Source organism: Rattus norvegicus, assembly GCF_036323735.1.
Source record: "Rattus norvegicus strain BN/NHsdMcwi chromosome Y unlocalized genomic scaffold, GRCr8 chrY_unlocalized_8, whole genome shotgun sequence".
Lineage (NCBI taxonomy): Eukaryota > Metazoa > Chordata > Mammalia > Rodentia > Muridae > Rattus > Rattus norvegicus.
In genome coordinates, this window is record NW_026947411.1 from 731960 (window position 1) to 794284 (window position 62325).

The window sequence follows — 62325 nt, forward strand, 5'->3', positions numbered from 1 at the left end:
CTAAGTTGAGTTGACGTATATCATGACTGTTTGCAGCATTTGACTTATATAAGTAAGGCTGCCCTGAACATGTTCAACCACTTGTCACTGTTATATGTGGATCATATTTGAGTATTTGCATTGAAGTGATTGGTAAAGCCTGGTCTTCAGGCAATGCTATTTGCAATATTCTCTGAACCTCCACATTGATATCCAAAGTGGCTATACATATACCAATCCCACCAGCAGTGGAGGAGTGTTCCTTTTTCTCTACATCATAGCCTAGTCTGCTACTGCATTAGTTTTTTGTCTTAGTCACACTGATTGGTGTAATGTAAGACTCTCAAGTTCATTTCAGTTTGTATTTTTCTGATAACTAAGGATTTCGAAGATTTCTTGATATGTTTCTCAGCTACTGAGATACCTCAGTTGAGAATTCTTGTGTTAGCTTGCTAACCCAGTTTAAAAGTTGGATACTTTGTTGTGTGGGAGTTTACCTTTCTGAATTATTTCTATATTTATTATTATGGCACTTTACCAGATATAGGGTTGGTTAAATCTTTTCCAAATGTGTAGATTTCTGTTTTATCCTATTGGCAGTGATCTTTGCGTTAACAAAAATTTTAAGATTGTTGAAATTTTATATATTGACTGGTGATCTAGGAGCCTGAACCTTTGGTATTTTGTTCTGTAAACTTTCTCCTGGCAAATGTGTTTTAGGCACTTTCTGACATTTTCCCTTCTGTTGGTTTCTGCATATATGGTTTTATATAGATTTCCTTGATACACTTGGACGCGAACTTGTAAGAAAGAGAAAGAAATGGATCAATTGGCACTCAGCTATATCCAGACCAACAGTTAGGTAGCATCCTTTCTTAAAATGCTTTCTGTTATGTACAACATACTTAGTCATCAGGTAAATGCACATCAAAACAACCCTGAGATTCCACCTCACATCAGTCAGAATGGCTAAGATCAAAAACTCAGGTGATAGCAGATGCTGGAGAGGATGTGGAGAAAGAGGAACATTCCTCCATTGTTGTTGGGATTGCAAACTAGTACAACCTCTTTGAAAATCTGTCCTGAGTTTCCTCAGAAATTAGACATTGCACTGCCTGAGGACCCAGCTATACCTCCCCTGGGCATATACCCAAAAGATGATCCAACATACAACAAACATACGTGTTACACTATGTTCATATCAGCCTTATTCATAATATTCAGAAGCTGTAAAGAACCCAGATGCCCTTCACCAGAGGAATGGATACAGAAAATGGCATATATTTACACAAAGTACTACTACTCAGCTATCAAAAACAATGAGTACATGAAATTCATAGTCAAATAGATGGACCTAGAAAATAATCATCTGGTGTGATGTTTCCCAATCACAGAAAACACACAAAGTATGGATTCACTGATAGGTCGATATTAGCCCAAATGCTCAAATTACCTAACATACAAAGCACCGAACACATGAAACGCAAGGAGGGCCAAAATGCAGATGATTCACTCCTTCCTTATATTTAGAGTAACTAAAATATAAATAATAGGTGTAGGTAGGCATTGTTTTTAGGAGACTGAAGGAATGGCCATTCAGAGTCTGCTGGACATGTTCCCCCATATATATATATATATATATATATATATATATATATATATATATATATATATATATATATACCCAAACTTGAAAAGATTGATGAAGCTAAGAAGTGCATGCTGGCAGGAACTGTATATAGATCCCTCCTGAGAGACACAGCTAGAGCATGTGAAACACAGAGACAAATGCCAGCAGCAAATCACTGAACTAAGCATAGGACATCCTTTGGAGGAATTAAAGGAAGGACTGAAGAGGCTAAGGGACTTACAACCTCAAAGAAAATACTGCCAGCAAACTAGATCTTTCAGGTACTAAATCACAACCCAACTCCATATGTAGCAGTGAATAGCCTTTTTGGGGCACCATTGTGACGCTCTTGGTCCTAATAAGATTGGACCCTTCATGTAGGGGAAAGTACGGTCGGGTGCTTTAAGGATAGGAATGGATGTGGAGGGTACAACCACATTATAGAAGGGGAGAAGGAGAGGTTCGGGCTGATGGCCTGGAACCACAGAAAAAAATAAAATATGAAATGTAAATAGTAAATACCAAATTTAATAAAAATGGGAAAAATTGTAATCTTAAACGTCAAAAATCTTACTCTTAAAGAAATATAGCTTTTGAGATTTTAAAACATTTATTTCCTATGGAGATGAATATTGTTTATACACATGGAATACAAGTGCTCTGCACTATATTAGCTAGTTATATGGAGCCTCAGAAATGAACTCAGGTGTTCTAGAAATATCTTTCACTATAATTTTAAAAAGTTTTTGAATTATTTCTACATTTATCTGATACTTCTTTATTGATTATGTCCAATTGCTGTTAAAAAGATACATAAAAGTACTTATTCTTTTTACAAACATTGTTACTCATATTCCAGCACTGACTCAATATGAATTAGGGTGGATATTATAAGGTATTATTAACCTACTGTCTCCCTGTAAAAGTAAATTCTGTAAGTAATTATTTATTGTATCTTGATTTTTTTATTGTATGAAGTATCAAAATCTACATTGACATGCCATTATCATTTACTTAAACTATTAATTTAATCGATTGTAATATGGACCACATGTAGTGTACCATAGGAGAAATGTAAGGATTGTTGTAAAGCGTACTGTCTCCACATTGTTAAGCTTGGTATGTATCAAAATCAGAAAGGTATAGTGACTCATATTGACATGTAAAAATGATGTAATTACATATGGTGTCCTCTGCTGTGAAAATGATAAGCAAGCTTAGTATTTAAGATTTTAAATATTTAATGGAATCAAAGTTATGTTAGATTGCTTTTAATGGTAATCTTCTGAGGAGATAATTGGGCCTTAGTAACCAATGCCCACAAATATGATACACTCCTCTGCTTATTATTTTAAATTAATAATACCTGGAGTAGGCAAATGCTGTATGAAGTTTCATGCACTATACCCCTGTTTAGAGATTGGATATGTCAGAGATGAAAAGGGTTATCTTCGGTTCGTTATTGAATTTTATTTAATTAAATGAATGTTTTCAAAAAGAAATATTAAAGAATATACACATACATGAACAGATTTTTGTCAAAGGTTATTGTTAATGTTCTCACACTGTGTAATTTCGCTATAGGGTCGTGCAATATTGTTAATGTATCTGAGGCATTCATCCCATTAAATCGTCCAATAATCTTCAGCATGTTCAAATTACCAACATCCATATTGAAACCTGTACCAACTTTTAACTTCATTTCCTTTTCTGCTCTTTTACAATTTGATGCCATTTTTCTAGTATTTACCATGGATTTATAAATTAACCTGTTTCTGTAACCCACTCAGAATCACTTGTGTATATTCTTCAACAACTTTCACTCAATATGAAAGTTCAGGTCTTTTACCCTTTTTGTTTACAATTGAATGAAGCACTTCCCTGCACGAGGTCTTCTTCTACAACTCTGCGTTCTCTTCCAGAAGTGTTCTTCCTATGATTCCTGTCACATAGCCAGGTTTCTGTTTTAGGTCTGAGTAGAACTAGAACTTTGTAACAACTTTGTTTTTCTTGTCTAAAGTTTCAATGGAAAAAATTCTTGGTACATAATTTATTAGGGGAAAAATAGATCATTTTATTTTCTCAAATGAAGAGCAACTATAAAGTGGTTGATGTTGAAAATGGTACTTAAAAGAGAGAAGGGGATAGTGATCACATTGGTGACAGAGAAATAATAGTTATCTGTAAGAGAACAATGGTAGTAAAGATAAAAAAAGATGGATCATGATTAATTTTCATGAGAGCACATGAGGAATTGTTAGAGACTTAAACATTGTGATAGGATTTGAGGTAGAATGCAGAGCAGGGTGGAAAGTAACGAAGATTTGAACTTGGAGACAAAGTTTGATGTTTTGCATTTAAGTAACAAAGACAAGATGATGGGATAATTTAACAGATTAATGTAAAGGAAGTTAAGTATTTAATGTCTCTTAATTACCTGAGAGGGTATTTCAAATAGACATTTTATTTTAAATATTATGGCTGATAAATCTCCCTTTAAGTATTAAAATATGAACGTAATTCACATTTAAAATTTTGCTTCATATAGGAAGATATTTTCACATTTTAATACTAGTTATTTCATGATCGATGATTCTGAGTATGTGATATTTGTCTACTTTTCATCTGTGATCTTTCATCTTTGTAACTATGTATGTATGTATGTATATATGTATGTATGTATCTAGTTATCTATCTATCTATCTATCTATCTATCTATTGCTCTGATCTATCACATATAGCAATCCATTTGTTTTATTTTCTACCTTACATAGGTCTAGAATCCTGAAATTATATCACATGCTGGAAAAACTAATGAGATATGTCACATGCTAAAACATATGTACAGTGACATTACTAAATTAAGTCTTAGTGTTTTATCAAATAGATAAAGAAATTTGATAGTATAATAATTAATCACCTACATTGAATCTATTTTCTGAACAGTGATTTTAAAATGAATCAAATTTATAGAGCAGGTTTTAAAATTCTTGAGTGCTAAAATATTTAGCAATAAAGTTTCATAAAATTAGAAAATAGAGTTCATTTTTATGTTACATATTTATATGTATATACATGTACATACACACATACACACAAATATATCTATATATATACATATATATACATATTTTAACTGTGTCAACATACACATATATATGTATATACACATACACACATGTATATGACATATACATATGTCCTGATGTACACATACATATATAGACATATATACACATATACATATATCCATACATGCTTTTTCAAAGTAAAGACCTTGCTTTTAGAAGAATTTGCCTAGGCATGACATATATGGTTTAGCCAAAGAAGAGAAAATGTTGTTATTTCTAAATGACTCTGTGTGAGTAATCATTTTTTTGTTTAACATGATGATTGTTTAGCGATCTGACTTCCATGTACTTGGGGATTGATATGATGTCCTTTGCTTCTCTAATTCACTCATACACTTACTCCAGAAATAAGTGATTCCTTATTATGTTTCCAGTACAAATCTAGAAAATAGACTTATAAAAATATATTTGTAGTTTCTGCTTTCCTTCAAGGGCTTCACCATCTAGTGAATATATAATCAAATATCATTGTTTATTAAATATATAATCTGCACAAACAATTTTCTTCCTATATATATCATTTTGATCCTCCAAAAATTCATTTAGTTATCAGTCCACTTCTTTTTTTAAATACTAGAAACAACAGTGTGAAAAATTCCTCTTTAAAATAAGATATAATGAAGTTAAAATTCAAGTTCCCATAATATATTGCTCCAAGTCATTTTTAAAAATGTATTATACTTGATGCCTTAAGTCACCAAGTTCAATAAATTGTAACTATTTTGTTAGTAAAATATAAAACAAAATAAAATCTAAGGGAAATATATTAATAAGATACAATTACAAATTGTTTATTCACTCACATATTCCCTTCTATATCTTTACATTTAATATAGAACTAGAGGATTGGGGATTTAGCTCAGTGGTAGAGTGCTTGCCTAGCAAGCACAAGGCCCTGGGTTTGGTTCTCACCTCTGGAATAAAAAAAATAGAACGAGAAAATAATTAAAACCCCTAACACAACTTCCTACAACCCTGGGATCAATGTTTGGAAATGGAATTTTCGAGATGAAAAGTGAAAAAAAAAGTGAAAGTATGTGACCCTGCTAGTAGATGCTTGAAAAAACATGTATACTTAGGTTGATGTTCTACAATATAAACCTGACTTATCCCTACAACTAGATGGTGTGTGCTTTTGGCCAAACAGAACAGGAAAATTAACAGATGAGCTCCATGTCTTACACACTTTTTTTGTAAATTTGCTTGAAATCATAGTTTTGATAATTATCATCTTAACCAAAGACAGCATTAGGCTTACATACTCACAAGCGCCTTGTTTTCACCTTTTGTTAACTAACTGTATTTTATTTCATACAAGAGTAAGAATAAGTAACTGCTATTGAGGTGGTTTTAAGGGTTTGTAGTACCATTACAGCTCATAAGTTGTAAGTGTTTTTAAACTTTTTTATAGGAAACATGGTCAAAGCATGTACTCTGTCTTAATTTTTCTCATCTGATCACATATTGGATTACCCATTTCAACATTAGCTGCAATAGCTGTAAATGATTGGAATGATCTCTATCCCACTGAGGAGAAAATCATGTACAGAATTACTCAGCTACAGTAATATATTTGTAGCAGCAGCAAAAGTTTCAAATACCTTATATTTTTCAAGGAAAAGTTGACTATACAGACTATGGCAAACACTTAAAGCAGCAGCAGCAATGTTTCTGACTCCTGAGTCTCTGCTGATCTTCAATTCCCTGAGAGCGGCACAGCATATAACTTCTCTCTTTCCAGGTTACTGACAGAAGCCTGGTTGTTTCTAGTATGTTGTGCAACTGCTGTTATTTCCTGTTTGTTATGACAACTCTACAAAACTGGACTACTAGTGTATTCATGAAATACTTTCTATTGGAACAGACTGCCTCTGCTAAACTGTGAACTGATATTCTGCTTTCCAGACAACACAGATGGGAGTTGCTCCAGTGAACCTTTCTTTCTTTTTTTTTTCTTTTTTCTTTTTCTTTGGAGCTAGGGACCGAACCCAGGGCCTTGTGCTCGCTAGGCAAGTGCTCTACTGCTGAGCTAAATCCCCAACCCCTCCAGTGAACCTTTCTAAGCAGGGCCACCAGCACACCCCTCAAAGCCCCCCATCCTTTCTTTTGCCTTGTGTGGGTGGAGGGCTAAAAAGGAGGGTAAAGCTTTTAAGAGTCATCATCAAACATAGATATGTGGAAAAAATAAAGTATAATTTGAAGAGTTATCAGCTGTGGGCTTTCCTTGGAGTGGAATATTACTCAGGCATTTGATGTATGCTGCATGGCAGGACCCTGAGGATACCAAGTTACTACAAAATGGCTGGGATTCTCTGGTTCTGTATGTATCAGTGAATATAAAATTATCATAAGTAGTGGCAAGAAACAGGAGGTTTGAGGTCTGGTGGAGGGAGAACAAAGATGGTTCCTGTGCGCAAAATCCATGGCATCTCAGCTTCATAAATTCAAATAAATCTGGGTTAGAGAGGGAGTGACAGACACACACCAGACATGCTGTGCACTATACCAAAAATAGTAAAGAGCTAACTTTTCTGCTGTATATATTTTGATTTCAAACCAAACCAAAGAAAACAAACAAACAAAAAAAAAACAAAGAACTATGAGTGTGAATAAAGATTCACTGGAAGAACTTTGTCGGAGGCTCTCAATATTCAACACTAAATAAATAATCTAAAATCAATGATGACCCACTCACTCATGGAGCTGGGCACAAAGTAAACCTGGCGATAATATTTTGAAACAACATTGAATCCCATGGTAAGTGTTCATTGTGCAATATGTTGAAAATATTTGCACGCTATTTTTTTTCAGTCGGTACAAGTTTTTAGTCATTTGTGTGAACATTCAGCTTCCTGAGGTCCAGGCTCTCTAACCATTGTATTCCTGCTGCAAGGACAGCACTGACAGCAGTGAATCATAATGAGCTCTTGTCCAGTTACAGAAGAAGGAATTGAGGGACTAAACTACAAATCAAAGAGTTCACAGGTAGGGATCCATGGCTCCAGCCACATATATAGAAGAGGATGGCATTGTCTGGCATCAATAGGAGGAAATGCCTTGTCCTATAAAGTCTGGTTTTTCTAGTGTAGGGGATGCCAGAATGTTGAGGTGTGAATATGCAGGCATGATTGGTAGCAATCTCAAAGAAGCAGGGGGAGGGTGGATGGAAGAGACGGGAACCAGAAAAGGGTATAAAATTTGAAATGTAAATACATAAAATATTCAATTAAAAAAGAAGGAAATGAGGTAGAAAGTTACAGGTGGCTTAACTCAAAAGAGTGAGAGAGCTTCTAGATGCTGGTATAAGTCAAAGATTAAAGCATTTTAGTTATGTATGAAAGGCAAGGGTCAGGAGACTATAGCATTTTATGTTTTTCAAGAAAAATCATTGAAATAATAGTTCCATTTCTTATATGAACACAGAAATTTTGCAGCCATCTTTGTTTGATGGGGCCTGTTGTACCTCCCCTTGATCAGAGGGGTCTTCTCCAACAAATTTTGGAGGAGAATTGGAAAGATTGGAGAACTGTAAGATAGGGAATGAACATTTGAAACTCCTTTGGAAACTCTGTGGGACAGAAAGCTGATCACACAGAAGACTGGGCAATACTGAGACCTCAGGGAAGGAGAGACTGCCAATTCTGCCCACCTGGGCCCACATCCCTTGCCACAGACGAAACTGCAGAGTGTGTCTGAACACATGAATATAGGAGCAGTCAAGCTGCAGGATTCCTGCAGTCCAAACTGCACCTGGATCTGAATTGGTCCAAAAAGCATTCTACACCCAAATCTCTTGTGGGGTGGGGAAGACTTATACCATCAGAGGGGCAGAAACCCCTGAAAACTCTTCTCACATTCCTGACTCAAGAAAAAAACACCTAGTTCCATCTGGGCCTCCTGTTCATAGGGACTTAGGAACAGTAGGGGCAGGACATTTCTGATTGCGGCTCTCATAGAAACCTGAAAGTCAACCGGAGGAGCGACATCAGACCTGAGACCAGAGGTGAATCAAACTTTTCTGCTCTAAGTGACCTGACTGGTGGACTCAGGACAAGCAAAGGCAGAAATCCTCTGGGACCAGGAACTTCCGGTTTCTAGCTGGCTCCTGAACCTCGTGATCCCAGCCCAGAGCTCCCTGCTCTTAAATGCAGAGACAGAATGCTGATCACCCAGGAGTGTGGACAATACTGAGCCTACAAGAAACTGAGACTTCCAGGTCTGCGCACCGTTATACACATCTCTGGCCCAAGACAAAACAGCATAGTGCTTCTGGCCCAGGAATATAGCGGAGTAAAACTGCAGGACCACCATGTTCCAGACTGTGCCTGGATCCGAATTGACCTGATCAAACAGCTCCCTGCACCCAAAAGCTGATGGTGGGGGGAATAGAACACTCCTGGGAAACCAGAGGAGACAATTCTCTGCCCAGATTCCTGACTCAACAGGAAAACACCTTGTGCCATCTGTGCATCCCCCCCTCCCACAGAGGAACATAGGAGACGTAGGTGCAGGTCCTTCTGATTCCTACCCACAGGGACAGCTGAAAGCCAGTGGACAGGAAAACTATCCACCTGAAAGAGAAAACTCTGTTCCCATAACAGGGATCTACATACATAAAAGACACCTTACTAAATCTCAAAGCACACACTGCACCGAACACAATAAGAGTAGGAGATTTCAACTCCCCACTCTCATCAATGGACAGGTCATGGAAAACAGAAACTAAACAGAGATGTAGATAGACTAAGAGATGTCATGAACCAAATGGACTTAACAGATAATTATAGAAGATTCTATCCTAAATCAAATGGATATACATTCTTCTCACCACCTCATGGCACTTTCTCCAAAATTGGCAATATAATTGGTCATAAAACAGGCCTCAACAGATACAGAAATATAGAAATAATCCCATGCATCATATCAGTCCACCACGGGATAAAGCTGGTCTTCAATGACAATAAGGGAAGAACGCCCACATATACGTGGAAGTTAAACAATGCTCTACTCAGTGATAACCTGGTAAAGGAAAAAAAATAAAGAAATTACAGACTTCTTAGAATTTAATGAAAATGAAGGTACAGCGTACCCAAATTTATGGGACACAATGAAACCTGTTCTAAGGGGAAAACTCATAGTGCTGAGTGCCTGCAGAAAGAAACAGGAAAGAGAATATGTCAGCATCTTGACAGCACACCTAAAAATCTAGAACAAAAAGAAGGAAATACACCCAGGAAGAGTAAAAGGCAAGAAATGATCAAACTCAGAACTGAAATCAACCAAGTAGAATTAACGATAATCATAGAAAGAATCAACAGAACCAAAGGTTGGTTCTTTGAAAAATCAACAAGATAGATAAACCCTTAGCCAGACTAACGAGAGGACACAGAGAGTGTGTCCAAATTAACAAAGTCAGAAATGAAAAGGGAGACATAACTACAAAATCAGAGGAAATAAAAAAAAAACATCAGATCTTACTACAAAAGCCTATATTCAACAAAATTTAAAAATCTGCAGGAAATGGACAATTTCCTAGACAGATATCAGGTGCCAAAATTAAATCAGGAACAGATAAACCTTTTAAACATCCCCATAACTCCTAAAGAAATAGAGGCAGTCATTAAAGGTCTCCCAAATGAAAAAAGTCTGGGTCGAGATGTTTTTAGTGCAGAATTTCTTATTCATAATAGCCAGAAGCTGGAAAGAACCCAAATGCCCTTCAACGTAGGAATGAATGCAGAAATGTGGTACGTCGACCCAAAGGAATATTACTCAACTATCAAGAGCAATGACTTTATGAAGTTCATAAGCAAATGGATGGAATGGAAAATATCATCCTGAGTGAGGTAAACCAATGACAGAAAAACACATAAGGTATGCACTCATTGATAAGTGGGTATTAGTCCACATTGTCGAATTACCCTAGATGCACAGAACACATGAAACTTAAGGCAGATGATCAAAATGTGAATGCTTCAGTCCTTCTTTAAAAGGGGAACAAGAATGCCCTTGGGAGTTAATAGGGAGGCAAAGATTAGAACAGAGGTAGTAGGAATGCCCATTCAGAGCCTGAGCCACATGTGGCCCATACATATTCAGCCACCAAACTAGATACGTGGATGAAGTAAAGAGCTGCTTGCCGACAGGAGTCAGATGTAGATATCTCCTGAGAGACACAGTCAGAATACAGCAAATACATAGGCAAATGCCAGGAGCAAACCACTGAAGGAATCAGAGAAAGGACTGGAAGGGGCTCTGGACCCCATTTGAACAACAATGCCAACCAACCAGAGCTTCCAGGGACTAAGCCACTACCCAAAGACTATACATGGTCTGACCTGGGCTCCAACCACATAGGTAGCAATGAATATCCTAGTAAGAGCACCAGTGGAAGGGTAGCCCTTGGTCCTGCAAAGGCTGAACCCCCAGTGTACTTGATTGTTGGAGGGAGGGCTGTAATGTGGGGAGGATGAGGAAGGGAACACCCAAAGAAGGGGACAGGGTAGGGTTAGGGGGATGTTGGTCTGGAAACCGGGAAGGGGAATAACAGTCGAAATGTAAATAAGAAATACTCAAGTTAAAGAATGTAATCAGATAAACCCATACCGATTTTCACTTCTTCATAATTTCAAAAACAGGAATTTAAATTAGCCAGCATAAATATGTTTTTAAAATTTTCTTTTTTCTGTTATTTAATAATTCTGAGTATTCCTCTATAAATGATAAGACGGTTGTGTAATGTCTACCGATCCCGAAAGCCTGAAACACTGTGAAAAACTGTATTTCTCCCTATGTGGGTCTTTGGTCAGCATCCATTTCATTGCCCATCTAAATTCTCTGTTTCTCAAGTAGATCAGAGGACTACGTGAGGATGTCACTCTCATGTAGAGGACCAAGGAACTTTCCGTACTTGCATTTATTTGCTCTTGTGAGCATGTAAATAAAACTTTCAGTTCCAACAACAAAACATGGCCGTCCAATGGGATCCCCGTGAAAAAAAATCTTTCTTTCTGCCATCAGTGAACTTTAGCACACTGGTAACAACACAGACAATAATATAAAGGAATAATCCTGGAATAATAATAATAATAATAATAATAATAATAATAATAATAATAATGCCCTCGAGGTATCACAGACTAAGGAAAGTAAATGTTGAGCCCTGTTTTTCAAGGGATATTATATCCATGAAATCAAATTACCTCACACATAATAATCACTCACCCTGTCACGGCTTCAAGAGTGAGTTGAGAACCAGAGTGGCCTTTTCTTAGGAAAAGAGAAAGATCCATCAACCTTCCAAAAAGAAAACCAATCCAGACAGTCTGTGTGAGGATGGTTAGCTTATACATGACTAACACACACACACACACACACACACACACACACACACACACACACCACGCACACACATGCGCACACACACACATGCACACCGACACACAAGCACACAGACACACAAACAAACACACACTCAGACACACACACAAACACACACACAAACACATCTCTGATCTCTGTTTCTTAGAGTGTCCAGGTGCACACCAGTTGTGAAAGGATGAAGTGGGCCCAGGAAACTGTCAGTCAGCAGAATCTTGGTCTGCCTGCAAGTGAGTTAGGGGTTCCTCCAAGGAATTCAGTGTCACAGTTCTTTTCGAAGGTATTAGGTGATTTGCGGTGTGCATATATCTTACTCAGGGTGAAAAAGGGCTACACAAACCTTGGAGACCAGGACGTGGTTTTCGGGTGCATTTACATTGATGGAGACCTCCTTTGGTTGACCTTCTTTAATCTCTGTCCCAGCCTCAGTCTGTGGTTCAGGGATCTCCGCTTGACCTCCTCAGAAATCGACTCCACTGAATGTGCCCCATCCCCACCCGTGAGGTCTTGCTTGCTCGAGTTCAAAGGATTTCAGTTTCGGACTCTACTTTCTCCATCAGATTAAATCCTCAGGAAGGTCGCCCTCTAGATGCCATGAATTAACCAGTCCATCGACTTTCTGCATTAACCCGAATGTCCCCTAATTCTGGCCGGTTCTCTCTGCACTGAGCTATCTCTCCGTCATCCCCACCGACCCTCTGCTCCTGTCCTCAGTCGCCCTCAAACACTCACAGAATCTGTTCCAGATTTCCTTTCAGAGAGGTCGATGCTTTCCCCCTCACGGGCGTTCTTGTTTCCTATGTCCTCTCTGCATTTGTAGATTGTAGATGGAATAAGATTTATCGCACAGCTGATAATACCATGCATAGGTAAACGCCAGCCATGTTTGTGTCTCTAGGTCTCAGTTCCCTCTCGAGCTGCGTTTTTTTTTTTTATTATTACAGTTTCATATATTTTCTCTTAAGCTTCATGATGTCATGCCCCATGCAATGATGTCAATTCTAGACCCCATTATGTGATGTCCCCGCCCCCATGATGTCATGCCCCACCCCATGATGTCATGCCCCACCCCAATGATGTCACACCCTGATCCTGTTAGGTCATGTTCCCGGTCACCTCCTTGCCAGAATGATTGTATCTATTTATCAAGTAACATTCTGAATGCTGACCTGGCACCACACTCCTCCAGGCTCCCACCATTTACAGTCCCTCCTTCTAACCTCTCCCCTTCTTCTCTGAGAGAGTGGAGGACCCCTCTGGGTACACCCTCTCCCCTGGCACATCAAGTCTCTGCAGGACTAGATTCATCGTCTCCTACCAGCTCTTGAAAACGCAGCCCGGGTAGGAGAACAGGATCCACAGCCAGGTGACGGGTTTAGTGAACCCACGTGAAGACCATTTTGCAACTCTGCCTCTCTCAGTCCTTCCCTCAGCTTTTCAGTGAGACTCACTGAGCTCCATCTGATATCAAGCCCTGTGCCTCTGCTTCTGTGTCAGTCGGCTGCTTGGTGGAGCATTGCAGAGGACAATAATGCTACCCTCCCATCTGCAAACACAAGAAAGGACCGTGAATAATGTCAGTTTTGCTGATTGCCCAGGGGAAAAGTCTCACATCCGGCCACTTATCCTTTGGCCATTCCCTCATTTCCTGTTCCATCTCTGTTCCTGTGTTTCTTATAGAGGGGGCAATTTCTGGGTCAAAATTGTGGGGGTGGGTTTGGGTACTTATCCATCCAACTTGGGTCCTCTGTGGCTACTGAAAGTGGCCAATTAAGAATCTGTATCCCCACTGTAACAAGTCTCAGCTAAAGTCACCGTCAAGGAAGCCAGGGTAGCCTCACAAATCACAGATTGCTGGCAAATCATACAGATAGTACCCACCCTGGACAGTCACTGAATCAGTATATTCACTGGCCCTCTGCCCCTCTTGCCCGTCTCTACCAAGAAATGATCCTCAAACCCCATTTCCCTTCCCATCCCCTCAGCCACTCAATTCTTTCCTTCCATCTGCCTCCTCTCATTATTTTATTCATTATTCTGAGTGAAATTCAAGCATTTTCTTAGGTCTTTCTTCGTGCTTAGCCTCTTTGGTTCCATAGATCATAGTGTGTGAATTCTGTACTTTATGGCTAATACCCTCTTTTAAGTGAATGTGTACATGTTATTTTGGGTCTCAGTTACCTCATTCAGGACAATACTTTCTCATTCCATCTACTTGACTGTATCTTCTCAATGTCCTTATTTTTCATATGTGTGTAGTATACCATTGTGTAAATGAACCACATTATCTGTAGCCATTATTTGTTTTAGGGGCATCTGGCTTATTTCTATTTTCTGTTCACTATGAAGAAATCCACTAGGAAAATGATGGAGTACATGTCCTTGCGGTATGGCAAAGGTCTTCTCAGATATAAGGCCAGGTGTAGTATAACTGGGTCTTTAGGAAGAATATTCCCATTTTCTCAGAATCCACTGGACAGATATGCTAAACATATGGATTTGCTCTTCCCCCAGCAAATTCTATTTGTATCCTGATATTTATCTGCTTCCTCAAAAGAGGTTTCCCCCGGACAAGGCCTCTATCATAGACTCAGGTAATCGCATATTAACCTTCTTCCCATTTTACATGGTCAGTAAATGCTAGAGCCTATTACTGATAGCCAGAGGGGAAAGTTGGTACTGGAGGTTTGACTGTCGGGATATGTAGAAATGCAGAAGAGAGTAAGAGGAGAAGCGAGAAGGCTGAAGAAAAAGAGGAGGAAGTAATGATGGAAAAAATCCATATGGCCTGGAGAAAGCACATGTAGCAAGGGGTTTTATGGTTGGGAATAAGTTATAATAACGTTAGATCTACCCAATACACATTTATAGATTATAATTATAATAACCAGATTGTGTGTTTTCTTTATGGGCTCATTAGGTTTGGAAATTCCAACAAGCTTTCCTCAACAGTATTTCTGGATCAAATTTTCTGTTAATAGAGATCTCCTCTTGTATGGGCTCTAACCATTGCTCCATAGTCCAGTAGACACAGCTGTTTTTTTCCTCAGTCATGTCTCTTGTATTTTCTATGGACATCTGTTTCTTCAGTGTTCCAGGCCCAGTGTTCCTTTTTCTCAAGATCTTCAATGATCTCACCAAGAGGAGTTTCAGTTTTCTCAACTCGTTCCACCTAGTTGACCACAGCTTCACAATGTCCTTATTTTTCATAGGTGCATAGTATACCATTCCAAATATTTCCTGATAACAGTGAACCATGGTGAGCAGGGTAAATTTTCCCAAGGAAACTTAAAACATTCAATCTCTAAATCTACATCTCCTAATCCCATGATGCTTGGGTTGACTGAATGGCCATGGCATGAGCAGATTGTTCTAAGGGACATCAAAGCCATTTCCTTCTCCAGTAATGGCTGCCATCCCTCTGTCAGAGATTTTTCCCCTGGTAATTTTCGGTGACTGATGTGATTTAGAAATTGTGAAAACATCTGCATGCTGGAAAGCCAGAGATGTTTCAGGTTGACCTTTCTTCCACAGCCAGGTGACCTTCACCAGAGGAATGGATAGAGAAATGACCTATATTCACACAAAGGACTACTACTCAGCTATCAAAAACAATGAGTGCATGAAATTCATAGGGAAGTGGATAGAACTAGAAAATATCATCCTGAATGAGGTTACCCAATCACAGAAAAACACACAAAGTTTGCACTCATTGATAATTGGATATCAGCCCAAATTCTCTAATTAACTATGATACAATGCACAGACCACATGAAACTCAAGACAGAGGACCAAAATTCAGATGTTTCAGTCCTTCCTTAAAATGGTAAATAAAATATCCATAAGAGGGGTAGGGAGGCATTGTTTTTCAGAGACTGAAGGAATGGCCATTCAGAGTCTGATGGACATGTGGCGCACACACACACACACACACACACACACACACACATATATATATATATATATATATATATATATATATATATATATATGCACCAAAACTATTTTGAATAAGAATTTGGGAGTTTATCATTTGAAGTCGGTACAAAATATTTACACTGTTATATTGACTTTGTAGCTGGGCCAACTGTGTTGACAAAATCATTGCAATAAATGGAATTATAAAACAGAATTTTTGAGTACACATTAAGGAATATTTATAAAGTCCCCTATCAAGGAATGTACAATAAGAATGTGAAATACAATATTCATTCAATTAAATATTTGTAGGGAGAATACTGGCCTTTGGGAAACAGAGAAAACTTAGAAAATTGAACTATATGTTCACAGGAATGAACTTGGGAATTAATTATTATCTAGAAGAATCTCCTCCAATCCATATTTCTAAATCTTTTCTACCCATGCCAAACCCTGACTACCTTTCTCCATTCAGAACATGTAACCACTAATGAAGCAAGAGATTTCTCTAGCTTTAAAGAGATGGAGTATGTAAAGGTTTCCACTGTGTCACAGGAGACATACCTGGAAAGGGCACTCCAAATCTGATCAGTGTAAGGAAAACTGTTTAGGTATTAGGCCATGGCAGGTCTCAGTGACGTCATCATTAGTCCCTCCCTGAAATATCTCTTGTAACCTGGAGGTCCCTGTCTTCTTCTGTGATGTCACAAGTGTTGTCGTGCCTGCAACTGCCTCTCAGATATTCCTGCAGTACCTCTGGGGTATACTAATTGGCCTCTAATTGAAATAAACAGGGAGGAAGAATAAAGAGGATGAAGATATCAGTGATGGGGAAAAGAATGCTGGACTTCTGTCTTGGTATAACCAAAAAGGAAGAAATATGTGATACTTGGGATAGCACAAAGAGACCTTAGTAGTGATTGAGTGGGATCTCTGAAGAGATAGCCTTGATTTGACACTACCACATATGGGAATAAGGAGCTTGGAGCCTCTCAGAAACATATGGACTTCCCTGTTGTTTGGTTCCTGTAAGTCAGAGAATTTATATCATTAATTCTTTATTCTAAAAGCCAAGTGTTCAGCAGGGCATAGTTGTTTCCTGAGAGCTCATGGCCTTTCTTCTTTTGGTCAAGAAGAAAAAGGAAGTAAGGAAGAAGGGAAAGACAAGTGTTGTGTCATCCCCTCAAAGTAAACTCCTCCATTCTTTGGATTCATATAGTGCAGTTTGTGTCTGGCACCGTTATCTGGGAGAGAGAAGTGATTCTAGTTGAGATTTCATTATCTCGGGCATTCCACTAGTATTACTTTTTCTATCATTCCCTGAAAATGACCTTTAGATTTCTGAGTCAATAGCTGTTATTACATGGCAGTTATCTTCTCTTTTATTTCTTTCATTTTTTAATTTTTAAGCAAATTTTATTCATTTTTTCTAATTGGATATTTTATATGTACATTTCAAATCTTATTTCCCTTCCCAATTTCTTGACCATAAGATCCCAAACTGGCACCCCGCCTCTTCTACAACCCCCATTACTGTCCGTTTTCAGTTCACTGATTTGCCACTAGAATGCACTTCTGTATTTGATATGCTCTAGCTGTGTCTCACATGGAAGATCTATATACAGTTCCTGTCAGCATGCACTTCTAAGCTTCATCAATCTTATCTATTTTGGTGACTGATGTATATGTATTTCTGCCACATGTACGGCATAATCTGAATGGGATTCCGTCAGTCTCTCCTCTAAATTCATAGATAGCATTGTTCCACCTTTTAAAAAGGAGTGAAGCATGAACATTTTGTGTGTTCTTTTCTTGAGCTTCCAGTTGTCTGTGGACTGCATCTTGGGTAACTTGAGCTTTTTTGCCAATATTCACTTTCGATGGTTTCATACCATATGTGTTTTTCTGTAATTTGTTACCTCAATCAGTGTGATATTTTCTAGTTCATTCCATTTGTCTATGTCTTTTTTGAGATCATTGGTTTTGATACCCTAGTAGTACACCATTTTGTAGATGTACCATATTTTCTGTATCCATTCCTCTGATGAATTCCATTAGGGTTTCTTCTAGCTCCTGGGTATTATAAATAAGGCAGCTATGAACATATTTGAGGATATGTCTTTTTTGTATGTTGGAGCATCTTTTGGTTATATACCCAGGAGAGGTATATCTGGGTCCTCAAGTAATGAAATTTCCAATTTTCTGAAGAATCTTCAGACTGATTTCCAGAGTGGTTTAACCAGTTCGTTATGCCACCAACAAAGATGGAGCTTTCCTCTCACTTGACATTCTTATCAACATCTGTTCTCTCCAGAGTTTTTATTTTAGCCATTCTTACATGTGTGAGGTGGAATCTCAGGGTTGTTTTCATTTACATTTCCTTGATGACTAAATATGATCAACATTTATTTAGATGCTTCTCAGATATTTGATATTCCTCAGTTGAGAAATCTTTACTTAGTTCTGTACCACAATTTTAATAGGGTTATTTGTCTCTCTTAAGCGTAATTTCTTGAGTTCTTTGTATGTACCAGGTAATAGCCCTCTGTCAGATGTAGGATTGGTGTAGACCTTTTCCCAATCTGTTTCCTTCTGTTTTGTCCTAATGACAGTGTCTTTGGCAGACAGTTTTCTACTATATTGAAGAAATATCAATTAGTGAAACAGAAGAGGGACTGGTTCCTTCCTGACTTCTGTACGTGTCCTGAACAGTAATTGGGGGAACTAAACAACCATGTTCTATTCCTATAAGGCATGTCTATCTACACTCGTAGGTCTAGAGAGACTTAGGAGTGATCCTGGGCATATGCACATCAACTTTATGCTGACATAGTTTGTAGTTTTCATCCTGGCTTCTGTAACTACAGCCAAAGATGTTCTGAAGACAAATTACACCCAGTAAAGATGTGGATATGCTTGAGGAGACTGTCTCCTTGGTTTTCTGAAGCATAGCTAAGGTAGACATAGGAAAACAGAACTCCCTGCTCAACTGATCTCTGGGAATGCTGTCATTCTGGCTTCATCTCCTTATATGTTCTTGAATATCCTTTGGTGTTCTAGCATTGGACTGCAATGAAATACTATGCTGGAGAGGTGTGGGAAACACCTGAACTCTTCCATTAGAGATCAGCAAGATGAGCTGTATTTGCATTCAATTGATTGTGTACGTTTCTTGTCTTTGTTTGACAATGCAGTTCTGATGTCTCCTACTTCATTTTTTCATGTGTCCAAGTTGTGGGAAAGCATACCTCACAATTGCTTCCCATCCTCCATCCTAGTGTCTTAGATTTTAGTGTAACCCTTCATATTTTATATTATCGATACACTATCCTAACTTCTTTTTAACATACACATCTCTATTATCCCTGCACACTGTGTGTGTCTGTTTGTGTCTGTGTGTGTCTGTGTGTATCTGTGTACCTTTTGTGTCTATGTGTGTGTGTTTGTGTCCTTAAATAGTTAGTTTGTATGCAATTTACAGAAACCATTTTCACTGAAAGAATTCTCTGTAAAAAATCTATAAACTGTGGATGGGGCATAATCCAAATGGTCTCCCACAATGTGGCCTTCTAGAAAGATTAGCATTATCTGTAATAAAAGAATACGCTTGACAAGTAAGGGCAGGCTGACAGGAACTGGATGTAGATTTCACCTGAGAGAAACAGCCAGAATACAGCAAATACATAGGGGAATGCCAGCAGCAAACCATTGAACTGAGAACGGGACCCCCGTTGAAGGAAACAGAGACAGGACTGGAAGTACTTGAAGGGGCTTGAGAACCCATATGAACAACAATGCCAAGGAACTAGAGGTTCCAGGGACTAAGCCACTCCCTAAAGATTATACATGGACTGATCGTGGGCTCCAACCTCATAGGGAACAATGAATAGCCTAGTAGGAGCACCAGTGGAAGGGCAATCCCTTAGTCCTGCTAACATTGAATCCCCAGTGAACGTGATTTTTGGGGCAAAGGCGGTAATGGGGGGAGAATGGGGATGGGAACAACCATATACAATGGGCTTAGGGGTTAGAGAGTGGGGTTAGGGAGATGTTGGCCCAGAAACCGGGAAAGGCAATAACAATTGAAATGTAAATAAGAAATACTCAAGTTAATAAAGAAAAAAAAGAATATGCTTCAAAGCAAAACTTGGAGGAAATACCCTGACATGTCTACATTATAGCTGTGAACTGTGACATTGTTTTCGTGGCTTCTGTAGTCAGACATGTGGCCTTTGAAGCCAAGCTGCATCCTGTGGATCTGTAAATAATCTGAGAGAGACTTTCAACTCGGCACATAAAGCATGTGAAATGCATGAAAAGACAGGTGCAGCCATTGTGACACTGCCATCCCAATGGATACATGGAACTGTTGACAATCACAGAGTGGGATTTTCATGTCTGAACTTTGACACCCAGCTAGGAATATGTAACCTGCCAGTTCAGTTCCTGAGTACCATCCAAAGGCCAAGGGTAGGCTCAGATGAAGTACTGATGAAGATAGGTGCTGTTCCTTGTGAGCTGCATGTGAGGGTATGTGGAAGACCACTCAGCCTCTTCTGACATGGGAGATCAGAGTAATGAGAAACAAACAAAGGGGACAATTCTGTGTTTTGTTTTGTTTTGTTTTGTTTTTTTTTCTGGGCCACCATAACTACGTTTTCCAGGCTAAGGATTTGCTCATGGAAATGTAGTGTCTCACATTGGTAAAGGCCAAGCTGTATGAAGCCTCAATATCAAAACTGGCTCCAAGGTTCTTTCTTAGTTACTGGGATTTACAGGTAGTCCTTCAAACCTTGTCTTCTAGATTCACAAATTCTTTTCTGGCTTCATGTACATAAGGCATATTCTTTCATTCTCTCTGTGTGTGTGTGTCTCTCTGCGTCTCTGTCATATTTTTTCCTCTATCCTAGAACAGTCTTTACTAATGATAACATATTTCTTGCCAGTTTAAGCACTTCCTTATCTTATAAACCCTAGTGTGATCTGAACTAGGTGTCCTCTGGAGAACCACAATTAGAAATAGAGTTGACATCCAACTCTACTAGACTAGAACTTAAACACCTGTAAAGATGCAGAATATTCAACAACTCCCAACAAGCTTAGGGCCCAATAAGCATGTATGGAAGGTAAATTTTCAGAGATCCAAGAAGTGCATGGCAGGCTGACCATGGGCTTGCTTCCCTTTGCTGGGACTGCCAGGATCATGACAAAGGTTACATGGGGCTTTAATAAACATGTATAGTTTAATAATACCTAGACTCTATGCTTACTTTACCATTCCCTGTCTGTAGGTTTCTAATGGATGCTTTCCAGAAATGTAGTAGTGACACCCTTTCAGGAGTATAGACGTTGTCACATGTGGCACCCAACAGAAGAATTTGACTTTTCTTCCCTTGTTGAAGCTCCTTATCATTGATCTACAACATATTTGTCCCCATGACTGATGCTTTGTTTTGGTGTGTGTGTGTGTGTGTGTGTGTGTGTGTGTGTGTGTCTATCTGTCTGTCTGTCTGTCTGTCTTTGTCTCTGTCTGTATCTTTCCTTCATATAATAACTCTCCATAGTATAGCATGACTTCTTAATTGCTCATTCCAGGTTGACCCACCATGCTTTCTCTGACTGTTTTTGAGGTCTCAAATTGCACCTATGTTAACCAATGCACCTGCAGCCTGACCTGTGAACTGCTGCTCACATCATAAACAGTCCCATGTCTAAAACATGTTATTTTTGAGGCTCTGAACAATGTTTTTGTCCAAATTTACACAATTATTCCTAGTTTTTTACTCCCCCACCCAAACTGTACTACTCTGTGGATCTTTCCAAAGTCTTTGGTTACTTGTATTTATCTATGTGCCAACGCTACAAAGAAGGCATAATCCCAACTCTCCAGCATCATCCTGACCTAAGTTCTCAACTTCCTTTCTTCCTTGTCATTTTCAGCCTGCAACATAAGGTGGGGAAGACAAATTCTGGGCTTTGATTGAAAATTTAGGCTTCAATATCTGTACATGATGGTGGGAAAGAATTCAATAAATCAGTCATATCTCCATTTTAGAAGGGAGAGTATTGGAAAATCTTCGCTTGTGTCTCAGGCAAAGGTACTTGAAAGGGCAACTTGGCTTGTTGATTTGGAGAAGATCTAGTTAATGGGTAGTTATGTGATGTTGAAGGGGACACTCTTCTGGATACACTATTGTATACCTGAAATTCCGTGGTATTCTCTGTGATATCACTAGTGTTATGGAAACAGAAGCTGCCCTTGTGGTATTTAGTTAGTGCATATTGGTTTACACACAGACATGTTTTTTAGGATTATCAAGTTATTTACAGGGAAAACAGAATGCATGGTGAGATGAGAGAGAGACAAAAAATTAGGACTTCTTTCTTGTTATAAAAGTGCAAAATAAATAATCTGGTGTAAAGCAGAGAGAGTAAGCCCTGAGCCACTGCTGGGGAGCTTCCTCGAGAAGCTGTGCTTGGGTCAGACCTCTTAGGAGCAGGACTTATGGTCTGAAACCTCTAGATTCTAAAAGAAGGGACCAAGCGTCAAGAATATCTGATGAATGTTGGGCAGACCACCAGTAATTGACAAGCATGCTGTTGGTTTGCTAAGAGTTCCTTATTTTCACTCCGAATGAGAAAGATATCCAATAGGAGCCACATAGATAAAGCTTCGCCACTCAGGGTAGAGTATTGGACTTCATCTTCACAGGATTCCTGTACATGTCATTGACATGTTGTGATAATAAGAGAGAGATACTGCCCTGGACATGTATCAAAATCTCAGACTCATTTTTCTTGAACATACATGTTTAGGGCTTTGTGGTCCTAAGCAGTATGGACTACAGAACTTACCTGCATATGTCTAGGAATCATGGTTGTAGGTAGGAGAGTAGCTAATAGGTCCATCTTGAAAAGAGCTTTCTTACTCTTTCAGTGCTTCAAAGTGTCTGTAGAGTTCCCCTTTCCTCATGCTTTGTTGGGGGACAAAGCATGGTCTCTCCTGTGACTGGGCCATTAATATTCATGTTCCCTTGTGTTTATCTATAGGGTTTGCTGGGAAGGCATCATGCCAACCTTCCACCATCAGTGAGAAAGTACAGCACATTAAGAAGTTGGAGAAACTGACTATTGAGCTCGAGAAGAAAACCTGTGAGTTGGGTAACTTCCAGGAATACTGACCCATTGCATCCACAGAATTTCAACAGAAGATAGTCATTACATTCAGTCATTTGTTGACCCTCTTGACCCTTCTGTGTTAACCCCAGTATTCTCACATCAGAAGCAACTGCAACGCCAGCATCCTTATGCACAAACTCATTTTTCTGATGCACCTCTCAAAAGCAGAACTTGAAGGTAGGATAGGAGTGTAATGGGAAGCTATTTCATTTCTCAGAAAAGAAGAAGGTGTGTTTGAATAACAGTCGAGATATGGCAAGCAATGTGTGAGCTCTCATCCTGGATTTTAATAGAAAGAGAATGGATTTTCTGTCCTCAGAGGAACACAGAAAGCTGCTAAGCTACAGAAGCATAGTAACTTAGACTTAGATAAGAAAACTTTTGATTTTTATTTATTTTAAAGATTTATTTTATTTTATTTTTAACAGTATACTGTACCTGTCAGACACACCAGAAGAGGGCATCAGATGACATTATAGATGATTGTATGCCATGATGTGTACACCTGGAATTGAACTCATGACCTTTGGAAAAAACAGGCAGTACTCTTAATTGCTGAATAATCTTCCCAGCCTAAACTATTTCTCCTTCCTCTTCTCCTTCTTCTTCCTCTTCTCCTTCTTCTTCTTCTTCTACTTCTTCTTCTTCTTCTTCTTCTTCTTCTTCTTCTTCTTCTTCTTCTTCTTCTTCTTCTTTTTCTTCTTCTCCTTCTCCACCTCCTCATCTTTCTTCTTCTTCTTCTTCTTCTTCTTCTTCTTCTTCTTCTTCTTCTTCTTCTTCTTCTTCTTCTTCTTCTTCTTCTTATTTTTATTATTATTATTATTATTATTATTATTATTATTATTATTATTACTACTATTATAATTAAGAAACCCTAAGTAGATCAAAATTAACCCTCCTCCAGTGCTCTTCCCCTTCCTGTTTCAAGAACTTACAATAAGGAAAGTCACAATAATATCTGCCCCTCCACCTCAGCACTAAATAAAGAAAAATTTTACTTTTTCTTAGCTATGGAAATTTTCTTATTGACTGGGCTCATGGCTTCAGACTTGAAGTCAGGCATACTATGGACAATGGAGATCCTTTTGGAAGAAGCTGCTACGTTGGAGGAACTGGGTAACAGTGAGCAAGAGTAAGATGTTGGTCCACCACCTGATGCCTTGCTGAGAAAAAATTCTCCTCTTCTCAGCCTGAAAACTGGGCAAGCTGGGTAAACAGGCATAGCTAACAAGCCAGTCCAGTTTATACAGGGTATAAAGGGAGAGCATTTCATTGACTAAGTTGAATATAAACACTGTCCACTATTTTCTTATCACATGAAAGGAAACTTTGGTGGATTTTGTCTATCCTGGGTCCACAAAGATTACTTCTCACTATCATTGCCATTTCTTCCCTGGTAGGACCCTTAAGAGAACTGAGAGAGTCAGAGAAAGACACAGACAACAATAATCTGCATTGTAGAGATCAAGGCTATCTCATAAGAAACACTTCTTCGTGGCTGTGAATTCAGCAGAGGGAAATTGCAACCAACGCTTGATAATGCAGCTGATATCTGGTATACAGACTCATTGACTAACTGTTCTATTGGAGAAAGGAAGCATCAAAAGTTAGCATGAGACCAAAAAAAATACTAAAACTGAGTCAGAACTCTGATACATGTAGTAAGTGTTCCCAGTGTGGGTCACAAATAATATGAAGGATATATGTTTGAGCTAGAGTTACTCTGTTGAAGTCCTCAGATTTCATATGTACTTGAAAATCTGTCACAGCAAACTATATTGATATCATATGCTAGTCCGAGAGACCATACCCAAAAGTATATAATTCCTTCTGAAATACAGTGTTGAAAATACTGCACATCACACATTTGTATGTAAGGCTAAAATTAATGTTCTACCTAGATAAAAGCATTCTCTCAATCCTTATCTAAGTAACTTGTTTGTTTTTTTTTTCCGTTTGGAAAATGGCTGAGTATTCTTCAGTTCCAAACATGAACTGAAGTGACTCTTCCTCAGACTGTACACATAGTGGACATCTGAGTAGTAATTGACATTTTTAGACAGGTGGGTCTCCCCATGGATCTTTTAGGCATGAATAAGCATGTATAGCCATATTTTAGCCAAGGGATTCATGTAGTAGCTTAAATATTACAGGATCCCTCTGTTGCAAATAATTTTCTTTTACACAGGTGAAGGAAGGTATATCAAAGGCTGAGTATCAAACGTTGTAGATATTACACCATCTGTAGATGATAATATACCAAGAAGAATCCCTTAGGATTACACTGATTGATCTAGATACTCCCACATGACTCTAATACAGAAAAAGAAATCACTTAGCTTGGAAACTTAAAATAATATAGTGCTGCGGAGCTATGTGGAGTGTTAATAGATAATGAGAAACCACCTAAAAAGCACATGCATATGTACAAGATGCTATTCAAAAATTACCCAGAGGCAGTTTGGCAACCTACATTCAGCACAAAATGATTGATTCTACACTTCATAGATTCTGATCAGGTAAATTGAATATTGAGAAAGCTATATGAGAATTCACTTGGTTATCACATGACTGTAAAACTAGGTAGTCTCAACAAACATGACAATCAGGAAGCATAGCCTGATCTTGCCAACAATGGATGAAGTGCATTTAGCTGACGAGGTCTGACCATGAAACTCAAATTTCCAAAATACCAGGTAGGTTTGAATTTGCAGAACAATAAATACTTAATGAGTTTTGGGGCAAAATTCTATTCTAAAGACTCCAAAAATTATTTATCAACCAGCTCTTAATCCCTATGGAGAGATTAATTGTAGAAATAATGAATTTAATCTGTACCCCAGAGGTATAAATAATTGGTGCAATTTGAAGTGATTTGATATGTTAAAGAAACATGCAAAACAAAGGAGTTCAGGCTATCCTTGAACAGATTTGCTTCTAAAACATGTAGCACGAGTTACTGTGGAATGACCTAGACACACACATGCACATATCCTACAATTAATTGATTTGTTCTGTGCTGTGTGTGGTATGCCAGACTAATCCAAGGTAGGAAGTATATAATCCACAAGTATTTTAAACCCAATATCAATGAAAAGAAATCAGAATTACTCTTGTGAATGCCATCCTAGATGAGTTAATCCAGATCAAAAAGGAAAAATGAGTTACATATTCACTTTAATCTAAATGTTAATTCTCTAAACTGTGTATCTGTATGATCAGTTTTGTGTAAGTGTCTAGTATGAACCAGACCGTCCTTATTTTGAAAAGTGCAAGTGTACTTATGTATTGCTGAAAGACACAGTCAGGAACAGGAATATCAACTGTGAAGAGACAGGGAAAAGTGCAACAAGGAAGGGAATGTAGTACATACAGTTAAATTGAGAGACATTTGAGGCATTGAATGGAAAACTAATGGAGTAGAAAAAAATTTTTTTAAATTTTTATCAAGTAATTAAACATTTGCTATAGTTACAAGGGCAGAAGATAAAATATTGAATGGGTTTATCTATGTGAAATTCGAATAATTAGTCACAACAATTTTGGATTTCAACTTTTAGTAAACCTATGTTACAAATACTGACTGTATAGTCATTAAGGAGAGAGATGTTAACATACATATCTTATATTGTTGGAAACATACATATCTTATATTATAAACATTGGAAGTGTAAAATAATCTATGTATTTGTTTACATTTCAAAGTCATTTCCCAAACTCTTCTTTCTGTCTTGAATCCTCCAAGCCTTTCCGATTCTCTTTGTTTCTATGATGGTGCTCCTCCATCTACATGCCCACTTCCACTTTAGCCATCTAACACCCTCCTTCTCTGGGATATGACATTTCCACAAGACCGATTGCCTTCCTTTCCAGAGATTAAAGATTGGACAGTTGTCTTCTCCCTATGCTTTACTGTCTACATAGCAGTATCCATGTACTGGCCAAGTATACTCTTGCTGGTAAATTTCCTGAGACTCTGAAAGGTAAACTTAATTGATACTGTTGTTTTTCATATTGGTTTCCAATCCCTTTAAGATCATCCTTTAGGCATTCGACTAACACATCTTATGTGTCTGTCATTTTCTTTCTTTTTTTTTTTAGATTTATTTATTTATTATATATAAGTACACTGTAGCTGTCTTCAGATACACCAGAAGAGGGCATCAGATCTCTTTACAGATGGTTGTGAGCCACCATGTGGTTGCTGGGAATTGAACTCATGACCTCTGAAAGAGCAGTCGGGTGCTCTTAACCGCTGAGCCATCTCTCCAGCCCCTGTCATTTTCTTTCAAATGTTTAGCTGTACCACCATCTGTCTCAGTCAGGTGATGGCAGAGCCCCTCAGAGGACAGACATATTAGGGTCTAATCTGCAAGCACATCTTGACATCAGGAATAGTGCGAGGATTTACGGTCTGTGGATGAAATGATTCTTATGTTGTGGTGGTCTCTGAAGGGCCTTTCTTCATTCTCTGGTCTTTTTTTTTTTTTTACATTTTTTAAGCCTTGGATATTTATACGTTAAAATTTTGAGCTGCGTGGCAGCACCATCCCTTCAATAGGGTCATGTTTAGCTACAAGGTGCAGTCTGTAGTCGTTCTATCTCTTTGCTGCTTTGTATTTCAACTAACATCATCCCAGTAGGTATATGGGAGCCTTTTGGATTCTTGAAATCGGGGATTTCCCTGGGAATACCCAAGTTCACCACCCATCATTGATGATTATTGTTATTTATTCCACTTTTCCTCTGGATTTCTCTCTTCTGTCTTTTCATTGTTGCTGCTCCCCCGACTTTGTACTTTATCCTTCTGTACCTGTAGCTAGGTCCCATTTTCCCTCCTCGTTCTAAGTTTGTTGCAAGCATCCACAATTGGTTTTCTTTCATGTTACCATGCATGTGATGAAGGATTTTAATTGTGGGTATTCTGAACTTTGTGGCTAACATCCAAATGTCCCTAATTACATCCCATGATAGGACCTTTTCAATCTCTGTTAATTCACTATTTTCCAGTTCCATCTCTTTGCCTACAGTGTTCTTGGTCTCCGCATTTTTAATACCTGAGTAGTGTTCTTTGTTTTATTATAGCACACTTTCTCTATTTATTCCTCGTGGAGATGACACTAGAGAGGGGTGAAGAAATTCCCTGCAACCCTGGGAAGACGAGGAACATGCCTTTTTGGTAGAAAAAGGAGTTACTTGAGCATCTTGGGACAATATGGAATGGCCAGCATGCCCTTGTAAGGAATGGCAACTTTCCACAATTCCTTGGTCATTTTTGGAAAATTCCAGGTCCCTTTGGACAGATGGAGAAGGTGTGGGTCTCACCTGAGGAATAGTTGTAGCTTTTGTTGTCTCTTTGGCAGCATAAGATGGCAAAAGGGGGATCCCTTTTGGCAGAAGGGGGAAGGTTAAAACTGTCTTCCTTTGAGGAGAAATTTCTCAAGACTGCATCAGAATAATCAAATCATAAGACTTTGTTTCTAGAAACTGGGTGCCTGTGGTCTACTGTGGTAGAGGGAGAATGTCGACTATTTCTCCCCAGAGTGGAAATGTAAATAAATCTACTTGGGTAGATGGGGATAGTTGTAAAGCATGCTGATCAGATGCAGTAGATCCTAAGACATCCTTCTCAGATGAGGAAGGTCTTAATGTACAGTGTATATGTGTGGAAATCCTGAATGCAACGTCATAATGGGGGGAAGGTATTAGAACTACCTCTGAAGATGTGACCTCTCCTAGAGCATCCTAGACAAATGTGAGAGGTCTGAGAGACTCATGAGCAGATAAGGATGTTTCTAGATATTGTTGTGTAACTGTGGAAGTTCCAAAAAAAATTCTTTGGCTGGAGAAGTGAAAACAGACTTTTGAATAGAAGTGTCAGGTTTACTAGGTTGCTTGATAGGCAAAGCAGGTTCCAAGGCCCCTTCAGAAGATATAGTAAAATCCAAAGCCTTTGAGGTATTTGGCAGATGTTCTGGGTCTGCTTGTGGGTATAAAGAAGGACTCACAACCATTTGCGCATATTTGGAAGAGTGTGTAGCATCTTCTGTAGTTGGGGAAAATGGCTGATCTTGAGGAGATAAAGAAGTTCCTATAGCCTCCTGTGAAGTTTGCTGAGGTCATATGCATTCTTTTGCACAAATGGAATCCAAGGAATCTCTTTCCTCAGATATCGAGTATGCTACAGACACTGGTGTTTGCATATCATGTTTCCCCACTCCTCATTCACATATGGTTGTATCCATAACCTTCTCTACAGATGGAATATGTCCTAGAACATCTTTTGTACATGTGTCACATCCATAAGCCATCTCTAAAGATGTGGCTGTGGTTAGAACTACTTTTGTAGATGTTTCTTGTCCCACAGTCTCTTTATGAGATAGAGTACTACTCAGAGAATCCTGCTCAGATTTGGGAAATTCTAGCATCTCTGATGTATATGTGGAAAATTTTGGAGCCTCTCCTTTCAGGACAGAACAACCTAGAGTCCCCTGAGGGGGAAAGGGATGTTTTATCTTCTCTGGAAATTGTACAAATATGGAGCCTGCATGGCTCATTGACTGTGTCTTGTGATAAACTTGGTTGTTTTTGTGCTTATGACAAGTCAGGGGGTCCTTTTGTGTGATAGAGGATATTTGAGTAACTTCTGATGTATAGGGACATAGGAACCACTGGGGGAGATGGTGAGGGTGCAAGATCACAATATTTATGTGCAGAAGGCCCAAGAGTCACTTGGGTAGACTCAAAATTTTCTACCACATCTTGCATGGGTGTGGAACTCTCAAGAACCCCTTCTGAAACTGTAAATGGTCCTTAATCTAATGGTGTACAGGAAGAAAGTTTTGTCTTACTTGGGCTGGTATGTGTGTTATGAGATTCAGTTTGCGGAATTTTGACTTTATTTTGTCCCCTTTGACCATAGTGATGATTTAAGCCCATTTTTAATAGTGGAGGACTTTGAAGGCCCTTTTGGTTTGATATGGAAGTTCTGAAAACCCCTTTGTCAGCAGAAACAGGTTTCAAACTCATTTTACCCAAAGCAGATTGCATAAGGCACTTTGTTGGAGAGTGGGGATATCTTGAGTTTCTTTGTGAGTGGACATAGCTCTGTGCCCTGCTAAGACCATCAGAGGGGCAGAAACCTCTGAGATCTCTGCTCACATTATGACTCAAGAAAAAAAAACACTAGCTCCATCTGGGCCTCTTCTGCATAGGTACATAGGAGCAGTAGGGGAAGGACATTTCTGGTTGCAGCCCTCATGGTAAGCTGAAAGTCAGCACAAAAAGTGAGCTCAGGCCTGAGACAAGAGGTGAATTCAACATTTCTGCTTGAGGTGAGCTGACTGGTGGACTCAGGAGACGCAAAGGCAGAACTCCTCTGGGAATAAGCATTTCCAGTTTTTAGCTGGCTCTTGAATGTAGGCACAGAGACTCCAACTTATGCCCAGCATTGCCCAGGTCTCTGGCCCAAGACAAAACTGCATAGTGCTTCTGGACACAGGAATATAGGAGGAGTAAAGCTACTGGAGCACCATGTTCCAGACAGTGCCAAAACTGAACAGAACTGGTCAAACAGATCCCAGACCCAAATCCTGAAGTTGGGGCAACTAGACCTTCAGAGAAGCAGACACTCCTGGGAAACCAGAGGAGACTACTCTCTGCCCAAAATCCTGACTCAAGAGGAAAACATCTTGTGCCATCTGTTCCCCCTCCCCCAACAGAGGGACCTAGGAGAAGTATGGGAATTTCGCTCTGGTTCTAGCCCACAGGGACAGCTGAAAGTCAGTGGAAAAGAGCAATTACATGCCTAGATCAGAATACACTGTTCTCATAACTGGGTACAAGAAAACAGGAAAACAAGTCTACAGCAGTACGGACACATGAGCCTACAAGACAGTCAAGCCACTGTCAGAAAGAACAAGCCAATCTAACTCCAGAGACAACCTGATGGCTAGAGGCAAGCACAGAATCACAAGCAACAGAAATCAAGACTACTTGGAGTCATCAGAACCCCATTCTCCCAACAAAACACACACTGGATATCTAAACACACCAGAAAAGGAAGATCTAGTTTTAAATTCACATTTTATCATGACAAAGGAGGATGTTAGAAAGGTCATAAATAACTCCCTTAAGAAAATACAGGACAACAGAAAGTACAGAAGTAAACAAGTAGAATCCCATAAAGAGAGACACAAAACTACCTTAAAGAACTACGGGAAGAACAGCAAAACATGAAAAGGAAATGAACAAAACCACCCAGGAATTAAAAATGGAAATAGAAACAATTAAGGAAGCACAAAGGAAGACAACCCTGGAAATGAAAAACCTAGAAAAGAGACCAGGAGTCATAGATGTGAGAATCACCAACAGGATAAAAGATATAGAAGACATAATCTAAGGAGCAGAATTTTGCATAGAAATCATTGACACAACTGTCAAATATAAGGTAAAACTGAAAAGCACCTAGCCCAAAACATACAGGAAATCCAGGACACAATGAGACGATCAAACCTAAGCTTAACAGATATAGAAGAGGGTGAAGACTGCCAAATCTAGGGACAGTAATATCTTCAACAAAAGTGTAGAATAAAACTTCCATAATATAAAGAAAGAGATGCCCATAAACATACACAAAGCCTACAGAACTCCAAATAGATTGGACCAGAAAAGGAAATCCTCCCATCACATAATAATCAAAACACCAAATGCGAAAAACAAATAAAAATATTAAAAGCAGTAAGGGAAAAGGTCAAGTAACATATAAAGGCAAACATATCAGAATTACACCAGAATTCTCAAAAGAGACTATGAAAGCCAAAAGATCCTGGACAGATGTCATACAGACATTAAGGTAACAAAAATGCCAGCCCACACTACTGTATCCAGCAAAACTCTCTACTAACGTTGATGGAGAAACCAAGATATTCCATGATTAAACCAAATTTACACAATATCTTTCTACATATCCAGTCATACAAAGGACATTAACTGCAAAACCCCAACATAAGGAGGCAGGTAAAATCATAGATAAAGCAAGAAATTAATCTTTTCACAACAAAACAAAGAGAAGAGAAGCAGACAAACATAAACTAACCTCCAGTTATGAAAATAAGAGAAAGTTATCATCACTATTCCTTAAGATCTCTCAATATCAATGGACTCAATTCTCCACTAAAAAAACACAGACTGACACTCTGGATATGTAATGAGGACCCCACGTTTTGCACTACAGGAAACTCATTTCAGAAACAAAGATAGACACTACCACAGAGTAAAAGGCTTGTTAAAAACTTTTCAAGCAAATGATCTGAAGAAGCAAGTGGGAGTAGCCATTCTAATATCATATAAAATCCACTTTCATCCAAAAGTCATCAAAAATCATAAGGAAGGACACCTCATAATCATCAAAGGAAAAATCCACGAAAATTAACTTGAAATTATAAATATCTATGCTCCAAATACAGGGTACCTACATACAAAAAAAAAACCTTACTAAAGCTGAAAGAAAATATTGCACCTCAAACAATAATAGCAATAGATTTCAACTCCCTATTCTCATAACTAGACAGATCACAGAAAGAGAATTTAAAAAGAGTCATAGACAGACTAACAGAAGGTATAAACCAGATGGACTTAACAGATATTTAGAGAACATACTATCCTAAAACAAAAGGATATACCTTCTTCTCACCATCTCTTGGCACATTCTCCAACATTGTTATTATCGTTATTGTTGAAGACCAGTCTTAGTGTGTGGTGATCTGATAGAATGCATGGGATTATTTCTATCTCCCTGAATCTGTTAAGGTTTGTTGAGGGGCCGATTATGTGTATAATTTTAAAGAAGGTTCCCTGAGGTTATGAAAAGAATGTATATCCTTATATTTTAGGATGGAATGTTCTTTAAATATCTGTTAAATCCATTTGGTTCATAACTTCTATTACTTCCTCTACATCTCTGCTTAATTTCTGATTCCAAGATCTCTCCGAAAACGAGGGTGGGTTGTTGAAATCTTCTACTATTATCATGTCAGGTGCAATGTGTGCTTTTAGCTTTAGTAAGGTTTTTTTTGTGAAACCTCAGGATTTCTCATGAATCATTTTTATTGCACAAATTCAAATGTAAATATAGCATTCTGTGGGTTTACAAGTGACAGAATGCAAATATAAAAGTTAGCTAGTGTTAGATAATTAGATTCCGGTAGCTATTTAAGAAGAAAATAAAATAGTATAAAATTATAATATTGAGTCTTATGAATATAATTAAAGAAAAATATAATTCCCTTTCAGTGTGCTGAAAATATGGAAGTCTTTAAAAAATTACCATGACACTAAAACTACAGTATTGTTTTAGGCATGAGTCACCCAAATAGAAAGACAATAATTATATTCTCCTCTGACTCATTATTCTGAGTCTACTTACATGCAGTAAGGACCACTCAGGTCAAAATGTTGGTAAAAAAATGACGAGAAGTTGAAAGCAATGCATAAAGTATTGAAGAGAGACACAGTATTTCCATAGGCATTAAGTTATTCTCTTTTAACTTCTATTACTTTAAAAGGAAATACAAAAGAAAAATATATTAAAACATTTTAACTATGAGAGGAAAATAATTTAAAATAATTTCATTGCTCCATAATTGGGTGTTGTTAAGATGACAGGCATCCTCCTAATGTTTAACTGTGTTAAGCAAAGCAAGAAACACTTTTTGGTATCTGTGTCAAGTACGTATAATCTCAACCTAAAAGAGAAAAACCACTAGGCAAATCCAAATTTAGAGATATTCTAGCAAAGTTTTTATTTATCTTCAAAGGTGTGGCAACAGAAGATAAAAAAAGTAATGAATTATCACAGAATAGAATGACATAAGATATGTAATAACTAAATGTCAGCTGGATTTCTGGTTTGGATAATTGCATAGAAAGTGTACAGTTCTAGAAACATTATTGCTATGATTTGGTAAACCTACAAAGTTACTTTTAACATTTTTTTTAATTTTCTAATTTTTTGAGAATTAGTCATTAGATTGATTAAAGTATATAAAATTTAGTAATTAGGTTTCTATATAAAACCACACTGTTTCCTGTCAATTAAATCCGATTTTCCTGTATAGTTTGAATTCTGCTTTATTTTTGTATTTATTTATTTTATTAATTTATTTATGTCTCAAATTCTGTCCTCCTTCCTGTTTTCCCCCACAGAGTACCTTACCCAAAACACCATGCCTTTCTGATTTCTTCTTTCAAAAAGTCAAAAAACAGTAGTTATAAGGCATGTTCAGTCCCCGAATACCTGTTCATGTGGCCATCCATTTGAAAATCTACAACAGTGATAATGCAGACATCAGGAAATAGCATCATAAATGATATTCAAAAATTAAATATTCCCAAGTTATCAGCTATCGGCTTGACAAAACTGGAAGAATCCAAGAACAAAAATATCCTTGTAATGTACGTAGAGAAAATTGATCAGACAAAAAGGAAAACAGATAGCAACCTTCCTGGATTCAACACAAGAGGGCATAAGTTCCTGTAGTATATTCTGTATGAGTTTATAGAGTTTATGTGCTAACACCTGGAAATGAAATCCTACGAAAACCAACAACAAACTAACTAGAAGCTGCAATATTTATAAAGGCCAAACAAATATGTGGAAGTATTATTTTCAGCTCTATATGAGAATATTAATGTTTATTAATTTGTATATTAACAAAATATTAATTTAATGACTGCAAATTTTTATTGCAAATTTTTAAATAGATTTTAGGCTACTCATGTGATCATTAACTTTAGTGACTTTTAATGCATTACTGATCAATAAAGTGTTTTTTTGACTGTGATTATCACTATGAATATTCAACAAAATCAAATTATGTGAACCAGGAACTGCTCTTCTGTTTTCTATTTTTTGTTGTACAAATGTAAGAGGTTTACCTGCTTTTTCCCGTGTGCAACACATCCATGCCTAATGTCCAGGAGGTTGAAGAGGTTGTGAGATTCTGTGATGCAGAAATTACAGCCACTTGTGAACTGTCACTCGGGAGCTAGGGTTCGGTCCTGGGTTCTCTGGAAGAACAGATAGTGCTATTAATCACCGAATCGTTTCTTAATTTTCAGCAAACACCATTTCTTTGTAAATATAGTGCCTAAGGTGTCCTGTCTTCTGCATAGACAACTGTTTTCTCAAATGTGATAATTTAATATTAAACACACATCCACTTGCTTCTTACCTTCATATATATATATATATATATATATATATATATATATATATTCACACAAACACACATACACACAGAATCACACACACAGTTACACACAGAGACACATGCACAACTGCTCTTACCTTCAAGTTTACTTACACACTTACTTACTTTCTTACACACACACACACAAACACACACACACACACACCTGCTTCTAATCTTCAAGTAGATTTAGTTATTTTCACTTTAATTTGTTTATTTATTCACTTTACATGTTGCACACTGCCCCCCCCCCCATTCACCCCTCTCACAATTCTTTCCCCAGCACTTTCTCCTCTGAGCAGGAGGGGAACCCTCTGGTATCTCCTCACCTTGCATATCTAGTCTCTGTAATCACATCATCTGAATCTGAGGCCAGACACAGCAGCCTAGATGGATAGGGGTGGGGAGGTAGAGGTCATATCCAGAAAGAGGCAGAGAGCTGGGGTAAGAGATGCCCATGAATCAATGGGTGTTTCCTTAGCTGAGACTCAACGCCTCAGTGATATGGACCTGCAGAAGTCATCTCCTGTAGCCAGAGAGCAAACAAAATGGAGTGATAGAGACACCAACTTTTGGCCCAAAATTTATTCTGACCACAAGAAATGAAAGGGCCGTGCATAGAGCACAGAGTGAGGAATGATAATCCAATGGTTAGTGCAGATTAAGGCCCACCCCATGGATGAGCACCAATTCGTGACACTATTAAAGACACTCTGTTATGCTTGGAGAAAAGAGTCTATCATGGCTTCCCTCTGAGAGACTCCACTAAGCTGCTGACTCAGACAGAAGCAGACATCCACTAGCAAAACCACAGGTGGAGCTCGGGGACTCTGATGGAAGAAGAGAATGAGGAGGATTATGGACTCTAAGGGCATGGCACTCCATAGGCTTTGTCTTCATGTGGGTACCGAACAACTAGAATTGGGCTTTCCCAAAACATGTTGTCTGTAAAATGGGATATCTGTGCCTTTAAAATTCATTTATTTATTTACTCACTTTACATCCCAATATCGGTGCTCCATCTTCCAGGTTCGCCAACACGCATTGTCGGGAAAACCCGTGAAAAGACAAAGCTACACATTTCCTACCTATGTCCTGGGGGCTCAATGTCAGTCCATGTTCACTCTCTGGTTGGTGGTTCAGTCTTTGGCAATCCCCAAGAGTCCCGGTGAGTTGACTCTATTGGTCTTTCTGTTGAGTCGCTCATATCAACTGGGCATCAATTCTTCACCTGTTTTTTATTTTTTTTAAAGACTCCCCAAGCTCCAGCTAATGTTTGGTGGTGAATCTTTACACTTCTTTCTCTCAGCTGTTGGGTGGAGTCACTCAGAGGACAGTTATGCTAGGAATCTGTCTGTAAGCATGATAGAGTATCTTTAGTGTGTCTGGGATCAGTGCTTGCCCACGGGGTAGGTCTCAATCTGTGCTAATCATTGGTTGAATGTTCCTTCCATGTCTGCTGTATCTATCTTTGTCTCTGAAGATGTTGTAGGCTGTGTTCATGGTGGATTGAAGGTTCTGTGGGTGTTTTTTTTTCCTTGTCACACCACTGGGAGTCATGCCTGGCTACAGAAGTGGCATATTAAGGATCTGTATCCCCAGTGCTAGAGTCACATCAATAGACACCCTGGGGATTTGCCTTCCCAACTCTCTGGCACTTCCTAGAGATGCCCACCCAACACTTGTGTTTTCCATTCCCTTTTCCCTGGATTCACTCTACCTAATCCCTCCAAACCCACTATACCCGATTCCTGCAAAACCACTATACCTATTTCCTCCTACCCATTACTTTCTCTACTTCCCCTCCCATTCAGTTTCCTTCCTCCCCACATCCACCACAATATCTATTCTGCTAAATGCGTTTTAACACAATATTTAGGAAAAAACACTGAGTAAGTATAGGAAGTATCCCATAAGTATTTGCGGTGGATGTGTAGGCAAGTTATGCACATATTAAATTTTATAGAGGTCAAAATTACTACATATATTGTTAGAAGAGACATTGTCTTCATTACATTTACCATGAAGGAAAACCATTTATATATTCTATTAAGTTATACAAGGGAAACTGTTAAAAGAGTTATACACATCACACAACTTTATTACTTTTAATGTTCTCTTTATTGCAAATGTTTACACAATGAAAAGTACAAAGGCTTAAACTCATGGGAGTGTACTTTGTTTCAAAGTTAAAGTTTATATGTACAGGTTGATGACAACAGTCATACTCAGAGGCGATAAATACATCAGGGAGTTCTCTATTACTTTACCTGTCTTCTTTCCTTTATTCCTGATGAAGACTCATGTCATTTGCAGCCCCTATTGTGAGAGATGGATCATAAAATGCCTGAGAGTCTACAACCCAGAATCCATCTATAGGAAAGAAAAAAAGACAACATCTCCAAATGGTACATGCAATCAAAACTTTCTTGTAGATCTTAATACTTGAAACAAAATGCAAAGAGAGAACCCATTTCCTAGGATATTACAATATACAGGAAATGATAGCTGTAGGAAGCATTCTCAGGGGATTTTAAACATTTGTACCTAAGAATTAAACTGCCTCCATGAAGTTGATTTATTTCTTTGGCAAGAAAGTCAGTTTGCCTCTTGAAAGTTGTGCCATCTGTCCATCACTAGAGCAATGGCCATCTTTATGAATGTGAACAAATAAACACATACCAGTTTTCACTTCTTCAAACAATTTCAAGAAGAACCTGAAAGAGAATGTATAATGTTTTAGAGATACAATACAGGAATTTAAATTAGCCAGCAAAAATATGTTGTTAAAATTTTCTGCCTTCTATTAATAATTTTGACTATTCTTGCTATGAATAAAAAGATGGCTATGTAATGTCTACCAATCCCCAAAGCCTGAAACATTGTGGAAAACTGTCTTATTCCTCCATAACTTGGTGTCACTCTCATGTTGAAGAGCAAGAAACTTTCTGTACTTTAATGTATTTGATCTTGGGAGCATGCAAATAAATCTTTCAGTTCCAAGAACAAAGACATGGCCATCCAATGTGACCCATATGAAACAAAATCTTTGTTCCTGACGTCAATGAACTTTAGCACACTGGTAACAATGCAGAGAGCAATATGAAGGAATAATCCTGTAATAATAATAATAATAATAATAATAATAATAATAATAATAATAATAATAATAATAATAATGGAATAATCCCCTCAAGGGATCACGGAATAAGGATAGTAAATGTTGAGATGTGTTTTTCAAGTGATATTGTATCCAAGAAAGCAAGTTTCAATAGGACAGACTCCTCACACATGAAAATTACTCAACCTGTCATGGCTTCACAGAGAGAGTTGAGAACCAGAGTGGTCTTTTAGGACAAGAGAAACATTCGCCAACCTCCTAAAAATAAAAGCAATCCAGACAGTCTGTGTCAGGATGGTTAGCTTATGCATGACGGACACAAACACACACACACACACACACACACACACAAACACACACACACACATGCAACACACACAGATACACAGAGAAACACAGAAAGAGACATAGACAGACAAACTGACATACACACAGACACAGACAGACACAGACAAACACACAGACACAGACACACACACATACACAAACACACAGACACATACTCATATACACACACGGAGAGACACAAAAACACATACAGACACACACAGAGACACACACACATACATACATATACACAAATACAGACACACAGACGATAACCAATATACAGATACACACACACACAAACACACACACACACACACACACAGACATACACTCATCTCTTGTCTCCTTCCTAGAGTGTCCAGGTGCACAAAGTGTGAAAGGATGGAGTGGACCCAGGAAACAGTCAGCCAGCAGAAGATTGGTCTGCGTGAAAGTGAATTATGGTTTCTTCCAAGGATTTCAGTGTCACAGCTCTGTTAGAAGGTATTCAGGGACACACTATCATTGTGTGTATAATTTATCAGGGTGAACAATGGCTAAACAAACCTTAGAGTGCAGGAAGGGTTTTCCTGTGCATTTACATCAGTTGCAGGTTTAAGGTACCAGGAAGCCCTCATTTGCTATATCTTTATAATCTCTTTCCCAGCATCAGTCTGTTGTTCAGGGATCTCCATTTTACCTCCTCAGAAATTGACTCCACTGAATGTGCCCCATACCCAACCCTGAAGTCCTACTTGCTCGATTTCAAAGGATTGCAGGTTCGTACTCTGCATTCTCTGTCAGATTAAATCCTCAGGAACGTGGCCCTCTAGACACCATGAATTAATCAGTGTTTTCATCGAGTTTCCACATTAACTCGTATGTTCCCTATTTCTGGCTGTTTCTCTCTGCACCGCGCTTTCCCTCCATCTTCCCCGCTGACCCTCCGCTTCTGTCCTCAGTCGCCGTCACTCACTCACATAATCTCTTCCAGTTTTCCTTTCAGATAGGTCTATGCTTTTCCCCTCACAGGCCTTCTCCTTTCCTTTGTTCTCTCTGCATTTGTGGATTGTAGATATAATATGATTAATCGCACAGCTGATACTATGCATAGGTAAAGGCCTTCCATGTTAGTGTCTCTAGGTCTCAGTTCCCTCTTGGGCTGATTTTTTTTTCTAGTTTCATCTATTTTCTCTTAAGCTTCATGATATCATGCCTCGACCACTATGATGTCATTCACCCACCCCTATGATATCATGCCCCAAACCTATGATGTCATGCCCCACCTCCATGATGCCATGCCCCCGTCCCCATGATGTCATGCCTTTGCCCCTTGCTAAAGTGTTTGTACATATTCACCAGGTAACATTCTTAATGCTGCACTGTCAACCACACTCCTCCAGGCTCCCACCATTTATAGTACCTCCTCCTATCCTCTCCCATTCTACACTGAATAAGCAGAGGACCACTCTGGGTACATCCCCACCCCGGGCACATCAAGTCTGTGCAAGACTAGATTCATTGTCTCCCAGCAGGTCCTGAAAACGCAGCCCGGGTAGGAGAACAGGATCCACAGACAGGCAACGGGTTTAGTGAGCCCACGTGGGGACCATTGTGCTTCTCTGCCTCTCTCAGTCCTTCCTTCAGTTCTTCAGTGAGACTCACTGAGCTCCATCTGATATTTGACCGTGCGCGTCTGCTTCAGTGTCAGTCGTCCCTTGGTGGAGCCTCGCAGAGGAAAATAAACATAAAATGCAAACATAAGAAAGGACCATTAATAATGTCAGTGTTTGTGGTTTGCTCATAGGATAAGTCTCACATCCGGCCACTTATCCTTTGGCCATTCCCTCATTTCCTCTTCCATCTCTGTCCTTGTGTTTCCTATAGAGGGGGCAATTTCTGGGTCAAAATTTTGGGGCTGGGTTTGGGTCCTTATCCTTCCACCTTGGGTCCTCTGTGGCTACAGAAAGTGACCATTTCAGTATCTGTATCCCCACTGTTACGAGTCTCAGCTAAAGTCACCCTCATGGACACCAGTGTAGCCTCACCCATCCCAGATTGCTGGTAAATCAGAGATAGCGCCCACCCTGGACTGTCTCTGATTTCTCTTTATTCTCTTGGCCCTCTGTCCCTCTTGCTCGTCTCTCCCAAGAAATGATTCTCAAACCACATTTCCCTTCCCATCCCCTTAGGCACCCAATCCTTTCCTTCCATCTGCCTCCTCTAATTAGTTTATTCCTCCTTCTGAGTGAAATTCAAGCATTTTTCTTTGCCCTTTCTCCTTGTTTATCCTCGTTGGTTCCGTAAATCTTAGTGTCGGAGGAAGAATGAAGAGGATGAAGAGATTCAAAATGGGGAGGAAGCTGGCCTTCTATCTTGGTATAAAGAACAGGGAAGAAATACATGGTCCTTTGGAAAGCTCAGTTAGTCCTTGGTAGGGGTTGAGTGGTATCGCTGAAGAGATAGCCTTGATCTGAGCATTCTACATAAGGGACTAAGGAACTGTGAGGCTCTCAGAAGCAAATGAACTTCCCTGTTCTTAAGGTTCCTGGAAATTAGAGAGTTTATATCCTTCATTCCTTTATTCCAAAACCCAAGTGTTGTGAAGGGCACGGTTGTTTTCCTGAGAGGTCATGACCTTTACTCTTCTTTTCTTTTTTTTTTCTTTTCTTTTTTCTTTTTTCTTTCTTTTTTTTTAACTTGACTATTTCTTATATACATTTCGATTGTTATTCCCTTTTCCGGTTTCTGGCAAACATCCCCCTAACCCCTCCCCCTCCCCTTCTTTATGGGTGTTCCCCTGCCCATCCTTCCTCCATTGCAGCCCACCCCCCAACAATCTAGTTCACTGGGGGATCAATATAAGCAGGACCCGGGGCTTCCTCTCTTTTTTTCATGAAGAAAAGGTCCTAAGGAAGAAGGGAAAAACAAGTATTGTGTCCCTAACTCACGGTAAACTCCTCCATGCTTTGGATACCTATAGTGAAGTTTGGGTCTGACACTGATATTTGAGAGAGAGAAGTGATTCTAGTGGAGACTTCAATAACTCAGTCGTTCCACTACTATTACTCTGACTACCACTTCAGATTTCCGAGATGTTTCTATATATACATTTTGAATATTATTTCCCTTCCCAGTTTCCTGCACATAAGATTCCTAACTTTTCCATTTCCTTCTACTCTAACCAACCTTTCTGCCTCATGATATTGCCTTTAACTGGGAGACAAACTAAGAATGACAAGAGCTTCTCTTTCCAATGTTGCCGAAAAAAGCCATCCTCTGCAACATATGCATTTGTATCCATAAGTCAGTCCATGTACTTTCTATGTACATTGGTCTAGTATTAAAAAGCTCTGGTTCACTGGCATCGTTGTTCTTATGGGGTTGAAAGCACCTTCAGCTCTTCTAATCCTTTTTCAAAATTTACCAACAAGAGGTCCGTTTTCAGATCACTGGTTTGCTACTAGCATTCACTTCTGTATTTGACATGCTGTATCTGTGTCTCTCAGTAAATATCTGTACCCAGTTCCTTGCAGAATGTATTTCCTACCTTCATCAATCTTATCTAGGTTTTTTGTCTGATGTATACATATGTACTTTGGTTCCTCTTAAACCTATGAAGTTAATTGGAAAGTTAACATGGATTCTGAACAACTATGTCAAGAATATAGAATTCAAAAATGACAATTTCAAAGAGACTCCCCCTGTTTTTATGAACCTACTGAAGTAGACTTTATTTTTTCTCCTTTTTTCGGAGCTGGGAACTGAACCCAGGGCCTTGTATTGCTAGGCAAGCGCTCTACCACTGAGCTAAATCCCCAACCCTGAAGCAGACGTATAACTGGTCCTCAAGCCATCCTCTTCCCTGCATATCACATGGTATGTTACGTTTGGCCTGAAGAAAGAATCATTTAAATCATCCTAAACCCTCATGTCTGGCCATGGGAACATTGGAAGCTAGATATGGTAGTACAGATATCAAATGGGACAAGAAACAGAATTCAATAGTCCATGTTGTCCTTTGCTTTCCTGATGTCTCGTAATTTTTCGATAAAATAAGAATTTGGGAGATTAGCATTTGAAGTAAGTACACAGAATTTACACTATTATAGTTACTATATAGCTGGGCCCCATTTGTGACCATATCATTGCAGAAAATGGTATTGAAAACAGAATTTTTGTGTGTATTGAGAAATATTTACAAAGTCCCCTAACAAGGAATTTACAATAAGAAATTGAAATACAGGATATTTAAGTTCTTTTTATTTCCAGAGCTGGTAAGAGCACCAGTGGAAGGGAAGCCCTGGGTCCTGCTAAGATTGAACCCCCAGTGAACTAGATTGTTGGGGGGATGGCGGCAATGGGATGAGGATGGGAAGGGGAGCACCCATTAAGAAGGGTAGGGGGGAGGGGGATGTTACCCGGAAACTGGGAAAGGGACTAACACTGGAAATGTATACAAGAAATAATCAAGTTAATAAAAAAAAAGAAATTGAAATACAATATTCATTCAATTTTACGTCTGTAGGGAAAATACTGGTCATTGGGAAACAGAGAAAACCTAGAAAATTCAACTGTATGTCACAAGAATGAACCTAGGAATAAAAGTATTATCTAGGAGAATCTCCTACTCTCCATGTTCCTAAATCTTTTTCAACCATGTCAAGCGCCACAGCATGTAACCACTAGTGAAGCAGCGAGAAGTCTCTAGCTTTAGAGAGAAGGAATATATAATGGTTTCCACTGTGTCACAGGAGACATACCTTTAAAGTGCAAACTTGAATCTTGTCAATGTAAGGAAAGTTGTTCATCAGGTAGTCCATGAGAGTTTTCAGTGACATCATCATTAGGCATCATGACCTTCACTCTTTTTGTCAAGTATAAAAGGTCCTAAGGAAGAAGTGAAAAAGAAGTATCTAGCTCTGAGTAAACTCCTCCACGCTTTGGATACCTATAATGCAGTTTGTGTCTGACACTGATATCTGGGAAAGGGAAGTACTTGTAGTTGAGACTTCATCATCTCAGTCTTTCCACTTGTATTATTCTGAATAACACTTCAGATTTCTGCATGAATATGTCTTACTCGGCAACTCTCTTTCTTTTATATCATTCTTTTTTTATTTTTTACCAAAATTTGATTTTTTAACTGAATGTTTCTATACTTACTTTTAAAATATTATTTCTTTTCCCAGTTTCCTGCCCATAAGGTTACTACGCATTCCATTTCCTTCTTTCAAATCAGCCTTTCTGCCGCAATGCATTCCCTTGAACTGGGAGACAAAGTAGGGAGTACAAGGGCTTCTCTTTCCAATGTTGTCCAAAATGGCCATCTTCTGCCACATATGCATTTTAAGGCATAGGTTAGTCCATGTACTTTCTTTTTATATTGGTCTATTATGAGAAAGCGCTGGTTCACTGGCATTGTTGTTCTTCTAGTGTTGAAAGCACCTTCAGCTTTTCGAATCTTTTCAAAATGTACCAACAAGAGGTCCGTTTTCAGATCTCTGGTTTGGTCCCAGCATTCACTTCTGTATTTGACATGCTGTATCTGTGTCTCTCAGTAAATATTTATATCTGGCTCCTGGCAGAATGCACTTCTTACCTTCATCATTCCTATCTAGTTTGGTTGTCTGATGAGTACAAATATAGATTTGGTGCGTCTTACACCTCTTTCGTCCAGTGGAATGTTCACATGGATTTTGCCCAACTATGTCAAGAATGTAGAATTAAAAAATGCCAACGCAAATAGACTCCGCCCTGTTTATATGAACCTATTGAAGTAGTCGTATAACTGGTCCTCAAGCCATTCTTCTTCCTGCCCATCATCTGGTATCTTCCTTTTGGTTTTAATAAAGAATCATGGTAAAACATCCTAAACCCTCAAGTCTGATCATGGGAACACTGGAAGACAGATCGCGTAGTACTGATATCAAATGGGACTAGATAACCAAATCCAATAACACATGATGTCCTTTGCTTTCCTGATGTCTGGTAATTTTTTGTTAAAATAAGGATTTGGGAGTTTATCGTTTGAAGGAGGTACACAGTATTTAAACTGTTATGCTCACTCTATAGCTGGGCACCCTTTGTGACCAAAATCATTGCAGAAAATGGAATTGGAAAACAGAATTATCGAGTACACATTGAGGAATATTTACAATATCCCCTGTCAAGGAATTAACCATAAGGAATTGAAGTACAATATTCATTCAATTAAAGGTCTGTAGGGAAAATACTGGCCTTTGGCAGACAGAGAAAACAGAGAAAATTGAACTGTATATCACAGGAATGAAACTGGGAATAAAATATTATCTAGAATTATCTCCTACACTCCATGTTCCTAAATCTTTTCTACCCATGCCAAGTCCCTGTCTAATTTTCTCCATTGAAAGCATGTAACCACTAGTGAAGCAGAGAGAAGTCTCTAGCTTTAGAGAGATGGGTTATGTATAGGTTTTTATTGTGTAACAGGAGACATACCAGGATAGTGCAAACTCGAATCTGGTCAATGTAAGGAAAGGTGTTCAGCAGGTAGGCTATTGCAATTCTCACTGATATCATCATTAGGCCTTCCTTGAAAAAGCTCTTTTATCCTGCAGAGGCCTAGCTTCTTTTGTGATGTCACGAGTGTTGTCCTGACTGCAATTGAATTGATGATAATCCTTCAGTACCTCTCGGGTTTACTAATTCGCTCCAAATTCAGAGTAAAGAGCTATTTGCAAAGGAGAACAAAGAGGAAGATGATATCAGGGATGGGGAGGAGGAAGCTGCCCTTCTGTCTTTGTATAAAAAATGGAAGAAATATGTGGTCTATAGGGAAGCTCGGTGAGGCCTGCGCAGGTGTTTAGTGGATTCGCTGAAGACATATCCTTGACCTGAGCCTTCCACATATGGGTATTAGTAGTTGGGAGCCTCTCAGAAGCATCTGGACTTCCCTGCTTGTTATGGTTCCTGTACATCAGAGAGTTTATACCATTAATTTCTTACAAAATTCAAGAGTTAGGAAGGGAATAGTTGTTTACCTGAGAGCTCATGACACTTATTCTTTTTGTCACAGAGGAAAAAGTTTCTAAGGAAGAGGGAAATACAGGTATTGTGTCCTCAGCTCACAGTAAATTACTCCATGATTTGGATTCATTTAGTGCAGTTTGTGTCTGACCCTGTTATCTGGGAGAGAGAAGTGATCCTATTCGCCACTTCATTGTCCCCGTCTTTTCACTAGTATTTCTCTGCCTACCATTCCCTGTCAATGACTTTTTAGATTTCTGAGTAAATAGGTGTTATTAGTTGGTTGTACTCTTTTCTTTAATTTCTTTAATTTTTTTATTTTTTACCATATTTTATTCCTTATTATTAATTGGATATTTCTATATTTATATTGAAATGTTATTTCGTTTCCCAGTTTTCTGCCCAAAAGATCCCTAACCATGCTCCTGCTCTTGTTCTATTATGCCCCATACTGCCCCTTTACGTTCCAATGAACTGTGAGTCTAACCCAGGGAGAACAAATGGGTTGTCCTTCCATTGATGCTTAAGGAGGACATAACCAGCCATAGTTGTGTCTCTGTACCTACATTGAATATTGGTTTAGTACCAGAGAGCACTGATTCATTTGCATTGTTTTTCATATGAGGTTAAACCCCTTCACCTCTTGTAATACTTCCCCAAAATCTACCAACAAGAAGTCCATTTTAAGTTCACTGGTTTGCCACTAGCACTCATTTATGAATTTTTTCTAAGGAAAGATCTATATCTGGTTACTGACAGAATGCACTTCTTAGCTTCATCAATATTATCGAGTTTTTGTGGCATTCATATATATACAATATATATACAGTTCGATGGCTCCTGCAGTGAGGAAGTAAGGTTGAATTTTAACATGGATTCTGCTCAACTAGGTCAAGAATGTAGAATCCGGGTAGGGGATTTGGCTCAGTGGAAGAGCGCTTGTCTAGTAAGCCCAAGGACCTGTGTTCGGTCCCCAGCTCTGAAAGAAGAAAAAAAAAGAATGTAGAAAACACAAATGAAAATGGCAAATAGAGTCCCTCCTTTCCTTATGAACCTCCTGAAGTACAGTGTTCCCTGGACTTCAGTCATTCTTCTCCCTGCCCATCCTCCTGAATCTTCTGTTTGGCCTGAAGAATGAATCATGGAAAAGCATCCAAAACCCTCAAATCTGTCACTGGGACACTGGAAGGTTGATACTGTAGTACTGATATCAAAAAGTTCTAGAGAAACAAATTTGATACTCCATGTGGTCCTTTGATTTACTGATGTCTGAAAATTTTTGAAATAAATAAGGATTTGGGAGTTTACTATTTGAAGTAGGTACACAATATTTACACTGTTTTACTCACTCTGTACCTATGCCCCTTTTTTTGCAAAAATCATTGCAAAAAATTGAATTGGAAAACAATTTTTGAGTACACATTCAGGAATATATATTTCCCCTCTCAAGGAATGTAGAAAAAATATTAATACAATATTTCATCAATTGAAGGTCTGTAGGGAAAATATTTGCCTTAGAGAAACAGAGAAAACCTGGGAAATTGAAGTGTATGTCACAGGAATGGACCTGGGGATAAAATTATTATCCAAAGAATCTCCTCTTCTCCATGTTCCTAGACCTTTTCTCCCCATTCCAAGTCCCTGACTAACTTTCTCCATTCAGACAATTTAACCACTAATTAAGCAAAGAGAAGTATCTAGCTTTAGAGAGATGTAGTAAGTAAAGTTTCCCACTGTGTCTCAGGAGAAACTCCTTGAAAAGCCACTTTTAATCTTTTCAATGTAAGGAAAGCTGTTTAGCAGGTAGTCCATGCAGCTCTCAGTGACATCACCATTAGGCCATGCCTGAAAAATCTCTTCTATCCTGGAGATCCCTATCTTCTTCTGTGATGTCACAAGTGTTGTTGTGTCTGCAACTGCCTCTCAGATATTCCTTCAGTACCTCTAGGGTTTACTAATTGGTCTCTAATTCAGAGTCAATAATCATTTGGGAGTGAGAAGAAAGAGGGTAAAAAGAACAGTGATGGGGAGAAAGAAGTTCGCCTTCTGTATTTGTCTAAAAAAGGAAGAAACACTTGGTCCATTGGAAAGCTCAGTGTTTCCTGGTTAGGGGTTGAGTGGGTTTGCTGAAGGGATATCCTCTATCTCAGCCTTCAACGTATAGGACTTAAGAACTGAGAGTCTCCCAGAAAAATCTGGACTTCCCTGCTCCTTGAAATCAGAGAGTTTGTATCATTAATTTCTTTATTCCAAAAGCCAGGTATTGGAAAGGGCCCAGTTGTTTCCTGAGAGCTCATGGCTTTTATAACTTTTCCGAGAAGAGAAAGGTCCTAAGGAAGGAGGGAAAGACAAGTATTGTGTCCTCAGCTCAGAGTACACTCCTCCTTGCTTTGGATTCCTATAGTGCAGTATGTGTTAGACAGTGATATCTGGGAGAGAGAAGTGCTTCTATTTGAGACTTCATCATCTCAGTCTTTCCACTAGTATTACTCTGACTACCATTCCCTGAAAGTTACCCTTTAGATTTCTGAGTCAATAGGTGTGATTTGCTTGCAGTTAACTTTTCTTTTTCTCTCTCTTTTTTATTTTTTAGCAATATTTATTACTTTTTCTAATCGTATATTTTTATATTTACATTTCAAATATTATTTCCCAGGTTCCTGTCCATGAGATTCCTAAGCAGTGCCACTAACCTACTTCTATAACCCCCGTTACTGCACGTTGACATTCCCTTGAACTTGTAGTCAAACCTAAGGAGGAGGAAGGGCTTCTCCTTCCATTGCGGCCCAACAAGGCCATTCTCTGCTACCTATGCAGTTGGAGGCATAGGTCTGTCCGTACACAGTCTTTGAATATTGGTTTAGTACCAGAAAGCTCTGCTTAGTTGAATTGTTGTTCTTATGGGGTTGAAAGTCCATTCAGTTCTTGTAATCTTTTCTAAACATCTACAAACATGAGGTCCATTTTCAGTTCTCTGGTTTTCCACTAGCACTCACTTCTGTATTTGACGTGCTCTAGCTGTGTCTCTCAGTAAAAATCTATGTCCAGTTGCTGGCAGCATTCTCTTCTTAGCTTCAAAAATCCATCTAGTTTTGGTGCCAGATTATATATATATATATATATATATATATATATATATATATATATATATATATATATATATATATACTTTTGGTGGCTTCTACTACTAAGAATTTGATGGAAGATATACTTAGATTCTGTGTAACTAGGTCAAGAATATAGGATTCACAAATGACAATGCCAAATAGACTCCCTCCTGTTCTTATAACCTATGGAAGTTGAGGTTTCACTGGACCTCAAGCCAATCTTCTTGCTGACCATCACCCAGAAATTGATGTTTGGCCTGAAGAAAGAATCGTGTTAATACAACCAAAACCCTCAAGTCTTGCCCTGGGACCACAGGCAGGTCGATATTAGAGAATTGATCTAAAAGAACTACAAAACCGCATTCTATAGTCCATGTTGTCCTTTGCTTAACTGATGTCTGGTAATTTATGGACAAAATAAGTATTTGGAAGTTCAACATTTGAAAAAGGTACACAATATTTACACTGTTATATTCACTCTATAACTCGGCCCAATTTGTAGCCAAATTTATTGCAAAACATCGAATTGGAAAAATGAAAATTTTGAGTACACATGCAGGAACATATGTAATGTCCCCTATCAATGAATGTAAAATCAAAAAATGTAGCACAATTTTCACTCAATTAAAGGTCTGTAGGGAAAATACTGGCACCTGGGAAACAGAGAACACCTTGGGAATTGAACTTTATGTCACGGGATTGGACCTGGGAATAAAATTAATCTTCAGAAGAATCTCCTTCTCTCTGAGTTCCTAGATCTTTCTCAGCCCTTGACTAGCTTTCTCCATTCAGATCATGTAACCACTAGTGAAGCAGAGAGAAGTCTGTAACTTTAAAGAGATGTAGCAAATAAAAGTTTCTACTGGGTCACAGGAGACAGGCCCGGAAAGGACACCCTTGAATCTGGTCAATATAAGGAAAGCTGTTCAGCAGGTAGCCATGTCAGTTCTAAGTGACATCATCATTAGGCAATGCCTGAAAAATCTCTTGTATCCTGGAGAGCCCTAGTTTCTTCTGTGATGTCACAAGTGTCGTCTTGACAGCAAATGCCTCACAGATATTCCTTCCTTATATCTAGGGTTTGCTAATTGGCCTATAATTCAGAGTAAACAGCCATTTTGGAGGGAGAACAAATAGGATGAAGAGATCAGAGATGTGGAAAAGGAAGCTGGGCTTCTGTCTTGGTATAAAAGGAAAGAAGAAATATGTGGTTCTTGGGAAAACACCCTGGGAAGATGGCTTTAGTTCTTTTGTTCTCTAGGTGCACCAAGCTCTTGGAGAAATTGCTGAACATCCTAAAGACCTTTGGGCCGACGGTTAAGTTTCTAGATACCCGTTTTTAGATTTCGATGGTCCTGGGGATTGCATGACTGATGGTAAATGTTTCCCAGGAAGAGTTTGAGAGTCAGACTGATTTTTAGATGTTTTAGAAGACATGGAATTTTTCTGATATAAAATAATTTTCTGCATATCCATTAATAAAAAGGACACTAACTGGCAAGCCCCAACACAAGGAGGCAAGTAAAATCATAGATAAAGCAAGAAATTAATCTTTACAACAAAAGAAACAGAAGCACACAAGCATAAACTAACCTCCAATTATGAAAATAAGAGAAAGTGACCATCACTAATCCTTAATATCTCTCAACTTCAATGGACTCAATTCCCCACTAAGAAGACCCATGCTCTCTCTTCCACATGGAGGTAGTCTCTACAAGGTCCCTCTACACACTCCCGGCATTTTACTGAGTCCTGATAGTCTCATACCTCTCAGGTCTCTGGAATATTCTAGAGCCACCAACTACCTCCAACATTTTAGCTCCTGAGATTGCCTGTTTCCATTCATTCTGCTGAAAGTCAGGGTTTCAGTCCTACTCCCCGCCAATAACTGACCATGTTCCCATCTTTCCCTTACTGTCTCATTTCTCACCCAGGTCCCTCACTCTTCCCTCCTGAGGTCCATTTCTTCACCCTCTCTAGTGGGATTGAGACTCCTCACTTTGGCTGTTCAGCTTGTTAAAATTTTATTATTTCTTTTATAAATATTAGATATTTTTGTTTACATTTCAAATATTATTCACTTTCCCAGTTTTCCGGTCATAAGAGTCCTATCACTTTCCCCACCAGTTCTTCTATAAAGGTGTTCCCCCTCACCAACCACTCCCTTTCCCAGCACACCCTGACATTCCCCTACACTGGGGGTCCAGCTTTGGTAGGTTAAGAGCTTCTCCCCCCATTGATGTCCAACAAGGCTACATATGCAGCTGCAGACATAGTTCTGTCTATGTACAGTCTTTGAATATTGTTTTAGTACCAGAAAACTATGGGTCATTGGTACTGTTGTTGTTATGGTATTGAAAGCCCATTCACTTCTGGTAATCCTTTCTCCAAATTTACTAACAATAGATTCGTTTACATTCCATTGGTCTGCCAATAACCTTCATTTCTATAATCGGCATGCTCTACCTGTGTCTCTCAGGAAAGATCTATATCTGTTTCCTGGCAGCATGCACTTCTTAGCATCATCAATCTTATGTAGTTTGTGGCAGATCTATCTATCTATCTATCTATCTATCTATCTATCTATCTATCTATCTATTTATCTATCTATCTCTATCATATATATATATATATACATATACATACTTATACATATATACATACACACACACACACACATATATATATATATATGTATTTATGTATATATTTGGTGGCTCCTACAACTATATGGTTAGTTGGAATTTTAGGATAGATTCTGTGCAACTAGTTCAAAAATGTAGAATTAGCAAAGGCCAATGCCAATCAGACTCCCTCCTGTTATTTTTGAACCTATTGAAGTTGAGGTATCTCTGGACATCACGACATTCTTCTTCCTGCCCATCCTGCTGAGTCTTGTGTTTGGCCTGAATAAAGAATCATGGTAAAACCTCCAAAACCCTTAAGTTTGGCCCTGGGAACAGGAAGGTAGATATTATAGAACTGACATCTAATGGGACTAGACATCCACATTCTATAATCTATGATGTCCTTTTGCTTTAATGCTGTCTCCTAATTTTTGGATAAAATAAGGATTTGGACTTCATCATTTCAAGTAGGTATACAATATTTACACTGTTATATTCACTCTATATATTGGCATGCTTTGTTGCTTATTAATTGCAAAAATGGAATTGCAAAACAGAATTTTTGTGTACACAATCTGGAATATATATATATATATAAAGTCTCCTATAAGGAAAGTACAATACGAAAATGAAATACAATACTCAATCAATTAAAGGTCTGGAGGGAAAATACTGGCCTTTGGGAAACAAAGAAAACCTAGGAAATTGAAGTGTATGTCACAGGAATGGACCTTGGAATAGAATTATTATCCAGAATAATCTCCTCCACTCCATGTTCCTAGACTTTTTCTACCCATGCCAAATGCCTGATTAACTTTCTCCATTCAGAGCATGAAACCATTAATGAAGGAAAAAAACTCACTAGGTTTGGAGATGGAATACATAAAGGTTTCCCCTGTGTTACAGGAGAGATACCTGGAAAAGGCACTCTCAAATCTGGTCAATGTAAGGAAATCTGTTCAGAAGGTAGGCCATGGCAGTTCTCAGAGACATCATCATTAGGACCTGCCTGAAAAATATCTTGCAACCTGGAGATCCCTATCTTCTTCTGTGTTGTCACAAGTGTTGTCGTGACTGCAATTGCCTCTCATATATTCCTTCAGTACCTCTAGTACTTACTAATTGGCCTCTAATTCAGAGTAAACAGCCATTTGGGAGGGAGAATAAAAAGGATGAAAAGATCAGATATGGGGAGAACGAAGGAAGCTGGCCATCTGTCTTGGTACAAAAAAGGAAGGAATACATGGTCCTCGGTATAGCTCAGTGAGTACTTGGTAGTGATTTAGTGGGAATGCTAAAGAGATAGCCTTTATCTGAGCCTCCCACCTATGGGAATCAGGAGATGGGATCCTCTCAGAAGAATCTGGACTTCCCTGTTTTTATGGTTCCTGGAAATCAGAGAGTTTATATCATTAATTTCTTTATTCCAAAAGTCAAGTGTTGGGAAGGGCACAGTTGTTTTCCTGAGAGCTCATGACCTTTACTCTTTTTGATAAGAAGAAACATGTCCTAAGGTAAAAGGGAGAGACAGGTATTGTGTCCCTAGCTCAGAGTAAATTCCTCCATGTTTTGGATATCTATAGTGCAGTCTGGGAAGCAGCAGTGCTATTAGTTGAGATTTCATCATCTCAGTCTTTCCACTAATATTTCCACTGATTACCACTTTACTTCTCTGAGTCACTAGGTATGATTAACTGTCAGTTTTCTCTTCGTTTATTCCTTTCATTTTTTTATGTTTTAGCTTTATTTGTATTGCTTTTTTTAACTTGATGTTTCTATATTAACATTTAATGTTATTTTGTTTCCCATTTAACTGCCCATAAGATTCCTACCCATATCCTTCCCCTTCTTCTTTAACCCCTCTGACTGTGCATTCACATTCCCTTGAACTGGGAGACAAACCTAGAGTGGGCCAATAGCTTCTGCCTCCATTCGTGATGAACAAGGTCATCCTCTGCCACATGCAGTTTGAGCCATAGCTCTGTCCATCTACATTCATTGAATATTGGTCTAGTACCAGAAAGCTCTGGGTCTTTGACATTGTTGTTCTTATGGGATTGAAAGCTCCTTCACCTCTTGAATTCCTTTCTCAAAATCTGCTAACAAGATGTCTGTTTCAGTTCAATGATTTGCCACTAGCATGAATTTCTGTAGTTGACATGATCTACCTGTGTCTCTCAGGAAATATCTTTATCAGGTTGCTGGCAGAAGGCACTTTTTAGCTACATCAATATTATCTAGTTTTGGTGGCTGATGTATATATATATACTTTTGTGGCTCCTACAGCTATGTGGTTAGGTGGAATTGTGACATGGATTCTGAGCAAGTAGTTCAAGAATGTAGAGTTCAGAAATGACATTGCCAAATAGACTCCCTCAAGTTATTATGAACCTATTGAAGTTGAGGTTTCACTGGTCCTCAAGCCATCCTTCTTTCTGCCCATCCTCCGATATCTTATGTTTGGCTTTCAGTGAGAATCATTGTAAAATATCCAACACTCAAGTCTAGAAATGGGAGCACAGGAAAGTAGATAGTATAGTACTGATATCAAATAGGACTAGAGAACTGAATTCTATAGTCATTATGTCATTTGCTTTGCTGAAAATAAAATTGGAAACAGAAGTTTTGAGTACACATACAGGAATATTATTAAAGTCTCTTATCATGGAATGGACAATGAGAAAGTGAAATACAATATTCATTCAATTAAGGTCTGTAGGCAATATACTGGCCTTTGGAAATAGAGGAAACCTGGGATATTGAACTCTATGTCACAGGAATGAACCTGGAAATAAAATATTATCTATAAGAATCTCCTTCACTCTTTGTTGTTAAATCTTTTCTAGCCATGCTAAACCCCTAACTAACTTTGTCCATTGAGAGCAGGTAACCCCTAATGAAACAAAGAGAAGTCTCTACCTTTAGAGAGATTTAGTATGTAAAGGTTTCCACTCTTAAACAGGAGACTCTTCTGAAAGTGTCACCCTCAAATCTGGTCAATGTAAGGAAATCTGTACAGCAGGTAGTCTACGGCAGTTCTCAGTGACATCATCATTAGGCCCTCCTTGAAAAATCTCTTGTATTCTGGAAGCCCGAGCTTCTTCTGTGATGTCACAAGTGTTGTCCTGACTGCAACTTCCTCTCAGATATCCCTTCAGTACATCTAGGGTTTATTAATTGTCCTTTAATGCATTGTATACAGCAATTTGGGAGGGAGAAACAGAGGATGAAGTGATCAGACATGGGGAATATGAAGCTGGCCTTCTGTCTTGGTATAAAAATGGAAGAAATACGTGGTCAGTGGGAAAGGTCCTTGAGTCTTGGGTAGAGGTCGAGTAGGTTCACTGAAGATATAGCCTTGATCTGAGATTTCCACATATGGAATCAGGAGCTCGGAGTCTCTCAGAAGCATCTGACATGCTTCTCAGAAGATCTGAAAAATAACTTGTTATTTTTCTTGGAAGTCAGATACTTTATATAATTCATTTCTTTATCCCAAAAGCCAGGTGTTGGGAAGGGCACTATAATTTTTCCTGAGAGCTCATGGCTTTTACCATTTTACCTTGAAGGAAAACGTCCTAAGGAAGAAAGATAAGTCAAGTATTGTGTCCTCAGCACAGAGAAAATACCTCCATGCATTGAATTCTAATAATGTAGTTTGTGTCTGTCACTAATATCTGGGAGGAACAAGTGCTTCTAGATGAGACTTCATCATATCAGTCTTTCCACTAGTATTACTCTGAATACCATTACCTGACAGTAACCCCTTAAAATTCTGAGTCAATAGTTGTGATTAACCGGAAGATTTCTTTTCTTTTATTTCTTTCATAATTTTTTTTTAATTTTTAACAAATTTTATTGCTTTTTTAATTGGATATTTCTAAATTTACATTTAAAATATTAATTCCTTTCCCAGTTTCCTGACTATAATATCCCTTACCAGTCCCCTTAAGCTTTTCATTATAATCCCTCTTTCCTGCCCTGGACATTCACTTGAACTGGGAGTCAAACCTAGACAGGACCAAGGGTTCTATTTCCATTGTTACCCAACAAGGCCATCCTCTACAACATATGCAGTTGGAGACATAGGTCTGTTCATGTACATTCTTTGAATATTGGTCTACTACTAGAAAGCTCTGTTTCATTGGCATTGTTGTTCTTACTGGGTTAAAAGCACCTTCACCTCTTCTAATCCTTTCTCAAAATCTACCAACAATAAGTCTGTTTTCAGTTCACTGGTTTGACACTATTGTTCATGTTGTGGTTTGCCCTGAAGTTATCTGTGTTTGATGCTAATTCCACTGCCCCAAGGTCAGCTGCATAGTCCTGTACTCAGAACTAAGGTTACTTCACCAGATCCACGACTCCATTGAATTTGTAAAGTATATGTGAGTGGCAGGTACAAGATAGAAGGAGGGTTATCATGGGAGGAGAAGGCAGAATGAGCGAGAGAGAAGTTTGAAGGGAGAGGAGGAGACTAGAGGAAAAAAAAAGAGTGAAAGGAAGATGACAGAGTGAGAAGCCATGGTAGGTGAATATAAGATTCTGCTCTGTGTAATTACACGTCATTATTAATGTTCCTAAGGAATGGATGGTACCTGGTTTGTATGTTTAAATGGACAATTATATCGAATCAACTGGATCAAAGAGTATTGTGTTGTGTGTTTTTTTATGTGAGGGTTTGAGTATTGGAAAATGTGCGGTGGCATGAAACATTTCGCAGCTGAGGAGTGAGGTGTTTCTCCCAAGATATCTAGCAGAGAATCTCAGAAACTTTGGTGCCAGAGTTAGCAGGGTAAAGAAAATTTATTTTTTATTTTTATATTTACAAGAACACATTCACTTCTGTATTTAATATGCTCTAGCTGTGTCTCTCAGGAAATATCAATATCTGGTTCCTGGCAGAATGCACTTCTTAGATTCATCAAAATTACCTAATTTTTGTGATATATATATATATATATATATATATATATATATATATATATATATATATATATATCCTTTGGGTGGATCCTTCCGCTACGTGGATTTTCACATGGATTCTGCACAACTAAGTCAAGAGTGTAGAATCCACAAAGGACAATAACAAATAGACTCCCTCCTGTTCTTGTGAACATATTGATGTTGAGGTTTACCTGGAGCTTAAGCCATACCTCTCCCTGTCTTCGTCTAGGATCTTATTATTCCTGAAGAATGAATCATAGTATAAGATCCACAACATTCAAGTCTGGCCACGGGAACACCATATGGTAGATAAAGCAGAACTGATATCAAATAGTTAGAGAACTGTATTCTATAGTTCATGTTGTCCTCTGCTTTACTGATGTCTGGTAATTTTGGGATTAAATAGGGATTTACGTGTTTATCATTTCAAGTAGGTACACAATATTTGGACTGTTATATTCATTCTATAGCTGGACAACATTTGTTGCCAAAATCATTGCAGAAAATGGAATTGGAAAACAGAAATTTTGAGTACACATTCAGGAATATTTATAAAGTCCCATACCAAGGAATGTACAATAAGAAAGTAAAATACAGTATTCATTCAGTTGAAGGTCTGTTGGGAAAAACTTGCCATTGGAAAACAGAGAAAACCTACAAAATTGAACTGTATTTCATGAAAAGTACCTGGGAATAAAATTATTATTCAGAAGAATCTCCTCTACTCCATGTTACAAGATCTTTTCTATCCATTCCAAGCCCTTGAATAACATATTCTTTAGAGAGATGGAGTGCATAAAGGTTTCCACTGAATCTCAGGAGACATACCAGGAAAGGGCACCCTCAAATCTAGTCAATGTAAGGAAAGCTGTTTATCCAGTAGGGCCTGGCAGTTCTCAGTGACATCATGATGAGGATCTGCCTGAAAAATCTCTTGCAAGCTGGAGAGCTTTATCTTCTTCTGTGATGTCACAAGTTTTGTCATGTTTGCATCTGCCTCTCAGGTATTCCTTCAGAACCTCTAAGGTTTAGTAATTGTCATCTAATTCAGTGTAAACAGCTATTAGGGAGTGAAAACAAAGAGGATGAAGAGATCAGAAATGGGGAGAAGGAAGATGCCTTTCTGTCTTTGTCTAAAAAAAGGAAGAAAGATGTGTGCTTGGGAAAGCTCAGTGACTCCTTGGCAAGGGTTGAGTGGTATTGCTGAACAGAAAACATTGATCTTAGCCTTCCACATGGGGGATTCAGGAGCTGGGGTCCTCTCAGAAGCATCTGGATATCTCTGTTCTTATAGTTCCTGGAAGGCATAGTGTTTATATAATTCATTTCTTTATTCCAAAAGGAAAATGTTGGGAATGGCACAGTTTTTCCCTGAGAGCTCATGGCCTTCATTCTTTTTGTCCAAATGAAAAAGGTCCCACAGAAGAATGGAAAGACAAGTATTGTGTCCTCAGGTCAGAGTAAACTCCTCCATGCTTTGGATTCCAAAAGTGCAGTATCTATCTGACTCTGATATTTGGGAGAGAGAAGTGCTTCTAGTTGAGACTTCATCATCTCTGTCTTTCCACTAGTATTACTCTGAATAACACTTTAGATTTCTGAGTCAATAGCCATGATTAGGTGACAGTTTTCTTATCATTTATATCATTCTTTTATTTACTTTTTGGCAAATTTTAGTGGTTTCTTAAACTGGATATTTTGATATTTACATGTAAAATAATATTTTCTTTCTCATTTTCCTTCCCATAAGATCCCTACATATTCACTATCCCTTCTTTAACCACACTTTCTGTCCCTTGACAATCCCTTGAACTAGAAGATAATCCTAGGTTGTATCAAGGGCTTCTCCTCCAATGATGCCCATCAATGCCATTCTCTGCCACATATTCATTTAGGGCAATTGGTCTGTCCATGTAAAGTCTTTGAATATTGTTCTAGTACCAGAAAGCTCTGGTTCATTGGCAAAGTTGTTCTTATGGTGTTGAATGCACCTTCAACTCTTGCAATCCTTTCTCAAAATCTACCAACAAGAGGGCGGTTTTCAGTTCACTGGTTTGCAACTAGCATTCACTTCTGTATTTGACATGCTCTAGCTGTGTCCCTCAGGATCTATCTACATCCGGTTTCTGGTAGAATGCACTTCTTAGCTTCATCAATCTTGACTAGTTTTGGTGGCATATATATATATATAATGTATTTTTGGTGCCTCCTACAGTATGAAGTTAGTTGGTATTTTAACATGGATTATGCGCAACTAGGTGAAGAAGGTAGAATCCACAAAGGCATTGCAAAATAGACTCTCTCCTGTTCTTATGAACCTATTGAAGCTGAGGTTTCACTGCTCCAGAAGCCATTCTTCTTTCTGCCAATCCTCCTCTATCTTATGTTTGGTCTTAAGAAAGATTCATGGTAAAACATCCTAAACCCTTAAATATGACCGTGAGACACTGGAATGTAGATATTGCAGATGATATCAAAAGCGACTAAAGAAGAGAATTCTATGCTCCATGTGGTCCTTTGCTTTACTGATATCTGGAAATTTTGGATAAAATAGGATTTCAAAGTTTATCTTTTCATGTCGGTACACCATATTTACACTGTTATTCTCAGTCTGTAGCTGTGCGCCTTTGTTGAGAAATCATTGCAAAAAAATGGAAGTGGAAATTCGAATTTTTGAGTACACATTCAGCAACATTTATAAAATCACCTATCAAGGAATATACAATAAGAAGTGAAATACAATATTCATTCAACTAAGGGTCTGTAGAGAAAATACTGACCTGTGGAGGACAGAGAAATCATAGAAATTGAACTTTATTTCATAGTAATTAACCTGGGAACAAAATATTATCTAGGAGAATCTCTAATATCCCATGTTCCTAAATCTTTTCTATCCATGCCAAGTCCCTGACCAAATTTCACCATTCAGAGCATGTAACCAATAATGAAGCAAAGAAAAGTTTGCAGCTTTAGAGAGATGGAGTTCATAAAGGTTTCCACTGTGTCACAGGAGACATACCAGGAAATGTCACCCTTGTATCTGGTCCATGTAAGGAAAGCTGTTCAGCATTTAGGCTATGGATGGTGTCAGTGACATCATCATTACGCCCTCCTTGAATACTCTATTTTAACCTGGAGATCCCTAGCTTTTTCTGTGATGTCCCAAGTGTTGTTGTGAATGAAACTCCCTTTCAGATATTCCTTCAGGACCTCTAGCGTTTACAAATAATCCTGTAATTCAGAGTAAACAGCCATTTGAGAGGGATAACAAAGAACATGAAAAGATAAGAGAAGGGGAGAAGGAAGTTGGTCGTCTGTCTTGGTCTAAAAAAAAAAAGGAAGAAATACATGGTCCTTGGGAAAACTCAGTGAGACCTTGGTATAGATTGATCGGAATGCGGAAGAGATAGCCTTGACCTGAGTCTTCCACATCAAGAGCTGCGAGCCTCTCAGAAGCATCAAGACTTCTCAGTTCTTATGGCTTCTGGAAGTCAGAGATTTTATATCATTCATTTCTTTATTCCAAAAGCCAAGTGTTTGAAAGATAACAGATGTTTTCTTGAGAGCTCATGGCATTCATTCTTTCTGTCAATTATAAACAAGTCCTAAGTAAGAAGGGGAAGACAAGTATTGTGTCCTCTGGTCAGTGTAAACTTCTCTATGCTTTGGATGCCAATAGTGCAGTTTGTTTCTTATACTAATGTCTGGGAGAAAGAAGTGCTTCTAGTTGAGATTTCAACATCTCAGTCTTTCCACTACTATTTACACTGACTAACACTTTAGATTTCTCAGTCAATTGGTGAGATAAGCTTGCAGTTTTCCTCTCTTTTATTTCTTTAATTTTTTAATTTTTTTAGCAAAACTCTCAAATCTCATCCTGGGTGATGATGTAGATTAGACCCATTAGATGAAATGAAGAATTAGAAAAAATCTCCTGATGATGAAAGTGGTAAGGAAATCACATTGATGTATCATAAATGCAGTGCCAAGAGCAATATTCAGTCTAGTCTGGGGAGATGCTGCCTTCATCAGAGACCACAGACCTTTAGTGGAGTATGATTCAGTACTAAACTGGGAAGGGAAAATTATGGTTGATATTGTTCTAGTAGATCTCACAACATGAATAAGTGTTTCTTCCAGATAAATGAGTGATTATTGTAAAGCAACTCCCGGAATGAACTTATGAGACCCACCATTAGCCTGTGAAATAATGTGTTAAAGAAGAAATCTGTGTCTCTCCAGGGACAAACTGTTGCTTTCAAACCAACAGTAAAGTGTCCATTCTATGAATGATACATAGATATACACACATTATAACAGGATGGACACAGAGTTTCTTCAGGTCCATGAATTAGGTATTCAGCAGTTGACCTGACTCAGCAATAAAGGTAATTTTTGCCAACTCTTGAGACCTGAGCTCCTTCACTAGGAGCCCCATGATTGAAGAAAGACCATACTTCAAACAACGTGTCTCAGATTTTATTTAGTTCAAGTTTCATGGGCTTGGTCCTCAGAAGGAAAGACATCTTGTTTTCCAATTCTTGTTTATCCTATAATCCTTCTCTCTGATGCACTCATGCAAATAAATTACAGTGCATTTCATTGATAGGTTATTATTGCTATTTCAATTCTCTTGCCAAGAACTATAGAAAATAAGAATGACTGTATCAAAGAATCATATGAAAATCAGATTAAGGGAATGTGGCCATTGAAAATTTGTAACTGAGCTGAAACTCTTACTAGAGACAAACTGCTGTAGAAGGTCTTCTATAGATACCTGGTGTAGTAGTTGTTGTTCCCCAACAGATACTAACGGATGAATTGCTCTCCAGAGGAATCAGACTAGTCACAATGATCACAGACTATGGACCACATAATTTAACAATGGCTGACTCTTTGTAAAGTCCTATAATGTTTTATTAGTTTATTAGTCCAATAGGCTAGATGTCTCATCTGGTCATTGGTATATGGATAAATCTTCAGTATGTAGGTTCTAATGTCTGTGAGGGTTTGGTAGCAATGTGACTGCAAGCAGGAAAGGTAAACGCTTCTTTCTTCCATGTTTTCTATGGGGATTCAAATAGAATGCATGGTTAAGAATACATAGGGATTGCCATTTTCAAACAGACCAGTATCTTCAACTAAATATTCTTTTCTGGGAAGATGCACTTTGTCAGCTTGGCTCATGTGTATGTGAACTGCAAGATCTCGTGTGGGAAGGCAGTCCTGTTCATCAATCCCAATTGCCCCTATTACAGAAATATCCAAGACTTCCTCAATCAACTCCTTTGCAATCATGGTCTTCTGAGATTTGAAGACATTACATCTACTAACAACACCAATGGGATTCAAGATTACTTGCAAAAGCTCACTGGAGTGAGAATAGTTCCTTGGGTCTTTATATGTAGAGAAAGAATGCATAGGCAGACACAGTGATCTAATCTACCTGCAACAGAATGGGGAGCTGATGATGTGCCTGAAGCAGATTGGAGCTCTGCACTTATAAAAGGGGTGGCAGTAAAAGCCCATGCTGACAGGAGACATTCAGCCATCCTGAAGCCAGGCAGAGAGTTGATGTGCATCACAGAAGATGTCAGCATTTTCTTATGATTGACATTTTCAACAAATTGGCTTTTATTCTATTACTCAGGGCAAAAATCGGTTGCTGTTTGCGTCAAAAATTGTGGTAGGGAAATTTAAGGGGCAACAGAGGTTTGATTATTCAGTCTTCATGTGCT

The 62325-nt window shown here is 38.5% G+C and overlaps 2 long non-coding RNA genes across 2 annotated transcripts in view; both read right to left on the reverse strand.

The window, feature by feature from the left end:
- LOC134484803 (uncharacterized) overlaps positions 1-13652 on the reverse strand; it is a 15495-nt gene extending 1843 nt beyond the window's left edge. The window contains exons 1-2 of the long non-coding RNA XR_010062610.1: positions 13439-13652; positions 11965-12036 (exon numbers count right to left, since the gene is read on the reverse strand). This is a non-coding gene — a long non-coding RNA (uncharacterized LOC134484803). The remainder of the gene's footprint in view (positions 1-11964; positions 12037-13438) is intronic.
- Positions 13653-40524: 26872 nt separating this feature from the next.
- On the reverse strand, positions 40525-54692 carry LOC134484797 (uncharacterized). The gene is made up of 3 exons (XR_010062602.1): positions 54560-54692; positions 43662-43788; positions 40525-40626 (listed from the first exon to the last, which is right to left on the reverse strand). It is a non-coding gene; the product is annotated as an uncharacterized LOC134484797 (long non-coding RNA).
- Positions 54693-62325: the final 7633 nt, after the last annotated feature.